We start from the raw sequence: 64148 nt of genomic DNA, 5'->3' as shown, positions 1-64148 counted from the left end.
ACCTTTACTGACCACAAAACCCCCAAATGTAGCAGCTACGGCCTGATCAGTTCCCAACTATCACTACTTTGGTATTTCTTGGTGTTTCTGCCACTATATCTCATCCCAGCATGGGAATAATTCTGCCATATGGTTACCAAAATGTTAAAAAGCCCCCAAAGATTCATTATGTACCTTGACTGACCACAAAACCCCCAAATGTAGCAGCTACAGTCTGATCGGTTCCCAAAATCACTACTTTGGTAGCTTCTTGGTGTTTCTGCCACTATATCTCATCCCAGTGTGGGAAACCTTCTGCCATATGGTTATCAAAATTTTGACGGGCCCCCAATAATTCATTATGTACCTTTAGTCACCACAAAACCCACAAATGTAGCAGCTACAGTCTGATCAGTTTGCAAATATGACTATTTTGGTAGTTTCCTGGTGTTTCTGCTACTATATCTCATCCCAGCGTGGGAATAATTCTGCCATATGGTTACCAAAATGTTAACAAGCCCCCAAAAATTCATTATGTACCTTTTTGTAACCATATGGCAGAAGTATTCCCATGCTGGGATGAGATATAGTGGCAGAAACACCGAGAGACTACCAAAGTACCAAAGTAGTGATATTTGGGAACTGATCAGATTGTAGCTGCTACATTTGGACATTTTGTGGTAAGTAAAGGTACATAATGAATCTTTGGGGCCTATATAATATTTTGGTAACCATATGGCAGAATTATTCCCACTCTGGGATGAGATATAGTGGCAGAAACACCAAGAAATACCAAAGTAGTGATATTTGGGAACTGATCAGACTGTAGCTGCTACGTTTGGGGGTTTTGTGGTGACTAAACGTACATAATGAATTATTGGGGGCCTGTCAAAATTCTGATAACCATATGGCAGAAGGATTCCCACGCTGGGATGAAATATAGTAGCAGAAACACAAAGAAACTACCAAAGTAGTGATTTTGGGAACTGATCAGACTGTAGCTGCTACATTTGGGGGTTTTGTGGTCAGTAAAGGTACATATGAATCTTTGGGGGCCTGTAACCATTTGGTAACCATATGGCAGAAGTATTCCCAAGCTGGGATGAGATATAGTGGCAGAAACACCAAGAAATACCAAAGTAGTGATATTTGGGAACTGATCAGACTGTAGCTTCCACATTTGGGGGTTTTGTGGTCATTAAAGGTACATGATGAATCTTTAGGGGCCTCCAACCATTTCGGTAACCATATGGCAGAAGGATTCCCACACTGGGATGAGATATAGTGGCAGCAACACCAAGAAACTACCAAAGTAGTCATATTTGCGAACTGATCAGACTGTAGCTGCTGCATAATGGATGTGACCCCAAACACAATATTTCTGGGTTTTCTATGCAGAAAAATTGTCTGATGAAATTTTACGTGGAAATATTCCTCATTAATCTGTGGTTGACAACAAAAGTTGATAAAAAAAAGAACCTGACAAAAATATGCTAAACCATGGTAAACTAATTTCAAAAAGGCCTTCTATGCATGTAGCACTTCAAGTATGATGTGCAATATCTTCAGGAAGTTCAACCAACCAAATTAGCAATGTGTGCAGGATTGTATCATGATACTGATAGAGGTCAGGGGTCAATGTTTTTCCTTTTTTGAAAAAAAGTAGATTTGGAGACTTCTGATAACATCAATTGTTGAAGTAAAAAAAACAAGAAAAAAAAATTGATCCCCCTCAGCCACTCTGGATTAATCCTAAACCTTGCAGTGTATTTTTTTCATGTAGAATTGAATGGTGTATGTATAAATTTATGAATGTTATCAGACAAAAAAAAAAGATTCCTGTGGCTTGAAGCAAATACAGGGGAAGGAAATAGATTATAGAAGAGTATTAAGGAGACATGGAACACAGACAAAGGTATCAAGAGGAATAAAAAAAAATGGATCAATATAAATTGATCAATATACGCTATATTGATCAATATACAACAACGCAAATTCATCCATCTTCGTAGTGAGATAGTGTGAAGCGCGCTGCTAGTGTGGCACTGTGGGATAAACAGCGCAGAGATAGCGTGAAGCGCCCTGCTAGCAGTGATAGAGTGGGCTTGCGCTTTTACCATGCAGTTTTTTAGCAATAGGGCTGTGCTTGCACTTCGGAGATCTAGGAGGAAATTTCAAGTGCTAGCAATAGCGGGATGCGCTACCGCTAGCGCTATTTATGATTTCCCTGTAGTGGCGTCGCGCTGCGCCGTGCTACATCCGCGATTTTTTCAGTGCTGTGCAGCGCTTACACCGTTGCTAGCACTAGGCTTCTGCTTGGTGTAGGTTGGTCTAGCACCCCTCCCCCCATCCACCAGAGATTGCTAGCTTCTGGGACCACAAATTGCTCACACTAGAAAGGAGTATTATGAGCCGTAGTGGGGGCTCCGCAGCACAGGCTCCCATACGTACATACAAAGCTTACACGTACATGTCACAGACTACAGATGGCACTTTGCAACTGGGTACCTGGACAGAATTTCACTAAAATCAGACACTAGCACCTGGGTGCAAGTGGCAAGTACTTGGATGCAAGAGGCAAACCAGAACAAACCCAGTAATTGAGAGGGGAAACACACCTCTAGACTTAGTGACTGGAGCAGACTCGGTCATTGAGGGGATTAAGTAATCCTCTTGATGACTGGGTCTGCTCTGGTCAGAGGGAGGAGAAACACTCCCTCAATGAACGGAGCAAACTTTTAAACAAGAGGAGTGATGAATGGTTTGCTCCGGTAATTGAGAGGAGCACTTCCCTTGATGGACGGAAAAGATCCAGCCATCAAGAGGAAGAACAATCTTGATGACCAGGCTCTGTTCATTGAGAAGAGTGTTTACTCCCCCCAGGCCATTGAGAGAAGAGTAAACACTCCTCTCAATGATCAATGACCGGGTCCATCCTGTTCATCAAGAGCATTACTTAATCACCTCAATGACTGGGTGTGCTCCGGTCACCAAGAGGTGTGTTTGTGTTTTCTCAATGACCAGGAGTCGGGACCATTCCAGTCTTCAAGAGGTGTGTTTTCTCAATGACCGCGACTGTTCTGGCCATTGAGAGGCTTAATCCTCTTGATTGTCTCAGTCAGAAAGGAAGATACCCAACCTTTTTCTAGCAAAAATGAATACCTGCACCCGCCAGGTGGGTACCCGTGGCCATCTCTATCACGGACTGCACTCTCAAGGGTTGAGAGGCTGGAGATCCAAGCTCCTTCCTCATCCTGCAATCTACCATCCAGGACCCAGAACCATCTTCCTCTCCACAGATCTGACTATAACAAGGAGGCTCTGGAAGCAACCCCAGAGAACAGACACATTCATCTGAAATGTAACATCAACACAGATTGTGCAAAACCCACTTTTCTTTTCTGCACTAAAGTAAGAAAGACCCTTGCAAGAGAGGGATGCAGCAAGTACTGTGCCACTTCAGTGGCTCTGAGAGGGTACATTATCCGCTACAATTCCGGGGTATAACTGAAGAAAATAGATTAAAATAAGGGTCAATCTAAATGCACGCCACTTTTTGACTAGATGCACGCCAAAAAAGTGGCGTGCACGCCTGCACGCCAAAATAAATGGCGTATGGGAGCAGTGCACGCCATCTGTTTGGCGTGCGTAGCCCTGCACGCCAAAAATACTCCTTTTTGGAAGAATTTTGGCGTGCACAAACCCTCCATGCCATTTTTTTTGGCGTACAGGCTTTGCACGCCACTTTTTTGGCGTTCATCTAGTCAAATAGTGGCGTGCACCATGTTGAATGCAATTTTTTTGGCGGGAACAGTTGCGCACAACAAAATAGGGTGTAACCACTGCGGCCCAATGACATATTTCATGCACTATTCATAGTGCCTCCGCCAAGCTCCGCGCTATTCATAGTGCCTCCACTGTAAGACTCAAAAGTGGTTTTGAAACCCTTTTGCTGAATGGAGAAGGGGATGAAGGAGTTGCAAGCTCTGCCATTCTATACTACCAGCTACAAGACTCACCAAGCTCAGCTTGGCAAGTTTTAATTAGGTGATAGGAGTGGATGCTCAAGATGAGTTTGTTCAAGACACCGTATAAAGAGTTGTTATTGATATATAAGGGTTGTTATGAGTATAGTTGTAAGTTGTAAGTGTTGAGAGTACAAGGTGGTGAGTGAATCACTGATCAGTAATAAACTGAGGAACCAAATTGGGGGGGGGGGAGAGAGCTCCTTATATAGACAAATGTGAGGGATTTTAGCTCCAGGGCAGCCCCAGTGAGGGATTTTTGCTGGCTTGGGCTGTGTACAATTTATGCAAGGAGTGCATGCATGATGCAGGGAACAATGGCATGTGATGCAACAAAACCAAACAAAAGTGGAGGTGAAAGTTCTAGACTGCGGAGAACAATGGCACAGACTACAGGGGCAGTGCTGAATGATGTAATGCAGATAGCAAACAAAGGCAAACTAATATATGCAGTGGAGATACCATGGAGTAGGGAAATGTATGTGTATATTGGGGAATGACAGGGTGCTACAGGTGTTCCGGAGGGTCTAACTTCCAGTGCAGTGGAGCTCCAGTTACGCTTTCAGCGGTGACTAGGGGTTAATTTGGCTGTAGAATCTGATTAAGGGGCCTGTTTGGTTGTATCTTGAGGCCTTCTATGGGTGAAATATACTAGTGAGAGAAAACTTTTGATTTTTCCCATTTTGTATACCACATCCTCCCCCAACTTATTGTCTGTCCCCAGACAATTTGCCGTGAAAAAGTGCCGCATTTTGAGTTTGAAAGCTTGAAAGTTGAGTTGCACAGCTGTCATTCCAGAATTCTTCAATATTGGCTGTTTCATTGCTGGGGTATCATGGAGTGAAGTTTTGCGCAAAAATTGGATTTCATGATTTTTGAATTGATTTGTGAGCCAGAAAATTTTTCATCTCTGGGAGTCGAGGAGCTGCACGCAGTCCGCAGCTGCGCAGCTGCGCAGTTCCGCAGCATGTGACTTCGCGTTGCCGCTGTAGTCGCCGCGCTAGAACTCCAGAGTGCGCGCGCTTGAAGCCGCGAGCCTGGGTCAACGAGTATTGATCGGGGACCCGTACTCTGTTCCTCATGATCCAAGGAAACGGGCCCTGGGCCCAGGTGCTCTGCGTTGATTGGGACCGCCCGTTCTGTTGCCAAGTAGTGATCGGGGTTCCAATACCCGTGTGACTTGTCCGAGTTTGGGGTCAGAAGTTTTCTCGCGCTGAGCGCTGCGCTGCGCTTGTGCGTGTGACATGCCTGTACCTCCTGGTTTCGAGTATTGATTGGGGGCGCGCGCTACCCAACCAGTCTCTCTGATCCCCCTGTCTGCGATGCCGGCCAATCGTGTTTGGCTCGGACCATAACCAATGTGTACATAGTAGGTGATCCTTCCAACACATAGCTGAGAGTATTCTCTCAGGGTCTGTTGCAACCCTCTTCGCAGTGGGGTTCCCAGATTCAGAGAGAATACTCAAAGCTTCATTGACCACGCTTCTTCTTCGCCTCCACCACCGCTAGCCACAGGATCGAATTCGAGCTGGCTGCTGCGGCCTTGAGCTGCAGGAGACCAAACCTTGCAACCTTCCGCTGACTTCTCGATCCAAACGACCTCGACCAACACCTCGATCCTAACTACATAGACGACTTAACGGACCACCTCTACCATCTCCAGGGGGTGGATTCCTTTGAGGCGCCCGCAGTGCCTAAGAGCCAATCCACCGACTTCGCCGCCTCGAGCCGCCATCACCAGCCTTCAGGATTGAACTCAAGTTTGCTTCTGCGGCCTTGAGCTGCAGGAATTCGATCCCCGCTTCGTTCTTCTGAACAGCCAAAGCTGAGCCCATAAGGTATGTAATGTTGTTTGTTTATATTAAGTTTTATATTGTTTCAGCTGCATTGTCTTCCAGCTGAAGCCCTTTCATCCTTTACTCAGTTCGTCATGCTCAGGTTGGGCCGTCCGGGTCATGCGCGGCTTCATGGCGGGTGCGTTTGGCTATATTACCTCGGCCATAGCCCGCCGAGCCGTGATCAAAGGGTCCGAATAATGAGGCAGGGCCCTCAAGCCTTTGTTGTCGCCGGGCAGCCAGGTAAGTCGTCTACTCACATCCTGATTCCTGGTGATGTCCGGCCATACGGGCAAAGCTGATAGCTTCTCTGAAGGGTATAAAACAAGCCTTCTCTCCATCGATTCAGGTTTCCTCCCCATCATCTCCTCAGCGTCCAGCCACCCTTTTGCATTAGTTCCTTCAATCCCCATCGACCCTGTTATGACTTCCTCCTCTAGCCAACCTTCGCATCCCTATCATTTACGCCCTCGTGTGAGTTCTGTTGCAAAACAGGTACGTTCCTTTCTCTGTAGCCCAGATTCAATACCTCCTAATGGTCTTGCTGCTTTATAGACCAATTCCTCGGTCCTTGATGTGATGGGTTTTGATCGAAACCTCTTAAACCACCACCCTCTTGGGCAGCCTTTCCCCGAGGTATGTTTTGTTTTCTGTATTGCGGATGTTTATCATTTAAAGGAAACTGATCGTTGTATTTCCTAGACGCCTCGTAATGATGCGCCTGCTGAGCCGCCAACCCATTCGTCATGTGATCACTTGAACTGGACCCAGGACCAGCGTGAATATCTCTCAAACTCGCTGATGATGTCTGACATCTGCCTTGAGTCCCCGGTGGCTCTTCGACCATTCATCGTTGGTGATGCAACGATCCAAACTTTAGAGACGGTAAGGTCTTTCCTTGTCTTCTTTGCCATCCTGCCAGCTCACCTTGTCTTGTATAGTTCTTGGGTTCTAATAACAGTGAACTGGCCCCGCCGATCGACCAAACTCTGCTTGGCTCGACGTCTTCTGCAGCTGAGGTTGCAGCCCCAGCGATTCCTCCGAGTTTGGTTGGGCTTCACCCTTGATTCAGAACTCCAACTCCTTATCCGACTTCTGGCCCGTCTGAGGGTATTGATCCTATTGCTGGGTCGCCCATCTACTGCCCCCGAACCCCAGATCACTTGCCTAACCCCGACTCTCCGGTTTTTCATCCGAGAGCCCCGGAAAGTTCCCCAGTGCCGGTAAGTTACTCTTCTGATTCTTTTCTCAGCGAAGAGCTGTACTGATGCTTGGTTGAATTTGCACATGTGTATTTAGGCCGTATCATCCAACTGGGTTGCTCTTGATGACTCCTGGATGCCATTACCCGCCTGGACAACTCGTCCTCGTGGCCGCCCATTGCAACCCGAGTCCCAACTGCCTATGGAGGTGGATGAGCAGACTGCCCCAGAGAACAATCCTATCCAGCCCAATCCTGAGGTCGATGAACTTTCCAATCACAATAATGGTCCTAAAGAGAGCTTTCTGCGCATCCCTTCGCCGTCTGTTCGTGGTGATTATGGTATAACCGAATTTCCCTTCCTTCGCCCTCACCAAATCAAAGCGCTTTTTACTCGCCAACACGGTATTGTCCCAACGACTCCCGCCACTGTTGAACCAGCTGTCCTTTTCCATTTCTATGTCGGAATGGTTGAGGACTTTGTTGCATTTTCTAACTGCAACCCTTCTCCAAATGGATTCGACCACGTGGAAAGCATTGACCTTTTTCAGGCCTGGGCCCATCAATATCTGACCACTGACCATCTTGTTCGTCAAGCCAATTGACCAAAAGTGAGTTTCTGTCTTTCTTCTATTTTTATTATTTTTATACTAATTATTTTTGTTTTGCTTTTTCTTTTAGTCGCCTATGACGAACACCCCTCCCCCAACTTAAACAGGTTGACCTCAACCTTGTGTGAGAAGTGAGTTTTAGTGTTCTCTATGACTTCAAAATAAAGAAAATGTGTTGTTCAAGGATAATCCAAAGAGGGGTTTTTTTTTTTTTATATTTTTTTTTTTTTTTTTTTTTTTTGAATGTAAACATAATACTTTTGCCGTGGAGAATGCCCAAATGTTCTCAAATAGATTGTTGTTTTCTCCCCCAACTTGGAGATGGGCTTGAATTCAGATTGTTGTCTAGCTCATCATCAGAATCTTCATGCGAGTTTTCACCTTTGCCGTCCTCCTCTTCTGAAGAATCAGGTTGATCTGGATCCTCATCTTGTTGAATCTCTTCAAGTTTACGTCCACGTGGGTAAAAGCGTTTGATATGAGAAGCTGCGTAAGCCCTTTTAAGTTCCACCCCATCCAATTCCTCCAAGATATAAGACCCCTTTGGTAATTGTTTAGTGATTCTAAAAGGACCATTCCATCAATTAAGAAAAAGCTTTCCCCATTGGTCCTCCAAGCTTTTATTGTAAATTAAAACTAGTTCGCCAGGTTCAAGAGCGTTTCGGAGTCTTGCCGCCATTTTTTGGTCCCAGTACCAAACAGAAGATTCTCCAGCTTTCATTAGTTTCCCATGAGCTATTTCCAGAATTTCATCCCTCCTTTCCAATTGCTTTGTTTGCGCTTCTAAGAGCTGTTCTGTAGTTTTGATTTCCATCCAATCAATTCCTAGATGGGTGTCCATTTCTAGATCCACAGGTAGCACCGCCTTTTGTCCAAAAACCAGTTCAAATGGTGAGTAACCTGTTGTACGTTTTGTCGAAATCCTGTCTGAAAAAAGCACTAGAGGTAGATATTCTCTCCATTTTCCTCCAGACTCACCGCACATCTTGATTAATGTGTCTTTAATTGGCCTGTGTCCTCTCTCTATCATGCCGTTGGCCTCTGGGTAATAAGGTGTAGGTGGTTTGAAAGTTGCACCAATCTTTTCCACAGCTTTGATAAATTCATTTTTGAATTCGGGTCCATTGTCTGCCGTAACCGTCTTGATTACCCCGTACCAATAAACCCATTCTTCCAAGAGAAATTTTCCAATTGTTGCCGCTGTGAGTTTGACCAAAGGAGCTGCCTCTACCCATCCTGATAAGTCATCTTGAGCCACAAGTAAATATTTATATCTCCCAGCCTTGATGTGACAGACGTCCAACGCTACTCGTCCAAATAAAGTGTTTTCGCCTGTTGGGTTTTGAATTTCCCTAGGTACTAGTGGGTCCCTTTTTTGACATGGTTCACAGCTTTGTACCCATAAGCGAACCTTTTTCTTCAGACTTGGCCACCAAAATCGGCAGACTAGGCGTTGGTATGTTTCTTCAAGTCCTCGATGACCGAGTTCCTTGTGAACCTTCCGTAAGAGTTTACTTTGGTACGAGATGTTAGAGATTACTAGTTGCGCCATTGGAGAGTGCCGGCGCATCAGTCGTCCATCCTGAATGAAATAATTTGCTGATTTTTGTTTGAGTTTCTGAAATTCTTCAGGATCCAATCCTTGTGGTTTACGCAGGGTTTGTAACTAGTCCTTGAGATCTTTCCAAAATCCAGGTGATTCCCATTCCAGAATACTTGTGGACATTGAGAATGTTCTAAATTGGGAGCAGACTTTAATCAGTGGTTTCTCTTCATCAAAGTCGTCTGAATCGTTATAAAACTCGTCCTCGTCATCGCTTATTGGCCGTCTTGACAAGGCATCAGGTAAAGTAAATGTCTTTCCTGGCTTATGTACCATATCAAATGAGAATAGCTGAATGAAAGCCACCCATCTGGTCATAGGTGCATTGGGAAGCGAAGGAGAGTTGATTGTTTGGATTAGGGATTGAGCATCCACTTGTAACTCAAAGTGTTGACCCCAAAGAAGTGTCTGTAATTTCTTGAGGATCCTGGCTACGCCACAGAGCTCTAACTTTGGCTGGGAATATTTTGATTCCACCGGTGAGAAGACAACTGACTCGTAAAGCACTGGTCGAATAAGTCCTGTCTCCATTTCTTGCTGAGAAAGTACTCCTCCTGCCGCAATGAAGCTGGAATCCACGGCTAAGATAATAAGTCCGGCGTCTTCAGAATAGTCAAGGCTTTTCAAGGTGATGTCTTCTCCAATGATCTTTTTGAGACTGTTGAAAGCTTGATCACAGTCCTTGTCCCAGGCCCATTCGACATCTTTTCGCGTGAGTTTCCTGAGAGGTGCAGCAATCTCTGACAGATTTTTAATAAAAATTCTGACATAGGTTACTATTCCCATGAAGCCTCGGAGTTCTGTGACATTATTTGGAGTAGGCCAGGTTGAGATTTTGTTTTTCTTCTGGGATGAAACACGCCTTCCTTCTCTGCAGACCACGTGTCCAACAATGTCCAAAGCAGGTACACAACACGCAAACTTCTTTCCTGAGATGGTAAGTCCTGCTTCTTCAATCCGAAATAAAACTCTTTCAAGAGTTTGAGTGTATTCCCAAATAAACCGCTGAATTCCCGGATTTTCTTCTAGTGCCTTGTCATTGTATGTTGAAACAGGTCCTTTTATACCGCCATCGTCAATAAATACGCCTACGTGTTCCGGTATCTCGTCCTGGAGGATCCACATCATTTGAGCTTGGTAAACCGCCACAGAATTTGTTGCTCCTTGGGGAAGCCTTGTAAGTTGGAATCTTCCTAGTGGGGTATCAAAGGTGGTTAAGGGTCTTGACTCTGGGGCCAATTCTCGTTTGTCGTAGCCGCCCATGATGTTGCCTAGTCCGTAACAGGCGCGCCCTGCAAAGGATTCCACAAATTCTTCTGTCGCAGGAGGCAGCCCAGCATCCTTGATGGTGACCTTGTTCATTTCTTGTAAGTCATGAACAATTCTTATCTTTCCGTCATGCTTGAGGACACAGAAAACTGGGCTGGAATAGCTGGATGTTGATTGTTCATAAAGCTTGTTTTGTAAACGTTCCCGTACTTGCTCCACGTATTCATCTTTAATGGCCGCAGGTATTGGGATTGGTTTTTTCTGCCAAGGTTGGTGATCCACCACTGGTATAATATACGGTAGACCATAGGAATGCTTCAAGAGTCCTCTCTCCTCCGGGGTGAATGCTATTGCCTTTTCCCGAATTACAATTAAGTGCTTGAAGAGCTTTAATTCTTCTTCCCAAAGCCATCCTTCTGGTCCAAAGTTGACTACCTTCAGGTGATCCTCTGTAATCCTGGCGGTGGGTTTGAATTCTGGTGGATTTGGTGTGAGTGGTGTCTTGTACGGATCTCGTGAGAGTGGTGGTCGTTGAAGTGGTGGATTTAGCATTTGAGGAATGGGTTGGTTGATGGGCCGGATTTTCTTTGCAACAGGTTTGTACTTGGTCATGCACCATAGGCTTCCGTCTTTCCAGCTCTGGCATAATTTGGTTTGAACAGTTAATCCTAGGCCCTTTGCAAATAGTCGTCCCATCTCTTGGTAGCTAATTGGCTTTGTTGGTGGAGATAATTGTACAGTATTGATAGATGAAATTGGACCAGAGATCTTGGAAGTTTGAAATTTTGTATTGTGTTTTATCGTTTTCGTATTGGTAAGTCGAGTCGCACTTGTTTTACAGATTTTTAATAGTAGAAGGAAAATAATCAATATGTTCTTTTTTAATAGCATCAATTTAAAGAAATATTTTTTAGTTTGTTTTGGTAGTTTTTTGAATAAGTCAAGAAAAAATGTTTTGAGCCAGCCTAGGAAACCCGGCGTTCGAGATATAACCCGCTCGACTAGCTTCAGTGAGTTATTCCCTAAGTGAACACCGGTGTTCATAAAAAATGCTGAATAGATTTCTTTGTAAACATTCAATGTTCTTCATTATTCGCCTGGTTAGGAGTCGATCCAGTAAATGGCCTTATTACATTGGCACTAAGGTCCTTCCTGTTATCCCAGCCTCTTCCGTGACCAATCCTAGCTAAAGGTACAGATATTCTCCTGCCTTTGGTTCCTTGGAAAGAGAGTGTTTCACCGGTTTCGTGGTACTCCAAAGTGCAGTTGTAGTCAAAAAGAAAAGGTCGTCCTAGAATACAGTCCTGTGCTTTTGGCGAAACAAAAAGATGGGCTGGTCCGGAAAATCGACCAATTCCTACTGGACAGTTTTCGGCTACACCGGTTATATCACACCTAGCTCCGCTGACTCCTTTCATAGGTATGTCAACTGATACTATTTCCAGGTCCAAGTCATCTGCTACAGTTTGAGGCATGACATTAACCATGGATCTGGAATCAACCATAAAGTCAACCTTAGCTCCGCCAATTTCGGCTGTTACGTATCCTAAAGCGCAGCTATAGTAACAAGGGTCTGATGGATCTTCTTCTTGCGGAGAATTGGCCATTGCCGCGGCAACCTTGGTAGTTTCCGCAGCCATGTAAGTTGTGTTTTTCTTGCCTTGGAGGCGTCCCTGTAGTCTAGCAATGACCTGCTCCGTGTAAGACGGTGAAATTGCGGTGAGTTGAGCAAATGTTGTTGGGATTTTCACATGATGTAAGTCTTGTAGCAGGGCGTCTTCTGGTGAATCCTTCTTGATAACAGGTGGAGTGTGGGCTCGACTCCAAACTTTCTCTGGCGCTCTTCTAGGAGTTTCATTTTGAGTGAGGTCGGCTATCTCGTCTTCCTGATCAACTTCCATATCATCTTTGTCTGGTTCCTGAATCCTGACGTTACGACGACCCTTCTGGGCTTCCGATTGAGTAATTGCGTGAGTCTTCAAATAGTTCTCAGCCCCAATTTGTGGTGGTTGCCAGTCAATGGTCTATGCGGAGCTTTGCATTACTGGAGTACTTCCTGCTGCGGTGTTTCCAGTTTGTCTGGATTCCACCAAATTCTTTATCGCATCTTGCATTTGGGGATCTGCCGAAGCTGTTGCAACTACTGATCGTATAGGTCGGGAGGATACCCAAGGTATCTGTTGCCCGTTTGGCAGGTAATAGTCCTTCCCCCTGCGAGCAACTAAACCCTGACTTTCGTCCTTGGCTAAATCTGGGCATTTGTAGGTCAGATGTCCATCCCGAAGGCAATAAAAGCAAGTCTTGCTCTCGTATAACGGTGTTGCTGGTCGAGTGTTTCCACGAGCGAATTCAGGTTTGTCAGAAGGTCCAGATCGATTATACAAGACTGGTAATACACTCTTTAGTTGTTGTTTAAGTGTAGCAAGCTCTTGCATAACTTCATCCATTTTGTTGTCTACCACCTTTGCAGTGGGAGCTTCTGCAACCATTCGATCTCATCGTTGACTATCACCTTTCTTTGCGTCCAGAGACTTCTGCATTATTTGGTTTGATTCGGAAAAGCTTGAGAAGTTAACATAGCCTTTGTCAATGCGGATTTCAGTTTCTGCCGCTGCTACAAGGTCTTCCCATTTGGGTGCCTTGTTGCTTCCGTCCTTGGCTTTTGGGAGTTGCCCTTTGTTGACTAGGGTTCGTTTAATGCTTCTTTGACTTTCGTTCGAAAAGGCACTCAAGAATAACAGGGCCGCGTCCTCCTCCTTGCTAATATGATCATTCTTGACAAGATACTTGAGGATTGAGGTAAATTTTCCAAGGTAAGATTTATAGTCTTGATAGTTTGTAATCCCGCTCTTGACTTGTTGTTTAGCCAATTTGATTAGGTCGTCCGTGGTGTACATAATAGTGTTATCTAAGTCCCCCCACGTTTTGACCATTTATTTTCGTAATCTTTTCCAGTAGCAGTCGTCGTATCCGTCCATCTCCTCAAGTTCGCTCTTGAGTTCCTCCGTCCGCACAAATTGTCCAATCTGAAGCGCCTTATCGTAATCCGTTGCTTGGAAGGCGTTGGCCGTTCTTTCGAAACGTTTTAAGAACTTCATGAATTAGTTGCCATCATAGAAGAGACCAGGTTCCTTAATAATGACCGGTTTGACTTGTTGGACCGCTGGTGGTTGGTAGTACTGCGGATAAAAAGCTTGTGGATGCTGAATAGGTGGTTGTTGAACCGGTGGGGGTGGAATCGGCTGTTGTCGTTGTTGAAATTGAGGTTGATACATAGGTTCTTGAATATTTTCCGTGTTGTGGATTCCGTATCCGGATATAGGTTGACGTGGAGTATTGTTACGTTGCGGTAAGATATTGTTTTGAGGAGTTTTGTCTGAATCTGACAATTCATCTTCATATTGGTCTCTGAGTTGAAGGTCGATTCCCTTTCCTTTGTCTTTTCTGGGTGGTGCAGGTGGATTCGTCGTATCTGTATTCCAATTCAAGGCTGAAGTTCCAGCCGCAGGTCTGTTCCTAAAAGGGGTCGAGGGAGGAGCAAATCCGTTTTCCAAATCTGGTGCACTGAACGGTAAACTCATGTTGTCTTGTTGATTCCTAGTTTTGTAATATCACGATCTGTTGATAACTGTTTTTACTGTGCTCTGAAAAAGAAACAATAATATCTGGTCTCTGGTCTCTTTACCAGGGCAAATTGGGGGATTTCTTTCTTTAAATATCAAAATTTACTTAACACTATGGGAAGTACTTTTCAACGGTTCACCAATTTATCCAGAAGGTAGGGTCTCTTTCCCGTCTTCTCAAAAATAAATCAAGCTGCACCTCGAGTAGTTCCAGAGTTCTCTTCAACAGACCCCTAACTTATCCAGATTCCTAAGGTTGTTCTGCCCGTCTCCTGGTTTAATAAGTTATGCTGCTTCTTCAAGATCCTTGTCTCAGAGTGGTTGTAACATTTCTTTTCAGAGGTACGTAATTCGTTTCGTAAGATGGTGTCTATTATTTGACTGGTTGTCCAACAGAATAACTGAATATGCCGTTGAGTTTGTAGATTTTGTTGATGAATTCAATCCTTTTGCTGCTAGAAGTCGTTTTCCTTTGACGTTAGTTCAAGTCGTTGAAATCGGTAATACGGTGTTGATCGAAAAAAAATTATCCTATCACGTTGGGGACTCCCTTGTAAGACTCAAAAGTGGTTTTGAAACCCTTTTGTTGAATGGAGAAGGGGATGAAGGAGTTGCAAGCTCTGCCCTTCTATACTACCAGCTACAAGACTCACCAAGCTCAGCTTGGCAAGTTTTAATTAGGTGATAGGAGTGGATGCTCAAGATGAGTTTGTTCAAGACACCGTATAAAGAGTTGTTATTGATATATAAGGGTTGTTATGAGTATAGTTGTAAGTTGTAAGTGTTGAGAGTACAAGGTGGTGAGTGAATCACTGATCAGTAATAAACTGAGGAACCAAATTGGGGGGGGGGAGAGAGCTCCTTATATAGACAAATGTGAGGGATTTTAGCTCCAGGGCAGCCCCAGTGAGGGATTTTTGCTGGCTTGGGCTGTGTACAATTTATGCAAGGAGTGCATGCATGATGCAGGGAACAATGGCATGTGATGCAACAAAACCAAACAAAAGTAGAGGTGAAAGTTCTAGACTGCGGAGAACAATGGCACAGACTACAGGGGCAGTGCTGAATGATGTAATGCAGATAGCAAACAAAGGCAAACTAATATATGCAGTGGAGATACCATGGAGTAGGGAAATGTATGTGTATATTGGGGAATGACAGGGTGCTACAGGTGTTCCGGAGGGTCTAACTTCCAGTGCAGTGGAGCTCCAGTTACGCTTTCAGCGGTGACTAGGGGTTAATTTGGCTGTAGAATCTGATTAAGGGGCCTGTTTGGTTGTATCTTGAGGCCTTCTATGGGTTAAATATACTAGTGAGAGAAAACTTTTGATTTTTCCCATTTTGTATACCACACCGCCAAGCTCCGCGCTATTCATAGTGCCTCTGCCAAGCTCCGCGCTATGAATAGTGCCCGCGCCAAGCTCTGCACTATGAAAAGTGCCTCCGCCAAGCTCCACAATATGAATAGTGCCTCTGCCAAGCTCCTCCAATGAATAGTGCTTCCGCCAAGCTCCGCCACTATGAATAGTGCCTCCACCAAGCTCCGCCACTATGAATATTGCCTTTGCCAAGCTCTGCCACTATGAATAGTGCCTCTGCCAAGCTCCTCCACTATGAATAGTGCCTCCGCCAAGCTCCACCACTATGAATAGTGCCTCCGCCAAGCTCCACCACTATGAATAGTGCCTCCGCCAAGCTCCACCACTATGAATAGTGCCTCCGCCAAGCTCCACCACTATGAATAGTGCCTCCGCCAAGCTCCACCACTATGAATAGTGCCTCCGCCAAGCTCCACCACTATGAATAGTGCCTCCGCCAAGCTCCACCACTATGAATAGTGCCTCCGCCAAGCTCCACCACTATGAATAGTGCCTCCGCCAAGCTCCACCACTATGAATAGTGCCTCCGCCAAGCCCCACCACTATAAATAGTGACTCTGCCAAGCTCGGCCACTATGAAAACTATTCATCCTGGCACTATTCATAGTGGCGGAGGCACTATTCATCATGCCATTGGGGCGCAGTGGCCAACTGTGCCCCCAAAAAAACTGCATGTAAAATGGTGCACGCCAACTTTTGACTATATGCACGCCAAAAAAGTGGCGTGCAACGCCTGTACGCCAAAAAAAATGGCGTGGAGGGTTTGTGCACGCCAAAATTCTTCCAAAAAGGAGTATTTTTGGCGTAACCTCATCGCTGTGGCTGGGACTGGAAGATTCTGAGGGTGAATGGATCACTTGGGCTGAATTCAAGTCGCACAAGAAAGAAGGCAGGCGTAAATCTCAACTAGTAAACGTAGTGCTACTTTTTTTCTCACTCACGATTATCTTCGTCGAGGTGCTCAGTAGGTTGAAGAACATGTCTCTGGGAGTTGGATATGACAGGATGGTGAACATTCATTGTGTTTTCCTCGGGCAGGACTTCAGCAAAAAATTGCGAAATGAAGTCGTCCTCATTCAATACGCGCTCAACATCTTCTCCATCGCCGTCGATTGGTGTTGCTCCTTCTGAACCTTAACCAGTCATCGGAGCTTTGCAGCAGATCTGTTAGAACTCAGACAACTAGGATGTATTTCTGATTAGCTGAGGCTATAAACTAGGTACACTTATTGAAAGGATGATGTACCTAGGAGCGAGTCGCAATACAACTCGAGAGATGAAGATAGAATGAAAAGTATAAAGAAGAGATTTGACAGCTGGATTGCAGCTGAGGTTTTGATGGAGATGAAGACCTGAAAGCACTAAGTGATGACAACGATGAATGTCAGCACTTGTCTTTCAGCTGAGAGTTATTCATCTAACGGCGCTATCGTTCTCACGTTGGGCTGCCTGCAAAGTAGCGCCTTCCGGTTAGACGATGCACTGGGATAGGGAGCTGCTCGCGCTACGTTCTGTTTCACAGCGTGCTGCAGAGTCAGCTTCCTCTATCTGATCATAAGGCTCTGCAGAGGAGTCACTTACCTCCAGTCGATGCTGGGGTTATGCGTCCTCTGAGGCTGGAGCCGAGTCGGCCTTGATGCGCTTCGTGTCCTTCCGTGCTGTAGGATTAATCAGACTATCAGCCGTGGGACCGTCGCTGCATCGGGGATCAGCCAACACTCACCTTGAAGGTTGTGCGTTGAGCTTGATCTGAGGGGGCTCTGCGTCGATTATTGACGAGGCTGTTTGGGGCGGAGAAGTCAGCTCAAGGCTTATTCTTCCGCCTGGGACATATGCATATGCATAGTCTGGAGGAGCGGTCGACTGACCTTTCTCCCTGGATGGGTTAGGTTTGAACCTAGAGCCTCTTTGCCTTTTTGGCGCGGGATCGGAGCCCGAATCTTCACAGCCCACCTTGCTTCGAGCCTGTAGGTTTGAAGCAACTGTTGAGGGATCCATGATGCCGATGGTAGGGAGCAATCTTCTGATTGTTGATCTTCCCGTCGGTTTGGTGAGGATGTCCGCAGCATTGTCCTTTGACTGAACGTAGCAAAGGTGAATCAATTTATCGACTACTAGTTCCCTGACGAAATGAAGGCGAATGTCCATATGTTTTGTCCTGAAACTGTTTTGGGACGTCTCGCTGTTGGCTAAGTCAATGGCGCCTCGATTATCAACTAGAACTTTGATGTTGCTGGGAATTGGATGAGTAGCGATTTCCGATATTAAGCTCTTGTACCAGGCGAGCTCTCGACCAAGATCAGAGAGGGCCTTGTATTCTGCTTCAGCCGTTGAGAGTGATACTGTTGGCTGCTTTGAGGACTTCCAGGATAAGAGATGGTTGCCTGCTAGAACAACATAGCCGGTGGTGGACCTTCTCGTGTCGGGACAATTTCCCCAATCCGAATCCACAAAAGCTCTCAGTCGCGAGTCCGAATTCTTCTTGAAGGTCAGCCCGAGCGTCTTAGTACCGAGAAGATACCTAAACACTTGCTTTGCTGCATAGTAGTGGTGGATCCCCGGGTGTTCGAGATACTGAGAAAGCGCGCTGACCGCATAGGAGATATCGGGACAAGTGAATACGCTAAGATAGTTCAACGAGCCGACAAGGGCCCTGTAATTGACGCCAAGGTTTTTAAACTCATTGCGCTCGTCCTCCGATGCCTTCTTGAGATATGCCTTGGGGTTCAAGGGACAAGATGCGGGAGTTAGAGTGTCGAACCCAAATTCCGCCAGCTTGCGCTCAATGTACTGGGCTTGATGAACGTGAACTCCTTCACTAGTCTTGTCAATGTTCATCCCAAGTAGAAAAGTGGCTTCCCCGGGATACTTGATCTTGAACTCATCTTCCATCTCGGCCTTGAAGATTTCCGGTTTCTTGCTTATCATAATCAAGTCGTCTACGTGCGCGTACAAGAACGTATCTTCCTTGCCGCTGCAGTTGACACGAAAATAAACACACGGATCGGCAAGAGAGACTGTGAAGCCGATTTTCTTCAGGAAGGTTGAAAGCCGCTTGTACCAGACCAGCAGGGCTTGGCGAAGGCCGTAGACAGCCTTCTTGAGCTCAAGGACCGTTCCCGGTGGACAGTCTAAACCGGGCGGCGGCAAGAGCGTCACCTCATCCTCCAGCGGACAGGTGAGAAACGCACTCCGAACATCGAGCTGATGAATTTCATAGTCATTGTCGACTGCGAAAGAGAGGAGAAGTCTAAAGGAAACAGGGCGGCCCGTTGGAGCATATGTTTCGCCGTAGTTATAGCCGTGCGTTTGGCGAAAGCCCTGAGCACAAATCCTCGCCTTATATTCTATGACTTGGTTTTCTGGTCCAAGCTTCTTGCGGAAGGCCCAAGTGGCTGGGATTGGTAAGTCCGTGTCCCGCCTTTGTCGCTCGATCCAGGCTTGATGGTTTTTCATGTTGATTACCTCCTTCAACTCAGCTTCTTTCCACTGCTGCTGGTCGGGCGCCGACATAGCTTCACGGTGATTTGAGGGTTCAAGACTTTTGGTCAGATAAGCATGTCTCCTCTTGTCTGTTCGAATGTTACTTGGATCAATGTCAGCATTGATCAACGTCGGGGGCCTCGGGCCTATGACTATCGGTCGACGTGGTGCCGGCGGTTGTCCGTCTATGGCCGGAACCGTCCTGGAGTCAACAATAGGGCGGTTTTCAGGTTCTTCGGTGAACTGTGATCGGTCTGCAGGCGACGGTGAACGGTCAGACATGATTTGCCGGATTTCCGCCTGCTCTTTTTCTTCCTGAAGCCTATCCCTTAAACGTTCCTCATTATCCTCTTCTTCCGAGTAAGGAAGGGGTTCGGAGTGGTGGAAGGCGGGGAGTTTGTTGAGTCCATAATAGTTGAGACTTCGACTCGCTGCGCCACATTGAGGAAAATCCGATTCATTGAATTGGGCGTGCTTGGTAGTTACAAAGGACTTGTCTTCTGGGCGGTATATTCTGTACGCTGAGAAGTCGTTGTCGTAACCCAACATGATGCCTTTCCAAGATATAGCTCCAAATTTTGATTCTTGCGAGTGCTTCGGCTTGACAATCCAGGCCCAACATCCAAACGGCCGAAAGAAGTTCATGTTCGGCTTCAGCTTGAACATCAACTCAAGTGGGGAGGATCTTGATTTTGCAAGCGATGGAAGACAGTTAGTGATTGCCGTAGCCGTGCGAACGGCCTCAGCCCACCACTCTGGAGCCAAATTTGCCTGCATCATTTGCGTGCAAGTCATTTCGATGATTGTACGGTTTGCCCGCTCCGCAAACCCGTTGTGTTCGGGCGTATATGGAGGTGACACGACATGTTGAATACCCGCGTCCTTGAGAATATCGCTGAGTGATTTGTTCACGAATTCTCCTCCACCGTCACTGACCATTTTCTTGAGTGAACATCCAGTTTGCTTCTCAAAGAAAGTTCGATATTCAAGGATGGCTTCTTTGGCATCACTTTTCAGCTTGAGGATCTTGGTATGAATGTAACCGGTGAATTGATCCACGATTGTCAAGAAATACCGTGCGCCAGCGTTCGTGGCCGGGGAGATAGGTCCAACGAGATCTACATGAACGACCTCAAGAGGCTTGTTGACCGATTTGAAATGGCTAGCAAACGGCAGCTTGGTGATCTTTCCTTGCATGCATGCGTCGCAAGCGGTCGTAGCAGAAGTCGGAATAGGGCGATCAATCATAGCCTGAATTCTTTGGCGACTAGCATGGCCGAGACGATTGTGCCATTTAACCATTTCATTGGGTGTAGATGTGCGCTTTACCTCGGTGAAGTTGGCCTGCGGAAACTCAGCTGTGTCTCAAATACCAATGATCTCGAAGATGTTGTTCGACGTGTCAACGGTGATTGCACTATGGTTGTCGATCTTGACCTCAAAACCTAGCGGACCGGGACTGATGGTTGCTGACGTACCGAGGAGCTGCACGAAAGATACTAGGTTCCAAGTGATGTTCGGAACATAGAGGGCGTCCTTAAGAATAATTTTCGCACCATTCGTGAAGTGCAGAGTGGCGTCTCCTCTTGCAGTGGCTAGGAGCTCCTGCTGGTCGCTCTTATTACCGGTGGCGATGCTAATAGCGACTGGAGTAGTGGCGCCAAATAGCTCGAGTGAGTTCAACATATGATGGCTTGCGCCTGAGTCGAGAACCATATGGGGGGCCTCATCACCAGACCTTGGACCCGTGAGATAGCCAAAGGATGGTCGAACTATAGGTTCCTGAGGTTGCGCAGATTCCCCGGTAGTTGTTATTAAACCGGTGGCAGCAGTGCGAGCCTTCTTGTACTGAGCATACTGATCAGGATGGAGAGTCCAACAAGTTTTGGCCGTATGGTTGGTAGCCGCTGGATTGTGACCACCTCGACACGGGGGTTGCTTTCTCTTTCGAAATCCTGAACCTCCTTGACCACCTGGCTTCCCGTTGGCTGATGTAGCAAGTGCCGTGGAGCTTTCCTGAGTATACAGTTGAGCTGCTTTCGAAGCGGTAACGGCATCATGGTGAGCAATGTCCTTGAGTTTTGCGATGATTTTTCTTGGCTGCGAAAGAAGTTCCGTATTGCTGACTAGTGTTTCCATCAGGGCTGGTCTCTTCTTGTGGATTTGAGCGATGATGGCGCAGCTGACGATTTGCGACGGAATATCAAAACCCATAGCCGCAAACTCGGCCAAGACTGATTCAAGTTCGACAATGTACTTGAGAATGTCGTCTTTGAATTGGACATCCTCCCATTTACACCAGACTCGATATATGGCCAGGATTGAGGATGACGCGTACTCATCGGTAAGCTCGGCCCAGATACGAAAAGCATCCATTTCGATCTCCTCTGTGAATATGTGGTTGTAGATCGGATCGGTGACGTGGCCTCCAATGAAGTGAGCAGCACGGGCGTATCTATCCTCCTCCTCCTCGGTAGGTTCCTCGGACATGGGCTCTTCGATGCACTTAAGAAGCTTTTTCACCTTGAGGTACGTCCGAATCTTCCTTTGCCATATCGGAAAGTTTTCGCCAACAAGTATCGGGCACTTGATGTAGTCCTTGTCATCGGTGGTGGACGTAGTAGAAGTGGTGCTTGTCTCTACTGTCTGACAAGAGGATCGGCCGACCATTGCGAGTCGCTCCTAGTTATCGGTTGGGGTCGTTGAAGTCAAGCAACCGAGACTGTAAATCTGTTATAACTCAGACAACTAGGATGTATTTCTGATTAGCTGAGGCTATAAACTAGGTACACTTATTGAAAGGATGATGTACCTAGGAGCGAGTCGCAATACAACTCGAGAGATGAAGATAGAATGAAAAGTATAAAGAAGAGATTTGACAGCTGGATTGCAGCTGAGGTTTTGATGGAGATGAAGACCTGAAAGCACTAAGTGATGACAACGATGAATGTCAGCACTTGTCTTTCAGCTGAGAGTTATTCATCTAACGGCGCTATCGTTCTCACGTTGGGCTGCCTGCAAAGTAGCGCCTTCCGGTTAGACGATGCACTGGGATAGGGAGCTGCTCGCGCTACGTTCTGTTTCACAGCGTGCTGCAGAGTCAGCTTCCTCTATCTGATCATAAGGCTCTGCAGAGGAGTCACTTACCTCCAGTCGATGCTGGGGTTATGCGTCCTCTGAGGCTGGAGCCGAGTCGGCCTTGATGCGCTTCGTGTCCTTCCGTGCTGTAGGATTAATCAGACTATCAGCCGTGGGACCGTCGCTGCATCGGGGATCAGCCAACACTCACCTTGAAGGTTGTGCGTTGAGCTTGATCTGAGGGGGCTCTGCGTCGATTATTGACGAGGCTGTTTGGGGCGGAGAAGTCAGCTCAAGGCTTATTCTTCCGCCTGGGACATATGCATATGCATAGTCTGGAGGAGCGGTCGACTGACCTTTCTCCCTGGATGGGTTAGGTTTGAACCTAGAGCCTCTTTGCCTTTTTGGCGCGGGATCGGAGCCCGAATCTTCACAAGATGGAGATGAATTGGAGTAGTAGGTAGAGCCATGAAGTGTACAGTCGGATTTGACTTACAATGAGCCGGCATGCAGATCTCCCCATTTTGCAATTCTTGTTGAGGGGAGTTGGGATTGACTCGACCCATGGGAGGTTGCATCAAGTGGTACTCATCAATATGGTTCCCGTTGGCGTGGCTCGGGAGGAAATGTGGCCAAGGAAAATCATGAATCGGAGCTGAACAGGCATGATGTGGAAAGGTCTGAACCGCGATAAAACAGAATAGCAAGTATACCTGATTATAATGACTTACAGTGCGACTGCATATTGTTCTCCACATTTTCAAAGACCGGTCGCAGGGAGTTGGACGCGACGCCATGAGGATAGTTTGGTGTGTTTCCCTCAGGATGTTGGCGGTAAGCCTCTAGCGGCTGTGACATCAAGTCCTCGTCAACCTTGGAAGCAGGTTCCGGTGAATTGTTTTGTTCGTTAAGATTGACATTATCTACCGGAAGCTGTGATAAGAAGTGGTCGGCATCACCCAGATGTGTGGTGTCGTGACTGAGGGGGGAAGCTGATGAAGTCGTCCAAGCCAAATTGAAGCCACAAAGTCAAATTCAAGATGTATATATATTTACATATGCACCTGGAAGTTTGAACTCACCACTGTCGTGCCAGTACTCGACAAGAGATTGCTGGACGTTCGTGGGTGTTGCCAGCCATTGTTCCATAGCTTGAAAGTCTTGCGGGACATGATAGTCAAAATCAGGTGGCCGCAAGGCTAACGATGCATCCGAATTCCCGTTGCTTGAGCCAAACTGAAAATTTGTCGGAGAAGGAAGCCGAGATTCTGATCTTGACGGCAAAGTCAGGTGATGCTCCTCTGGAAATTCATCGGCGCCTGCGAAGTATGAGGTGTCTGATCCTGATGGCAAAGTCGGGCGATGCGCTCCATTGGCGCCTGCGAAGCATGGGGTGTCGGTCCAAGCAGATGAGAAAGAGTGCAATGACTGGCCGGGAGTTGACGGGTCTATTGAAGGCTGATGATTGGCTCCCGCCTGGCTATCGACTTGTCTCAAATCTAGAACCCGCGCCCAAGAGGCTTGGATCAATAAAGCAGACTTTTCGAGGGTAACCTCCATGGGCACGATGAAGGACGCGAGATGCTTACATTTCCGCGGGGTCCAAAGCCACGGCTCAACTTCCGTTGGCGGTGAGCCTCCTGGGTGAGCGTATTTATCCGTGGCGCTCTCTTGCACTTTTTGACGTTTTGCTGCATTTGGCCCCAGCTTTTCTCCATCAGAAATATCTGAGGTCATGTTGTCAGTTTAACCATTACGGCAGCATTTGTAATCAATGATAAAAAGATCAGCACACTATTTTGTTTGCCATTTGATCCCGTATCGCCTTCGATAGTCGAGGGGTGCGGCAATGTTTGCCCGGCGTGTTGCTGATTCTGGCCCGACAGCCGTTTTCGATTCAACTGTATCTCTTTCAACCTAGAACTCGGAGGTATCTCTGGCCCAACCGCGAAATGGTTTCCTTCGAAGCCTCGAACCTGACTATTTGTCTAGCCTAACACAATCCCCTCGTTCCAGGGGCCGAAGGACCGGCGCGCCGGGGGCGCCTCGCGAAGCGAGCCTCTGGAAGAGGGGCTTGCAACTTAAGTGCCCGTCCTGGGGTGAGAGATTTCCCATTTTCGCTGTATTTTGGGTAATATTCACTTCAACCGTGGATGGCGTCTTCATCTGAGCTCCCCCTCGGATGAGATGCACATTTCCCAGCAGGCGGGCATCTTGCCTTCCTGCTGGTATTTTTTTTATTAAACATTCTTTAGAAAAATATCACTTTCCTGAGACTTGAAAGCTCTTGAAAGCTGGAGCTCAGCTCGGAGCAGGAAGGAATGGGAATCCACATGGAGCTGTACTCTAGAAGATACAGCCCATCAGTTTTTTTTTTCAGATCATTGACGGCCGCAATTCATGCAAGGATGGAATGCATCCGACTGGCGGGCTTCATACAGTGCAAGCCCTGAACAATCTGCCGGTCACTCGTCTCAAAAATGTAAAACTTCAAAGGGCCATGGCCACCGGATGGTTTGCTGGATTTTATCCATGCTTGGGCATGGGAAGGGCCGGATGTAGGCCTTTCAATTGGTGTAACAGGCCTCGGGAAATTCCCTCTGCAAGATAGGGAACAAGCGGAGGCAAATTCCTCCCACCTAAATTTGAAAACCGCTCACGCCAAAAGTCAGGGATACCCCACAAGCCCCTCTTTCAGAGGCTCGCTCCGCGAGAGGCGCCCGGCGGTGTTTCACCCGCCTCCCTCTGAAACGAGGGGCTTGTGTTAAGCTAGACTATTTGTCCGGTTTTAAACTCGCACATGGATGGTTTAGGTTATGCATGTGGTGATGCATAAATCCGGGGTGCATGCGATGCTCAGGCTTTGTCGATTGACTCGGACTTCAGACTGGGTTTTCTTCCGATCAACCATCACTTCTCGCCGATAAACTTCTCTCCCCTTTTTCTTTCTTTCTTCTCAAAATCGAATCTCTACAATCATCAATCGATAATCGATCATCAAACTCAAAGGTTATTCTTCTTCGTAACCTAATCAACCAAATCAAACGTACAATCTCAACCATCGTTGATCTCTGACATCTAGGAGGAGCTAGATCCAGCTTCTGGGCAGGCTGTTTCGTCGTGATAATCCTTGTGTCTTACATTGTCGTCGTTGCTATTGTATCAAGATTTTTCTTTTTGTGTGATTCATATCTTTGAGGTATTTTTTCATTATTGTTATCTATCCTTCTACAAAACTGATTCTAACAATTGTTTTTCTTTATTCAAAAAGTGTATTACTTTTATTGAGTTCTTAAATTATAACTGTTTCAAAAAGTAATCTATTTACCATTTTTACATGGTAGCGAGAGCATTTACTTAACAGTTAAAGAACTCAAAATAAGAAGACACATCTAGATAAATACGAACGAGATGGCAGACCTTCCGGTTAACGATCCTCGAGCCAATGATTCCTCATCCAGCGATAACAATCATAGAAGTGATAAGATTAAAATCACCAAGCTTCGTCGGGATAACTGGCCAGAATGGAAGAAATCTTTCAAAAACTTGGTTGTTGGGCGTGGTGATGAAGAGGTTTTCGATCCAGTTTGGTGCGAAGCCAATAAGAAGGAGAAGAAATTTCGCAAGAAAACCGCAAACGCTTATACTCTTCTCGAATCATGCATCTCTGCCGATTTACGTCCAATTGCACAAGCTGCCAATTCTTTTGCAGAAGCAATGATCAACTTGGCTGACGCTTGCGGTGAAAATTCATTAATCAAGCTTGGCGACAAACTTGATTCTCTCATTCAACTCGAGTACATTCCCGGTACATCTATAGCTGCTCACATTAGTAAATTTCAATCTATGTACACTTCTTTGAAGTCCGCTCAATTGGTAACGAAGAAGATGCAAGTCAATACTGCTATGGCCGGAATGTTTTTCCTCAAGAGTTTCCGTCATGATGATTCATTGGCTCCCTTGATTCAAAACCTTTTCAATGTCGATCCCTTTACGTTTGAAAAAATAGCAACTTGAATGAACATCGAGGATAGTCGAACGGATAGGACTGGTTCAATCAATGCTTTGTCTGCCAAACCTTTTGTGCGACCGAACAAGGAGAAATTCAAGGCCGTCGAAAAGAAGTTCAGGAACGTCATTCCAACAAAGAATCATATTTCACCTTCCACTTCATCTTCATCGTCCAAATTAAAGATGAGCGATCAGGAACTCGACCAATTGATAGAATCTTTGACGAAACTTCGTACTCAACGTGTGAACTCACTAGAGGAATCCGATGAGAATGATGTAGCCGATGCGGTTGCTGAAGTCTTGGTAGACGATCCTGAAGATACCGGATTCTTTGTTGAAGATGAGAACACGTTTCATGTAGGCTCTGTCGATTGTGAAGAAATTCGTCTAGTCCTTGACACTGGGGCTTCAAAATCAACAGTCTCAGATGTTCGACTTCTATCAAATCTACAACCCATCAAAAAGACTATGCGTACGTACTCTGGGTCAGTCGAAATCACTCATACTGGCTCAATGCGGTTTGGAAAGTATAACATCTTTCCCGTGTACCTTGCACCAGCTGGAAAATGCAATCTGATTTCAGTTTCTCAACTGGAAGATCATGGTTTTCGGTGTGTGCACAAAGACAAGCTCTTTTTGATCTACATGGGCTCTTCAATCATCAAACGTTTTCCACGAGTGGGCAATTTATACGTCTCGTCAGGTTCGAGTGTTGCTACCTCAACATCTTTGTTCTCGATCACGGAAAACGGTGCTCTCAAAGATTGGCACGTCATCCTAGGACATCCGTCGGATGTTTATCTGAAGAAATTTCTCGAGTTGATGAAGATTTCTCCAAATGAGAAAACTGGTTCATCAACGATGTGTGAGGTGTGTAGAATGGCTAAAATCAAGCGTTCATCACATAAAAATCCCCTTCCATCCGCTTCGGCTCCTTTCAGAATGATTCATATGGACGTGTTGCAGGTCTTACCAAATTCTTGAAATTCTTTTCGCTATATATTGGTGTTGATTGATGACTTCTCAAGGTTCAACCGTATTTACTTAATGCAAAAGAAGTCTGAGGCAGAATGTAAGGACTCTGTTAGTCCTTCACTGAGAGTGAGCTGGAACGGGCACGAGGGACAAGGCGGGAAGCCTAGAGCGGTTCTAGGACCAAACACAGGGGCGATTGGATTGCTAGCTCAGAGAGAAGAGGGATCAGTTCTCTGCTGTGAGATGAAAGATAAAAGGAGAGAGAAAAGAGACAAGCTTACCTAGCTCAGAGAGAAGAGGGATCAGTTCTCTGCTGAGCCAGGGATGAAATTCAAGTGCGCTATATACAACATTGTGACAGGCTTGTGTCATCTCATGACATATTGTGAACCCAACAGAGGAGGGGGGTTTACACAGAATCAAAAATTATGTCTTATCTGAATGAGATCAAGAACAATTTGGACGTCACACCTTCAATTCTTCACAAAAACCGCAGTGGCGAGTTTGGATCCATCGTCTTTCGAGCATTTCTCTCTGAACGGGGCATTTCTCTTGAACAAGGGCCAGCAAATTCTCCTCAAACGAATGGCTTGGCCGAACGCTTCAATCAGACGCTTCTGGTGAAGATGAGGTGCATGCTGGCTCAATGTGCTGTTCCACTGAACTATTGGGACGAAGCGGCTAAATTTGCGTCAACGTTAATCAATATGCTTCCAACCTCGTCTCTCAACTGGCAATCTCCGAATTCAGTTTTGGTCGAAGAACGCGCCTCAATTGAGCAAGTAAGACACGTTCACACACTCCTGCCTTTTGGTTTAAAAGTTTATGTCCATAGTCAATCCCCTTCTTCCAAAGTTCTCCCTCCTTCTAAGCCGTTCTTTTTCCTCGGTTACGAGCCCAGATCAGATGCTCTTTGCTTCTTTGATCCAATTTCTTGTCAAACGGTTATCAGTCAAGACTTTACCCCTTCCATTCTTTCCTTTCCGTATAATTCCAAGTCTGCCATGATGAAATTATCTGCAACATTGCCCACATCATGTGCAGATGTGGATTTCAAGGACGATTATACAACCGTGGATGTATCTAGCGGCTCTCACCGCAAAACCAAAATTCACACAGATCCGACTGTGCCTGTTACTCCACCATTGTCTAATCCGTCTGATCCCCCGTCTACGTCCTCGTCTCTGCCACCTGTTCTTCCGCCCATTCCACCTTCTCCGTCTTTGGAAGTTGCAACGCGTCAAACTGATCCTGATCCTTCTTCTTCTTGACAGCCGCCGACAAAACGCTTTACTTATGAATGGGGTCCTAAGAATGCGGTCGCTCCGAAAAATATCAGTTCCAACATTGATCCTTCAAACATCGTGGAAGGTTCTTGTCAAGTAAATAAAAACTTGCCTGAACTGAGCTTTGCTTTGCAATCCGAGTTTCCTGAGCTCAGTCTAACTCAATTGGTATCTATCAATGAAGCAATGAACAATAAGTCGGCACTTCTAGAGTGGGAAAATGTGATGTCCTCCGAATTCCATTCTCTTCAGTCGAAAAACACCGGTACTCTGGTTCCGCCTCCTTCCGACGACAAAACAATTGGCGGAATGTGGCTTCTGAATAGAAAACTCAACGAGTTTAAGGAGGTCGCTCATCATAAGGCTCGTTGGGTTGTATTTGGCAACCATCGGGAGCACATGTTGCACTACTTTGAAACCTACTCGTCTGTTGCAAGAAATGAATCACTCAAAATGATGCTGTCATTGGCCGTCAATCGGGACTATTTTGTTTTTCAATTTGATGTCAAAACCGCTTTTCTTTACGGCAACATCGACGCTTCCATTTACGTCTCGCAGGTTCTTGGATTTGAAGATCCGGATCCAGCAAAGAAAGGCTGGGTTTGGAAATTGAACAAATCTCTTTACGGTACGAAACAAGCTCCACGGATGTGGAAAGCCCATCTTGTTTCTACGTTACGGTCCATCGGTTTTGAGGCGTCACTGCTTGATGATGCGTTGTTTCACAATGCGGATAAATCTATTCTGCTTCACATGCACGTCGACGACGGATTAATCGTAGGAAAATCTTGCTCTGATGTTCTGCTTTTTCTCAAGAACCTCAAGAAAACCTACTCTCTAAAAATCAAGGAACGTCCGAATCAACATCTTGGTTATACTCTTGACTGGCGTACGGACGGTTCGCTAATCGTTCATCAATCTGATTTTGCGCACAAAATAATTGACGATTTCGGCATGACCAACTCAACAACTGTCAAATCACTGGCGCCATTAAACTTTCACAGGGTTGTTGCTTCTGAATCCTCGCCATTTGATGTGAAAACGATGCAGAAGGCCATTGGAATGTTGAATTACTTGGCGCTTCATACGAGACCGGACATTGCTTTCACGGTTAATGTGCTTGCTCAATTTTATTCGGCTCCTTCTTTGGCTCACTGGTCGATGATCAAGCATCTGCTTTGATACCTTCAAGGAACCGCCGATGTCGGGATTCAATTCAAGAAGAATCTGGAAGTGCATGCTTTAGCTGGTTGGGCTGACGCCGATTACGGCAGTTCCTTGGTGACGAAGAAATCAATGTCCGGTTATATAATTACATTTTTCGGAAATCCGATTTCTTGGACGACGAAAAAGCAGTCTGTGGTGGCTCAATCAACAACGGAAGCTGAGTTTATTGCAATTAACAAGTGTGCGAAGCAGCTTCGTTGGATGTCAAACTTGATCACTTCACTGAACATCAACATCAACCCTCCAATAATTTTCAACGATAATTCGGGTGCGGTCATTATAAGCAAGGAAGCTCAACTTAATCCAAACACAAAGCATATTGAAATTTGCTTTCAATATGTTCAACAGCTGATTTTAATGAAGGTTCTCAAGGTTCATCAAGTTTCAACAGTCAACATGATTGCCAATGTGTTGACTAAACCTCTCGGGAAGATTAAGTTAATAAGTGTTTTTAAACAATTACATTTAGTCAATGTGCGTGTTTAGGAGGAGTGTCCGGTTTTAAACTCGCACATGGATGGTTTAGGTTATGCATGTGGTGATGCATAAATCCGGGGTGCATGCAATGCTCAGGCTTTGTCGATTGACTCGGACTTCAGACTGGGTTTTCTTCCGATCAACCATCACTTCTCGCCGATAAACTTCTCTCCCCTTTTTCTTTCTTTCTTCTCAAAATCGAATCTCTACAATCATCAATCGATAATCGATCATCAAACTCGAAGGTTATTCTTCTTCGTAACCTAATCAACCAAATCAAACGTACAATCTCAACCATCGTTGATCTCTGACATCTAGGAGGAGCTAGATCCAGCTTCTGGGCAGGCTGTTTCGTCGTGATAATCCTTGTGTCTTACATTGTCGTCGTTGCTATTGTATCAAGATTTTTCTTTTTGTGTGATTCATATCTTTGAGGTATTTTTTCATTATTGTTATCTATCCTTCTACAAAACTGATTCTAACAATTGTTTTTCTTTATTCAAAAAGTGTATTACTTTTATTGAGTTCTTAAATTATAACTGTTCCAAAAAGTAATCTATTTACCATTTTTACACTATTTGATTCAAGGATATAGGGAATGTTGGTACCATCGCTGGGTAAACTTTCCAGGTGCGGCCTGGCGAGAGCCTTGAAACCAATGTGGAGCCACCCCACTTGGAGAACTAGAGAGGCAAACATTTTCATGAGTTGAGAGGTGCAGCGGTACCCATCAGCCCGCTTGCAAGCAGGGCCTAAAAACCGAGGCTTGTACACGGGCACGCTCTGGGCATGCTTGCGTTGCAGCCGGACGTGGGCATGGGCAATATCTCGCCGCCCGGAGCCTTACACTAGGGTATTCACAGATACATATCACTAAACCCACCAGTCCCAAAACCAGGAGGCCGGTGTTTTGTCTAACTTAACAAAGTCCCTCTATTTGAGGGGGGGCGCTGTCCCGCAGGGACCCTCCGAAGGAGGGACTTACACTCAATGTCCAAGTTTGGGCTGACAGAATCAGAATTATGTTGTTTTTCAAACGTTTCTGGCTTCACCCTTTCCCATTGGGCAGCAAAGGTTTGGGGGAACAAAAGATTCCCAAGATCAAGGAGAATCTCTCCAAATTTCTCTGAATTTTTTGAGGCCTTCAGAATCCCTCAGATCTATTTTTTGTGACTGTCTGTGGTCTGCTTCATCCTATATTACAAAGTTCACACTGTACATAATCCAAAACTCATGATGTTACAAGAGACATTGCACATCAAGAAGACAGGTTGGGGATAGGTGGGTATAGTACATGGATAAAGAAGACTTTGGTCATCATGGAAATCCAAACAATAATGAAATTGGACAGGAAATGGATGGGTGAGAGCAGTTTTAAAAAAGTCCCCACCAAAAAACCAAATGCTGTCAGCCTGTAAGTCCGTTTAGCGTGTAAGTCCCTCCCTCCGGTCGGCGCAATGCGACCAGTGTTTTACCACTCCACCTGTAGGAGGGTGGGACTTAGTTAAGTTAGGTGTTTTGTGCTGGCTCACGTACAGTTCAATTCTGTGAGAAGACAAATGTCCCAAATTTGTTTGTCATAGGAACTAACCTCTTAACAAACCACTCAAACAAAGGTCCGGGGGACCCGCGCGGAGCGCTCTCCGTAGGAGAGGCTTACTTGCTCCTCAATTTTGGCAGGAGCAGAAGTGATATTCAGTGCAAAAAATACCAAAACGGCCCTATAAAGTGTAATAAAAACAACAACAGAAAACTGAATAGACAGTACTCTTGTAGCCTTGATAAATGCACAACTTTTGACACCTGTTCCAGCCTCTCAATCCAAAGACTGCAATCCCTAGTGGCAAAAGTGTCCAGAAATCTAGGTCAAGGCAGCAAAACAATGTTCCAAACCATGTCTTAAGTTTGGAAGATCCATGTGTGGATCCACATTTTATTGAGGCGCATATTGCCGCGGCCGCCGAAGCTCACCGCTGCGGAAGTAGACCTAGTTGATGATAGCTTAAACCTAGTTATGATGTACATAGTTCAACCTTCCCTTCTTACGTTGTACTCTATTCATCATTGCTTCAATCAATCATCAACTCATTACTTCATCTCCGCTCGGTCGTCCGCAGGTATGCACCCTTGTATTTCCTCTCATATCCGTTCATTCTGGTCTCTTGTCTCACCATAGTGTTCCTCATCATCATCAGGTGTGCCTCCACCTGACCGCTGTTGTCACCACTGTTCGCGTAGCTCACAGTACTACCTGCTGTCCTCTTAGGTTAGTATTGATGTCCTTGTATTTCATTCATTCATCATTGCTTCAATCAATCATCAACTCATCACTTCATCTCCACTCGGTCGTCCGCAGATGTGCCTCCACCTGACCACTGTTGTCACCACTGTTCGCGTAGCTCACAGTACTACCCGCTGTCCTCTTAGGTGTGCCTCCACCTGACCGCTGTCGTCACCACTTTTCGCGTAGCTCACAGTACTACCCGCTGTCCTCTTAGTCCGCAGGTCTTGTCGTCCATTACATTTGGCCAGAGGAAAGCATGGTTGTGATCTTAGCTTATGTACATACAATAGGAGGTTTCAAAGTAGACACGCACGTGCATGCAGGTCACTTTGCATAACCCAGTGTTGAGGGGAGACTGCAAGTCAACGTTCAACATTTGAGTTGAACGCCAGCTTGCCTTGCCTTGCAAGTGGAATGCAAGGGTCTACTTTGAATCCCGCTAATGTGTCCAGAATTTACATACAACCTAGAAATAATGCAGGTTTTTTGTCCACCAAGAAATACAGCCTTGTGAATCCTTGTGCAGATCCATTTCTTGAGAAGTCACTTTTCAAAAATTTATTAAAAATACATCAATGGTGATACAAAAAATTCTGAGGAGACAATTGTAGAGGAGATGTCAAAGGGTCAGAAAGCTGTGGCTCAGACCTTTGGATGTGCTGGGGGCGGAGCTATTAAAGAGTTAAAAATCCTTACAGTCATTTGGTACTTTCTGCTCCTCTATGAAGTTGGGGGATAATAAGCAAGTCCCTCCCTGCGGGAGGGGCTGCTTTGTGGCCAGCCACAGCAAGCCTCCCACCAGGGGGACTTGTGTTAAGTTAGGGAACTAACAAGAGAAAATACAAGATTTTCTATGCAATCTTGGCTTTGAGATGGTTCATCTCGTCCACCACTTTGCAATACTGAAGAGCAACTTTAATCTGAATCTCCTGTTCTTGTTTGACCATCCCCTTTTCCACCACTTGGATTTGTTTGGAGACAGCATTAACAGAGTCTTCCAGCAACGCTGGGTTGCTACGCTAACCATAGCGGTTAGCGTAGCGTAGCGCAGCGCAAATGCACTATTTTTTAGCGTAGCGTTAGCGCAATTGCACGCATATAGGCTAACGCTACGCGCACGCGGTGCGCAGCTATTTTAGCTGATAGCGTAGCATTAGCGCAGATGCGCGCAATTGCGCTAACGCTACACATGCAGGGCGCAAAAGAGCGCGCGCTACGCTGCGCTACAGCGCCTTTAGCGGGAAAAAAGGTCTTTTTTCCGCTAAAAGCGCTGTAGCGCAGCGCAGCGTAGCGTAGCGACTGTAGCGGCGCGCTAACGCTAACAAAGAATTGGCGCGCTGTTAGCGCTGCTGAATATTAGCGCAGCGTAGCGGCGCTAACAGCGCGCCAACGCTATGCAAATTAGATGGGCGCTTTTTGCCGCTACGCTAACGCGTAGTGCTGAAATAGCGTAGCGACCCAGTGTTGCTTCCAGAGATTTGAACAGGTTTTTCCTTTTCTGGAACACCTCCTTCATGTCAGTGAAGTTTTTTTCAAACCACTCAATGACTCCGCTGAGTCTCCGGCAAGCAACAGAGCTACATCAAAATTCAATGTAAAACATTTCTTTGTAAGATTGGAAAAATTATAAGTAATAATGTGCTTACAAGCCTGATCCAACATAAAGGTCTTCAACCATTCTGTACAATCTTTGATGGCCTTGTTGGCTCAGCTGTCCAGATGCATGGTGGGCTGAGTATCTGGGAAAAGGAGGGTGAGGTCAGCCCATGCAAGTCGAATGCACATGTTGCATACAAGGTTTCAACCTTACTTAACATGCAAGCAAAATACAGCTTGAAGAGTAGGTCAAGATGGCTTTTTAAGCTGTCTTTGTTGGCAATGGGGAGGTTGAGGTTGATGAATGCGGACATGTTGAAGAGGCCAGTTTATAATTTGAGGCTGTGGTGGGTTTAGGGATAGGAAGGAAATACTGCAGCCAAGGCCCTGTTGTATTTATACCCAGCAGACTGCACCCTTGAAACAAACACAGGGCCAGGCTGAATTTTCCTTCAGCTGACTCTCCGTAATAGGAGTGTGCTTTGGTATTTGGCACACTCCCATAATGGAGTGTGCTTGCTTTGGCACACTCCTATAACGGAGTGTGCTTTGGCACACTCCTATAACAGAGTGTGCTTTGGCACACTTCTATAACAGAGTGTGCTTTGGCACACTCCTATAACAGAGTGTGCTTTGGCACACTCCTATAACAGAGTGTGCTTTGGCACACTTCTATAACAGAGTGTGCTTTGGCACACTCCTATAACAGAGTGTGCTTTGGCACACTCCTATAACAGAGTGTGCTTTGGCACACTCCTATAACAGAGTGTGCTTTGGCACACTCCTATAACAGAGTGTGCTTTGGCACACTCCTATAACAGAGTGTGCTTTGGCACACTCCTATAACAGAGTGTGCCTTGGCACACTCCTATAACAGAGTGTGCTTTGGCACACTCCTATAACAGAGTGTGCTTTGGCACACTCCTATAACAGAGTGTGCTTTGGCACACTCCTATAACAGAGTGTGCTTTGGCACACTCCTATAACAGAGTGTGCTTTGGCACACTCCTATAAAGGAGTGTGCATTCCTATTGCCGAGTGTGCTTTGGCACACTCCTATTATGGAGTGTGCTTTGGCACACTCCTATTATGGAGTGTCCTTTGGCACACTCCTATTATGGAGTGTGCTTTGGCACACTCCTATTATGGAGTGTCCTTTGGCACACTCCTGTTACGGAGTGTGCTTTGGCACACTCCTGTTACGGAGTGTGCTTTGGCACACTCCTGTTACGGAGTGTGCTTTGGCACACTCCTGTTACGGAGTGTGCTTTTTCCAGATACACATATGACAAAGTGCTCTTAGGCACACTCCTATTACGGAGTGTGATTTGGCACACTCCTGATGAAGGAGTGTGATTTGGCACACTCCTGATGAAGGAGTGTGATAGAGATGGCTCCGTCACACCCGGGTACCCGTGGCCTGTTTTGACTGGATCCTGACATCCGTACCCGCATCCGCACTCGTTGGCGGGTACCCGCTGGCCTGGGCGGGTACCCGCGCAGATAACCATGGATACCTGCTCCTTGAAACTCATCTCGGCAACCGGAAGGGGCCCCTTTTGGTTGAAGAGGGATGACCTCGGCGACCAGAAGGAAGCCGTTCTGGTTGCAATAAGACCTCTGCGACCAGGAGGTTTCCTTCTGGTCGCCGAGGTAACTTTGACGACCAGGAGGTTCCCTTCTGGTCGCCGAGGTAACTTTGACGACCAGGAGGTTCCCTTCTGGTCGCCGAGGTAACTTTGACGACCAGGAGGTTTCCTTCTGGTCGCCGAGGTAACTTCAGCGACCAGGAGGTTGTCTTCTGGTCGCCGAGGTAGCTTCAGCGACCAGGAGGTTAGCTTCTGGTCGCCGAGGTAACCTCGGCGACCAAGAGGTTGCCTTCTGGTTGCGGAGGTAACCTCGGCGACCAAGAGGTTGCCTTCTGGTCGGCGAGGTAACCTCGGCGACCAAGAGGTTGCCTTCTGGTCGGTGAGGTAACCTCGGCGACCAAGAGGTTGCCTTCTGGTTGGCGAGGTAACCTCTGCGACCAGGAGGTTACCTGCTGGTCGCGCGCTGAGGTTATTTAACTTCTGCGACCAGGACCATTTCCTCTTGGTCGCCAAGGCTTTACAAACTTCGTGAGCAAGATAGTATCCTCCTGGTTGCCGAGGTTTTGTAACCTCTGCAACCGGCAGGATTTTTTCCTTCTGGTCGCCGAGATACAGCCCCGGTGACCGGAAGGAATCCCTCCTGGTCGATTAGGTTGTGTGTCCTCGGCGACCAGGTGGGTTTTTCTGGCTGCCAAGGCTGTAAAACCTTGGCAACCGGAATGGATCAGGCCTTATGGTTAAAGCGGTGGGCGGGTGCGGCGGGTGTGGGTTGAATTATCCGGGTACCCGCCCACTTTTTCCCAGAATCTCATACATCCGCACCCGCACCCGCACCCGCTGGCGGGTACCCGCCGGCCGTGGCGGGTACCCGAGCGGATAGCAGGTACCCGCAACGGGTTTGCTGGGGCCATCTCTAGAGTGTGATTTGGCACACTCCTGATGAAGGAGTGTGATTTGGCACACTCCTGATGAAGGAGTGTGATTTGGCACACTCCTGATGAAGGAGTGTGATTTGGCACACTCCTGATGAAGGAGTGTGATTTGGCACACTCCTGATGACGGAGTGTGCTTTGGCAAACTCTGTAAGGGTTCTATGAACCCTCACTGATGACAGCAACAAAAGGTATGGAAGCAAGGCAAAGAGCCTTTGAGATTCTAGTTCCAAACTTTGGGGCTATATTTGAAAGGACTAGTTGAGAGAGATTAGATCTCTTTTGGCTAGATACACTGGCAAGAGAGAAGAAAAAGGAGACAGGTGCTCACCTAGTTGAGAGAGATTAGATCTCTGCTTGAATAGGGAAGAGCGGGGACAAGTCTAAGTAGTTGTCTCACAGGGGGTTAGGGTTAGGTGATCCCATAGCCCCTCGTGTGAAGGCCCAATGTTGATGGTGGATTCACAAACTCCTAATGAAGGAGTGTGCTTGGGCAAACTATTAATGAAGCAGTGTGTTTTGGAAAACTCCTAATGATAGAGTTTGCTTTGGCACATGTAAAAAACAGGATAGATTACTGAAAGTAAAACCAGAACTAAGACAATAAAAAGTTAGACATGAAGAATTTTAAGCAGGAGAAGAAGTTCTGATACAATACAAAAAAAGTAGCATACCACAATGAGATGATGATTTGGGAGGAACAAGAACGGACAGACTGAAGAAAAACAGATCAAATAGGGACAAGTAGTAGACACTGTGAACAAAGGAAAAAATAAGGTCAATATATGGGATTCTTGATAGTTGATTGAAGATGAGGTTGGTTTGAGGACAATTGATTTTCTCGCCAAATTGGAAAGATCCAATTGATGTATTTGAGAGAGAGCGTCGGGGCAACAAGGATGATTTGAGATGAGTTTGAGGAGAAATCAATCTGGTGCCGTCAACGATTTGAGTTGATCAGGAGGGAAGAAAGGGATAGAAGATAAAGAAGAAGAGATGGGAAAAACCAAAGTCGGAGAGATATCTTGAGGAATTGAATTTTGGACAGTGGAGAGCAAAGGCCGAGCAGCTTGGGTGAGGGGAGAGAGATTGCTTTTGAATCTGATGTGGAAGGCTGCTGATGAGAAAGTGGGTCAAGTTTTTATAGCCAAAGTGTTGATGGTTGAGCTTGCATTGAGCATGTTGAGAGAGCCAGCCGACTTGTGGTTGCTGATGAAGTTTCAGGAGTTGGAGTTGGTTGGAGGCAGAGGAGAAGGTGAGACAAGGAAATGAGACAGGAGAAGGTGAGACAGAGAAGGAAGGAGTGGTCCGGAGAAGAGGACTGGGAATCGGGATTGAGTGTGCGGGGAATCGGGATTGAGTGTACAGGGAATCGGGATTGAGTGTACAGAGAATCGGCATTAAGTGTACGGGGAATCGGGATTGAGTGTACAGGGAATTGGGATTGAGTGTTGGGAGCGTAGCGCAGGTAGTGCAGAGGAAATTCCAACAGCACACTCCTATTACAGAGTGTTCTTGGGCACACTCCTATTACAGAGTGTGCTTGGGCACACTCCTATTACAGAGTGTTCTTGGGCACACTCCTATTACAGAGTGTGCTTGGGCACACTCCTATTACAGAGTGTGCTTGGGCACACTCCTATTACAGAGTGTCTTTGGGCACACTCCTATTACAGAGTGTGCTTTGTCACAATCATATTAAGGTGTGTGCTTTGGCACAATCCTATTACAGTGTGTGCTTTGGCACACTCCTCTTACGTGTTGGAATTCCTATTCATCTTGTAAGAGAATCAATCCAGGTAAGTTGCACAAAGAGTGTAGAACTACAGGGATCAACAAGAAGCTGAAAGGAGTTCTTTCATTCACACTTGCAGATCTGGAAGGTTCCAACTCAGAACAGCAAAGTGATTGAATAACTGTGACATAAAGATGGCAAACAGGTACCCGCTCACACCAGTTTGGGACTGCCTGGTGTGTCCGGGTACAGGTACAGGTTCTTGTTTTTCTGGCAACAGAGGGTATGTACCTGGGTACCTGTCCTCTGTAGCCCCCCTTGCAGGGGTTGGTGGTGGTGGGGGGGGGGGGCTTGGGTGCCCAGGTTTACTTCATATGGTGCGGCCTTGCCAAGTAGCAATTTGGCACGTGAAGCCTTGCTGGCTGGCGGCGTGGAGTGTGTAGCATTGCCGGTTGTTGGTTTGGTATGTTGATAATTCTGATACATCTCGTCAAACAAAAAAGAAACAATGAAGAAGCCAAACAAAAACTGGATGTGCTTGGTGTTAGAATATCTGTCTCTCTGTTTGCTCACATTCCCCTACTGTCTCCAGTCCCCAGTAAAGTAGCCAGTCCCCAGTCCCCAGTCCCCAGTCCCCAGTCCCCATTAAATTATCCTGTCTCCAGTCCCCAGTAAAGTATCCAGTCCCCAGTAAAGTACTCAGTTCCCAGTTCCCAGTCCCCAGTAAATTATCCAGTCCCCAGTCCCCAGTTCCCAGTAAAGTATTCTTTCCCAGTCCCCAGTAAGTTCCCTGTCACCTGTCTCCTGTCCATTTCACATGTTTTGGTCGTGTCTTGTATGTTACATAATTTTAGGCCCCCTCTGGCTCTTGTGCAGGGGGCTCTCTAGTTGTGTGTACGTGTCTGCTCCTCAGATAAGGAATACAATCATCGAGTCAGAGCTTAAACAACCAAGACCTACCTTGGCCAAAGTCCCCAGAACCAGCTCCTTGTTCAACCCCTCCTCCTTGCCTATCAATCTTGCTTTCCTCAAGTGAAAACTCAACAGATTTACAGTCTCGTCAAGATTCTTCCTTTCTTGATTGCCTTGTCCAATCGTTCTGCTTAAACAATGGACAGCTCCAATAAGTTTCACCTTCCCGAGCTTACAAAAAATAACTATGTCGACTGGGTCTCTAAAATGTCGTCGGTATTGAAAGCTAGGGAACTTTATCAGCTTGTGATCGGAAAATAACCCGCCAAAGTTCGTGGCAATGATGGAAAAATAGTCAATGTCAACCAGTCCAAACAATTAGATCTTGCCCATGCCACAATCATCACTTGCATTCATAGCTCGGTCTCTGGTCGGGTAAAGAAGAACAGTGGTGCTCAATGCCCCAAGAAGTTGTGGTCAAACATCCTTGAGTTTGGTGCCTCAAAGAAGCAAGCCAACAAGTTCAAGGCGTGGTATTGACTGACTCATCTCCCTTTACAAGTCGACAACGTCCAGGAGTTCATTTTGGCGTTCTGGGACGGTATCACATTTTTGGAGTCCCTTGATGCTTCAATTGACAAGGAATCCCTTGGTCACATCATCTTGATGAAGATACCCGTCAAACTCGCTCATGTTTGTAACGCTATCATTGCTTCAGGTACTTTGTTGTCCATGGAGGTTACATACAAGACTGTCCTCAAAATTCTAGACAGCCAGATCAGTGCCAACTCCAATTCCATGCCACCCAAACCTAGATTTGTTGCCTCCTCTGAACCCAATGAAGCTTCAGCACTCCTCACTCAAAAGTGTCCCCAAGGTCGTCACCTTTCTTCAGCCCCTCATCGAGCAGAAGATTGTTTTTCTCTTCATCCAGGCAAGCTTGCAGATTATCAGAAATATTTAAAAGCAAAGCTCGAAGCCAAAGCCCACCTCGCAATGCTAGCATCGCCGGTGCCAACCATGTTCTCTGTTGAAGTTGTGGAACCCAACGCCTCAACATCTGAATCTGTTCACAATCTCACTGCTTCTTTTGACCAGCTCCCCTCCCATGTTGCGTTTGACGACAACAATGATCACCAATCTGAAGTCAGAGAACTCTAATCTCTCCAATCTCTCAACTACCCACTTATTCCCCGATTCTCCGACTGTTTGCGCGGGGGTGTGTTCGAATATCTGTCTCTCTGTTTGCTCACATTCCCCTCCTATCCCCAGTCCCCAGTAAAGTAGCCAGTGTCCAGTCCCCAGTCCCCAGTAAATTATCCTGTCTCCAGTCCCCAGTAAAGTACTCAGTTCCCAGTCCCCAGTTCCCAGTAAAGTATTCTTTCCCAGTCCCCAGTAAGTTCCCTGTTCCCTGTCACCTGTCACCTGTCACCTGTCACCTGTCCATTTCAAATGTTTTGGTTGTGTCTTGTATGTTACATAATTTCAGGCCCCCTCTGGATCTTGTGCAGGGGGCTCTCTAGTTGTGTGTACGTGTCTGCTCCTCAGATAAGAAATACAATCATCAAGTCAGAGCTTAAACAACCAAGACCCACCTTGGCCAAAGTCCCCAGAACTAGCTCCTTGTTCAACCCCTCCTCCTCGCCTATCAACCGGACTCAAGCACCACACCAGATGAGGGTTGTTCTGGCTTGCCTTGAATCATTTCAAAAATCCACCAAAAATAGTCCGGTGGGTTGATTGATGGGGGGAGAGCTCTAAAAATTGGCGCCATAGAGGAGCTTCTAAGTTCTGGTAGCTGGAATGGCCAGTGTTGAAACTACAGGCTGCAAAACTCAAAAACTGCATTTCTGCCACTTTTTGGTGGGTGGCCTACGCGCCACAACCCCCACATCAGGCCTAAGTCCCTCCCTGCGGCAAACTTAACTAAGTCCCTCTCTTGCCTGAGGCTTTGCCAGAGGGACTTATGACTTATCAGGATTCTTTGCGTGAGAGAACCGGAAAATTTACCACACTTATTTTTATAATCTCCAGTACTACTCATTCAATTCTCAACCCCTACTTGTAAGACCCATTTTTCCTGAATTGCATCCACCTCAGCATAATTATCATATATTTTACATACATGGTATCTCTATCACTGATTTTTAAAATAAATATTTCAAAATTCACAATAAAAAACAAAGTAATCGTGATGTCAAGCACATCACTACATTTCATCGAAAATTCATTTGTTAAATCCATGGTGCACTGACCCCGTCAAGTTGGGAGATGATTGGACCTATCAAGCCTGATCAGGGCTAGATTGCCGCGCAAAGCCACTTGAAGCAGAGAAATGATGTTGAGGCCAAAAAAAAGTCATTGATCAGGAATGATAATACAAAACAGGTAGGCAGTAGAGAATTGAATAGTCATGATAACCATCAGACTTACCTCGGATAGGATATATTGATTCCAACAAGCTTTACCGTTGGTAGTGTGATGAACAAGTCGTTTGATTGCATCTAGAATACCCTTCGTCATTGGCCATCCAACTGGCGCCCCCCACAACTGTTGGCTGGATTTTATTTTTGGATCTTTGTGCCTAAGATGGAGTATCTTTTCAATAAACAGCAGCTTATCACGCATATTTAGGAGACGGGGTAAGTTATCTAGACACATTCTCTTGCAGTGCGCCGGCTCGGTTGAATTGTATGTATGTGTCAAATGGATGGCGGGATTCTGATTGGTGGAGGAAGTGGAGTATCAAAGCTAAGAAATTCAAGATTGGCGCTAAGGATTGAGCGGTAAGAGAAGATCTGTGAAAAAAAGAGGGGCACATACCTTTATAACGTTGTATCAGCGAATAGACCTTGAGATGAATGCACATGGGCGGTTATTTTCTGATCCGGAGGAAATTCCACGCAACTCAAGGAAATGGATGTTTAAGAAAAATAAAATAGGGATGAAGATGAGGAAAATGGGTTCTGAAATTATATCAGAAGGAGGGGCAGATGGAGGCGTACCATCCACCAAAAACTTAAAAGGTTTGGAATAATCAGAGTTGAGATTTGGGGGTTCAAACAAAAACACCACCAAAACAAAAATTTCTCTCATGCAAAGAATCCTGATGAGTCATAAGTCCCTCCGGCAAAGCCTCAGGCGAGAGAGGGACCTAGTTAAGTTTGTCCATGCGGGAGGGGTGGCTTCGCCACCAGCCAAACTTTAGCTCCACCCAAACTCCAAACTCTGACCTCCCACATAGGGAGGGACTTTGATACATTAATGGTTTAACATTACACCATGGGTGCAGTTGGACGGCGGGCCAACGTCCGGCTTGACGTTGGCCACCCCCTCTCCACCCCTGCAGTAAAACTTTGCACGGCGGACGTTGGGAGGAGTATATGTCGGGAAGGTTGGGCTGCCCTTGATGGCGGCTAGGCCACGTATCCTACCTGGACGTTGGGCTTCAAGCTGGGATTACCCAGACGTTGGCCGTGGGGCCCAGGGTCATGATGAGATCCGAGCAGCAAAAATTGTGCACTGGGAGGGTCGATCCGGCAACCACACCATGGACTCAGGGATTGCTTGCTCATTGGTGTGATCACTTACAACCGCTGCGGTAACAACAACATTGACATCAGTGCCACCTTAGTCAAAATTATATACCGCCCTCTCTACTTATCATGACAAGCAAACATTGCGAAGTCCAACATTTTTTTTTCTCTTCTATGTACAATCCGCGAGCACGCTCAGCAGATCGTACTGGTGGTCTCAGGAAACTCACTTTTTCAAGTGAGTTTCTGACCTTGGGCCGACGGACAGGTTGACTAGTCCGGTGACTTGTTGGGAAGGTCGGCTCATTTCCGGGGGCAGCCGACCTGTTGACAACCTCAAGGGCAAGCCGACCATGCTGACCCACCGGGCAGATGGGTTGGCCGGACCTATCAGACAAGCCGACCATGCTGCCTTGCGGGTCGGCACGGTCGGACGAGGTCGGCCTGCCCTCCCTGTCGGGAGGAACAGCCAACGGGTGGTCGGGCAGGGTCGGGCTGACCCAAAGGGCTGCTTGACGTCCTGCCAGGACGGCCCGACCCAAATCTGACGGGAGGGTCCGCCCGCCGCGCGACTCACTTTCCAAGTGGAGCCGTGGTGTAAGCGGACCGACACGCGCCAACCAAAACATTTTTGGCAGCATTCCTCCCCCCCCCACTTTCCAACAAAGTACAGGTACAAATTGTCCTGGATTGCTTGGCTCTTTAAGTAATTGGCGCCGAGCAAGAGCCAAGCGATGACCTGCGATCATCTACAGGCCGTATGCCTTTATACTTTTGCTCCATACCTCAGTTCATCTTGGACACAAATAATTTTTTCCTTTTCCCCTCCCACCTGCGCACATAACCACACCACATGCAATTCTTCCCCCCAAAAATGGGAATTCAGGGAGGGTACCTAAGTCCATGAGCATGAGGAATGCGGTCTGAACGCATACAGACGCAGGACAAGATAAACGCGGCCCAAGCGTCTGAATGCCCGGAGACGAGTGACGGTTATATGTAATGAACTCCGAATAGCAAGTTCTTTCCCCCTCACCGTACCACTCTCCTCAACCGCATTCGTATCTTCAGTTATTTCACAACCAACGGGGAAATAACTTCGTTTTCAAATACCATCCCACCCACCCGTTTTCCCTCTTAGGAAGGGGACCCTTTTTAATGAGAGTGGTTTTGCCGCGCGCTCCCCACTCAATTTAAGACACAAACAAAGATCTATTGCAGTTACTTCTCTAGCCTGTTGGGCATCAGATTCTTAGATTTGGAATCACCCAATTTTCTCCCTTGACTCGGGTGGACTGAGTAAATCACAGATTTTACCTATACACCCTAGAGGAGGCGCGGAAACATAAGATGTTTCTGAAACCCCTCCTTGACACGAGTACTAGAAGTAAGTACCACGAATGCAGAATGGATATTGGTATACAGTCCACCCACATGTTCACAAAAGTTATTTCTGGACCACTTCTGCAATTTGGAAGACGATGTTGCATTCAAACTGGCTGCATAAAAAATGCCTACATACTTTTTGTATTAGCGGTCGATGAATATTACACCATTGGTCACAGGGCGGCGGAGCCGCCCATAAACCAGTTAATTGTTGTATTTTGGGCTGATACCCCCCCCCCCCCCCCGGCAGGGGAGGAACTGGTGCCCGCCCAGTTCGTGTGGCCAATGCTTCTGCGAGGGCAAAGAGATCGGTCAACACAAAGCATGGCACAACTATCGAGTAATCGTCTGTAAACTTCCCTCATCTTCTCATCATCTATCCCGATCAATCGAATACTCATCGCCGCCATCCTCCTAACAGGAACCACACTCGGTTCCTATCTTTACCGAGGATTGGGGTGCTGATGAGTAAGTCGTCAAGCTGATGGAACTGATGGAAACAAAACTGACAATCGGATTCAACTATGATCAAACATCACCACCGCTTAGAGAGCTGCTTCTAATTGAAGCCTGCCAAATCTATGGCCTCGGAAATTGGAGTGACATCGCCGACCACGTCGGCAACGGTCGGACGAAGGAAGAAGTCGAACGGCATTATCTCGACGTGTTTATTGGCAGCGATGATTACCCGCTTCCTGTTTGTCAAACTCTCAGCCTGTTATCGATACCGTGCGAGCAAATATTTAATGATTGCTCAGCCAATTGATGCTAGGATCGAGATCGATCAGGACAAGTTCCAAGCCCGTAAGAAGAGAAGGTTGGAGGAGGTGCACGCTCGCCCTCTACGTCAGTCTATTGATTTATGCATTTCCATAACATTGCAACAAAAAAAAAAAAACAGGAACGAAAAAAATAACTGAATCCCTTTCAAACTTTCCCTTCAATCATCAGAAATGCCACCGCCCAAGCCAGTATCGTCCGCGTCGACGATTCACGAGATTGCCGGTTTTATGCCTGGGAGGTTGGATTTCGAAATTGAGTGGGAAAACGAGGCTGAAAATATGATCAAGGACTTGAGTTTTGGACGAGTGTATCGATTCGGTGGTGATTCGCAGCCTGAAAAGCTACCAATTCGCAGCCTGAAAAGCTACCAGAGGAGGATGACATCGCAGAAGAGAAGGACGAAAATAATACCGCGCCCAATCAAGACCAGGAAACGATCCCCCCAGATTCTACGGCCAAACGGAAGCGCGGTGTCGGGTCAAGGGCTCGCAAAACGACCCAAAGGACAGACGAGACAGCACCCACAAGGACAGATACTGTACAAAGACAGTGTGCTGATAAGAATGATGGCGATGCAGCAGAAGCCGACGGCCGAGATTCAATGCCATCATCCTCTGTTGATCCACTCCAAACCGTCCCCTCCCCGGACCCTAAACCAAAGAGTAAAGAGAAAGAGAAAGAAGAGCCGAAAGCCGAGGATGAAGATGACAATGAAGAGGTAGATGAAGAGCCGCCGCTCTCAGACGAGCCTGACTTGGACTTAGAACTCAAGCTCACCCTCCTAGAAATTTACAGCGACAAGTACGATCGGCGGTTGCAAGCCAAGGCAGTGGTCTTCGACCGGAATCCTTTGGAGTTCAAAAAGGTAAACAGCAGCTGGCCAGACTTACCCTCTATGCTGTGGCCTGGATTTTGACGCTTGCCCTCAATTCTTCCTGCATGTAGATTCAAGCGGCGGAGAGAAAGCTAGGCACCCCTGGTAGTTCGGGAAAGGCGTCCAAAAAGAACTGTAAGTCTTGCAAATCTCGAGGCTTTCCGCAAGATTCTACTCAATGACCCTCGGCTGATCATATGCACGATGAATACCACCAGCGGCTGTGCCACTGAGTCTGGCGACGAGCGGCTCGAAGCAGCTCCTCCACCCGTCCGAGCTGGCGCTATGTTCGCGACTGCAGATCCTACCGAGCCCGTTCCTGATGATCAAGGAGGCGATGTTCCGGGAACATGTGCGGCGAGCGGCGCTGGGACAGACGCTGGACCGAGCCGACGTTGTTGGACTCTTTCCGCTGCTTGGCCTGGTGGGGGATGCAGAGGAGGGCCTGGAGGAGGGCGAAGAGGACGAGGGGGTGGAGCAGGTCGCGGGCAAGGGGCATGCTGGGGTTCCCTTGAAGGAGCACAAGGTGAAGCTTATTTGGGACTTCTTTGTCGACAACGCCCCGCTGCTGTCCGGGCTTGCACCCGATCAACCACCAACAACAAGCCCCAAGCCAATGTCCAAACGGACCGCACACTCCGTCCATCCCGTCATGATTAATCCGCCTCCTTCTCACTTCTCTTCCTTGTTTGCTTTCGTTTCTTCATAAGACCCTCAAGAGAGGACGTAATGGCTTGTTTTTTCTTCGTGTTGTCTTGCCCAAAACAACATTCTCTTCAGTTGTATTCTTTTTTTAACGTTTGAGCAATGCAAGATTTTCCACACTTTACATAAATTTGGGACTTCTTTCTCGACGCCCCGCCGCTGCTGTCTGGGCTTGAACCCGGCCACAATACCACGACCACCCACGAGCAGGCCCCACACTTCATCGGCTGGATCGTAGAATCCATCCTCGGGTTCGTAATGGGACTCAGATCCCAATTGCGCCGGGGTGCCAACGCCAAAACCAGGGCCGGGATAGCTCGGGGTGGCGGGTGCAATGGCAAGGTGGCCTCCGGGGCCGGTGGGCAAAGAACCCAAAGGAACAACACCAGGAAAAATCAGTAGTCACTAGATGACAACTGACATGACACCTGCTCCAGCTGGCTATCCAGCCTCTAGTGCAATTTTCACAAGCTGATCCTCAGCTTTGTCCCAGGCACAGCTGCCTCCAGTCTTGGCACAGGACAAGCCACTGCTCAGCCTTTGCCTGAGCAAGAACAGGCATTGATAAATGCACACCTGTCCTCCGGGGGCACGCCCACGACCACGCCCTTTGAACAGGGCGTGTGGGACCGCGCACCCTTTATCAAGGGCGTGCACGCCCCCACATAGGCGTGCACAAGCGTGCACCGTGCCTGCTCGCCGAGAGCCCCTCGGTGGGCAGGCGCAAGTACATATACCTGCTCGCCGAGAGCCCCTCGGCGGGTATGGTGTATGTATCCCTGCTCACCGACAAGGACAACTCTCGGCGAGCAGGTATACAAACACCTGCCCGCCGAGCCTGCTCACCGAGAGCCCCTCGGCGGGCAGGTGCATCTATACCTGCTCGCCGAGAGAAATCCTCGGCGAGCAGGCATACAGATCCCACCTCCTCTCGGCGAGCAGGTATACATACACCTGCCCACCAAGCCTGCTCACCGAGAGCCCCTCGGCGGGCAGGTGCATTTATACCTGCTCGCCGAGATAAATCATCGGCAAGCAGGCATACATATCCCACCTCGCCAAGAGCCTCTCGGCGAGCAGGTATAGTTGAACCTGCCCGCCGAGGGGCTCTTGGCGAGAAGGTATACTTGAACCTGCCCGCCGAGGGGCTCTTGGCGAGCAGGCTCGGCGGGCAGGTGTTTGTATACCTGCTCGCCGAGAGTTATCCTTCTCGGCGAGCAGGCAAGGCTCTCGGCGAGCGGGGATATGTATGCCTGCTCGCCGAGGATTTCTCTCGGCGAGCAGGTATACATGCACCTGCCCGCCGAGCCTGCTCACCAAGAGCCTCTCCGCGGGCAGGTGCAAGTATACCTGCTCGCCGAGAGGCTCTTGGCGAGGTGGGATATGTATGCCTGCTCGCCGAGGATTTCTCTCGGCGAGCAGGTATAAATGCACCTGCCCGCCGAGGGGCTCTCGGTGAGCAGGCTCGGTGGGCAGGTGTATGTATACCTGCTCGCCGAGAGGCTCTCGGCGAGGTGGGATCTGTATGCCTGCTCGCCGAGGATTTCTCTGCGCGAGCAGGTATACATGCACCTGCCCGCCGAGGGGCTCTCGGTGAGCAGGCTCGGCGGGTAGGTGTTTGTATACCTGCTCGCCGAGAGTTATCCTTCTCGGCGAGCAGGCAAGGCTCTCGGCGAGCAGGTGCATGTATACCTGCTCTCCGAGAGGCTCTCGGCGAGGTGGTATCTGTAACTGCCCGCCGAGGGGCTCTCGGCGAGCAGGTATACTTGCATCTGCCCGCCGAGGAGCTCCCGACGAGCCATGGTGCACGCCTGTGAACGCCCATGTGGGGGCGTGCACGCCCTCGCACGCCCATACAGGGGTGTGCATGCCCTTTCGCCCTTTATCAAGGGTGTGCGGTCCCACACGCCCTTTTCAAAGGGCGTGGGCGAGGGCTTGCCTCCGGGGGACGGGTGTGTGTTCATCAACACCCGTTCTTGCTCAGGCAAAGGCTGAGCAGTGGCTTGTCCTGTGCCAAGACTGAGGGGCAGCTGGGCCTGGGCCAAGGCTGAGCAGCAGCTTTGCCTGGGACAAAGCTGAGGAGCAGCTTTGCCTGGGACAAAGCTGAGGAGCAGCTTTGCCTGGGACAAAGCTGAGGAGCAGCTTGTGAAAATTGCAAGCTAGAGGCTTCAGCTGTGCCAAAATGGGCACTGAGCTGTGTGCCAGCCAGCCCTGAACTAGCAGATGGAGTAGCTTTGGAGCTGAAACCAGAGCTGTGTTATGTCAGTTGTCATCAACTGACTACTTTTTTTTCCTGGTGCAAGGGCCCGTTCGGCGCCGGGGGTGGCGGCGGCAAAATTCGCATGGCCGGCCGGGTAGCTGCGAACAAGTCCGTCCGGGTAGCCGGTCGGGTGACCACCGGCATAGCCAGAATCTATGTGGCCGGTGTTGGTGGGCAGGTGACCGGATGGGCTGGCGGTACCACAATCGATGTAGCCTGGGCCGTTCGAGACATGGCGCGGGGCGCCATGAGCAGTTGCACTGGCGGTGTGATAATCATGGTGGCCAGCGTCTAACGGAGCGCCTCCAGTAGCGGCACCAGCAAGGCCCAAATTACGGTGGCTGGCGTTCAAGTTGTGGTGGCCGGCAAAGCTCGGATGATGGCCGCGGTCGGTTGGGTTAGGAAATCCTGGAATACCTTCGGCTTCAGATGGGGGAGGGTACCAATGGGGCATGGTGATCGGCGCGGGCGCATCGAAGTACTGGGCAAAACTGTTTGAGTTAGACATGATGAGGTTTGGGTGAATTGGGATTCAATTGGGTGGCGGGAAGTGGTCGAGAATGAATATTCGGATGGTTGGAGGCAGCGGTTGGGGGGGTACCTGGCAGAAAGCGAAGCCAGTACATAGGCAGCCCGAGTCGATGGCTCATTTGCGTATGGGAGCCGGCCGGGGCTGGATTTTCAGGATTGCGAACAGCGTCCGATATGTGCAGCCCCACAGTTCATATGCAGGCGCATGCACGACCTGCAGGCTCTGGTTTTTGGTTTTTCGTTTTTGGTTTTTGGGAGCCAGCGACATCCTTTTCCGAAAGTGCTGTATCATTTTCGACAGGGTTGGCAGGCCTCCGGCCGGCGGAGGGGACATGATGTTTTGTATTCTCCCGACTCTCCCAGCCGCGGAGTAGGCAACACCGGTCGCATTGCGTCGGCTGGAGGGAGGCCCCCAGGCCCGTGTTTGTTGGATAAACACACCTGTGGCCACTACATACTAGTATAGTATACCGAGGCATGTAGGGGTGGTTTAATACATGCTAGAGGGTGATTTTCAGTGTGTTAATACAGCAACTCCAAAATCCCCAGAACTCCCGCAAACTCCAAAAATCGGGCCACTCATTTTTTTTACAAGTCGGCAGCCAACCATCCCGTCATATGACCCCCCTACTCCAGCGAGCCCACAGCACATCACACCCACCTCCGCCCGGCACTTTGTCCGGCAGAACACACTACACGGATCACCCGGACTGCCAACCACCACGGTGGCACACATCACCGGTTGATATATACATGTATGAAAACCCCCACATGCACTACTGCCTGTCAATGCAACACAAACACTCTAACCCACCTTCCAAACCCTCCTTTGCAACAAATACAAGTCTTCAATCTTAAGTTCCAATTTTTGTTTTGCTTGGTCTTTAATCGCGCATAATATTTATGATGAAATTACAAGACACTTCATTCACTATTCTGTCTCAGAGAACAAAGTGAAAACTATGGGGAATTGAAATAATTAGTGTGGCAAAAGCACAAATAAATTGAAAGTAAAAAAAGGATGAATGAAATTTTTGTCAAGAAGACGCATGTATATTGAAATGTTTTAACCAGGCAAAGAAAGTCAAGGGAGTCAAAATGAGTTGTTGGCCGGCAATAGTGATATCAACCTCCTAATCATCATCAGTGCCGTCATCCTCCGCGTCGGTATTAAGAAACATATCTTCTTCAGCATCCTCCCCATCGTCCGCTCCCACTTCGAGTATTGCCTCCTCCAACTCAACATCTACTTCAGGCAGGTTTGATGAGCTTGCATATTCTGCTAAGCCCATTTTAGTCCGCATGTTGTCCCAATTGCGGAGCATTGATGTGCGGTATTCACTTGGCTGACAATGATTTGCAAGCCATGGGACATGTGAATGCCACTCTTCAACCAAGGCTGCGTGAAGAGTCTGTCGACAACGTAGCTCTTTACAAATTACTCGGAGTCGATCTCTTCGATCCAAGCCGTGAAGAACTAAGCTGTCAAAACAATCCACATCTACATTTTCCGGTTGGTTTCCGAGCAGAGTGATACCTATAAAAAGAATGTAAAAGATCAGATAATGTATCCAACAGCAAATGTACATTCTAACACACGTTTACCCATTTCTGTTATTACATCCTCCACATGAGTATAGTAACTGATTGCCCAACCTACTGCCCTCGCTAACTCTTGAGAAATGAGTTCAAACTCTTCTTGGACTCTGTCCAAGATAAGAACACAGTTTATACCCGCTCGCACATTTGGCTCGATTGCCCAAGGGGCCTTTGACTGAAAATACAACCCGTCATTCCAGAATTGGTGATCAAGGGGCCAGCTGGAGAAAGTGTTGTAATCAAGAGGATAGTGGGATGAGTCGGTTGATTGCTGATTCGGAAATTTCTGCAAGTATTCAGCAAACAGTTTGTTATACTTGTTGAGTAATCGTTTGACTGCTGGGCGGCGATTCCCCATTGCTTTGAGGATTTTTTCTTTGAGCTCAGTCCCCACACGAGTCCCAAGTTTTTTCGCATCCAATAAGGGTTGGCGTTCTGCTCGGAGTTGGACAGCTTGGGTGTATAATTCATTTTTCGAATTCCATAACAGCAGGAGCAGCCGTTGCTCATCGCTTGTCAGAAAAAACAGAAATCAATTTCAAGCTGCTTCCTGCAATCAAATGAAACGTACTATTTTCCTCCCCGGAAGGCAAATCAATACCCAATGCCTCAGCTTCCCCAGCATCTTTGTTGAGTTTCTTGGACACCTTTTCGATCTTATCAGAAATCTTCTTGACCTCCGCATCCGATAAAAGATCAAGGTCCGGATCCGTCAGGCGCTCTCTGCATTGATTTTGCTCAGCAGTAACTCTAGAATTGGGAGTTTAAGGAAATACTTGCCTTAGGAGTTCAAGATTTGCTCGATGTTCATAAATCTTGACCAACTTTTCCCTTCGCTCCTGCTCTTCATCTGTGTGATCTGCTCGAAACGTTCGCTGGTGGTTCCATTGCTTCCTGAAATATGATACTGTATACTTGCGGCCTGCCTTGAAAGGATTGTCGAGCAATAAGATCTTTTCTAGCTCTTTACGGATCTCCCTGCGTCGAATTGATGCTAATTTGAACTTCCTGGACAGCCAATAGACTGAAAAATGTCTGGTCAGAGGGTCACTAATCCCAAATAAAAGAGAGAAACTCACGGAGTTTTTTCATCCCTCTTTTGTTGTGGTATTTTAATCGATGCCCAAGTGCGGAAAATCGGTGATTGCGACTTGCGTATCTCAGAGAACTGACCAGCGTTGACAGATAGGACCACATTCGCTCCAACCCTTCACCGTCAGATAGCCCCCACCCCTTGTTCAAGCGAGGATTATAATCCAACTGGCACGTCCAATTGTGGACATACGAGTGCAATATTGAAGTTCCAAACGTTGCGCCCTTGATCAAATCCGGTAGAAGACCACGCTATTTGGTAGATGAGAGATGTAGTGCATCATTTTTAGTTCAAGTTTGAAATGAATCAGAATTGGAAGGGAGCGAGCGAATCAAGCTCACCAACTTGATATATTTATCAAGGGAGCATCCAATATCGTATAAAATTTCTACCGGTCGATCCGGATCCACACCAAGCAACTTCTTCAGCAATGCTAAAGGGAGGGCTCTTAGCTCGCCAGACTTATAGATATTTGCCAAGGAGATTGCTGCATCATGTCGACAGCAACATCCCATGAGCCCGGTGTCGTCGCACCCCTTCCAAGTGGATTCATTCCTCTTATCGTCGGCAGCCTTATGAGCATCTGCACATCGATCCGCCTAGTAATACCATGGCCAGTGCAAGTCAGAGAAGTTCATATGCCAAGCAAACACATCATCACAAACACACACACCTGAGCTGGCGGCTTATTAACAAGCTCCATATGCCGGATTTCTTCGGTCATTTTTTCGACTGAACCTTCGGATAGGAAAATGTTGGGCATGTAAAGAGTCTCAGAATCGCGGCTTGCCTTCGCGTGGTGTCGGTGTTGAAAATTTCCATCCAAGCATACGACAAGACGATTCCGTGTGGACGCGGGGTAATCAGCGTCGTTAGATGGCTTCGGACCAAAGCAAGCTGGGCATGATTGATTTGCCAATTTGTCGTGCTCAGTCAGGTTAAGCGCCTCGTCCATCAAGTCGTCTGTCCTCCTTTCTAGTGAACGGAATAGATCAACTGCGGCTGAGAAGGGCTTTCGCATATCTCGGGCCTACCAAAGGGTTTTTCTATGATTTAGTTTCCCATCTTTCTTTATCAGTGTAATCATCACTTACGTGTTTTTTGCCCTTGACACATAGTCGCTCCGAGCGCGGCTCGAGGAACTCAGTGAGTGCAACTGTGAAAGGCAACATCCCAATGTTGCAGTTGTTCCAAAGCGAGTTGTGGAAGATCAGCAGAGGGAGCGAGAACGCCGTTTGAGGTTTCAGCGGGGAGCCGGCCAGATAACCGAGCCGCAATAGACGGACTGCGTCATATGTACATTTACAAAATTCAACCGGCCTCCGCCTTTGTGCTGATAAAAGTGAAGGGAGGTGTCAAGATGGTCATCATAACTGGGCATGATCTTGCTGATTAGGAAAAAAACAAAGGCACATACCGTATATGTCCACCATGTCAATGGGGCGAGTCGTCTTCTGCTGAGCTGTGCATTTACATGCGTCTGACTTGTATTCTTCATATGCGTTCGTGCCCGACCAGTTCTTCGTGTGCAACTTGAGCGTAAGGTACCAGGTGTGAAGTTGTTTCATCAAGCATGACCAGTTGAATTCTCTAGCTCGTCGACGATATTCCTCTTGAATGGAATGGATGGAGGGGTCAATGCCTTCTTCTTGTTCTTCTTCTTCGGCGAAAGTTAACCATCTCGAAGTAGTGTCTTCTTCCTCATCTTCGGACTCGGAATCTTCATGCTGCCGCTGAGACTCGTCGTTTGGATCGTAAGGAATCTGCATTGTTTCTGAGTTTTCAATCTTGTCTGGTTCTTCTGAAGCAATTGTTTCTCTCCTGCGTAGTCGAGACCATGCGCTTGCGTTCAGGGCGGCATTCTGCGAGCGTCTGAGTCGTTGGGAGCGAGCTTCGCGTGGATTTTTTATCTTTGTGCGCCTGGCCATTTCTCTCACCGGTTTGGAAGCTGAGTACCTGAAGCTGGCTGGATAAGTAAGTTGCGAGAGGTGTCAAGAATATTGGTGACCGAGGCGGAAAAATCGAGATAAACGATACTGATGAAGCCCGGGGAAATTGCAGACAAGCGATGTTGATCGAGCCGAGGGCTGTGCCAGTTAGTTGAGACCGATGAAGCCAGCGGCAGAGAAGCCGAGAAAGCAAAAAGACGGCAAAGTAATCTGATAGACACGGCGAGGAGGATCCGGATGGGCGAGGGAGCTGAGGGCGATGAAGGTAAGAGAGGATAATTGTCAAAACCCAGCCCAAGTTAAACGCGCAATAATCCCATCCTTGTACACTATGATCAGCTACATACATAAACCAAATATCAACAATGGTACTCTCCTGGATCTTCTGAACTGAATACATTGCACCAGTTATGTATCCTGGAATTCTCAAAGATAATTGCTCAATTTTGTTTGCTTGCCAGAGCTATACCAAGCAGAAATGGATAATTTCTAATCAAATTTTCACTGTGGGGAAAGGAGCAATCTGAATGACTTGTACATCAGTCCCAACAGCTTTGAAGTTAAAAGCAACTGGGTATCATGACTAATTCTATTCAAAATTTTGAATTTTATTCCTTAGGCTACATAGGACGGCAGAGATTTGCTTAGATTGAGCAAGAGGTTTTGCCAAAAACCCTTGTTATTAGGGAAAGGGTGTACTTGGATATTGTGATCCCTTTTGTGTTTGATTTCCAACTGAACTGACAATTGGATGGATTAGTCTTTGATAAATTAATTTAATGTGCATGAACAAAGAAATCATGTGTTGACTGGAGCAAGAAAAGATTAATAATAATTGACATACACTGCTATTTTGACTGGAAAATATACACTTTAAATTCTTGAATCGGACAGGACACATTTTATGGTGTTTAACAGTTTTTTCTGATGTGGTAGCATTGGCGGACTGTTATTGCTGCTATACTAACAGTACACTGTGTTGCATCACATTTAGTAGGAATATAATAATTATTTTATAGATGGCACTTCACAAAAACCATTATTAGATTGATTTGGACAAATGCAGGCAGGACAGGGATTTATCTGTTAGGACGGTTTATGTCTGAGGTTTTAGCAACTTTGCTGATACTCCTCCAGATTGGCTGAAATTTCAAAAAAACTCACTGGAGGACCTATTAACTGTGTCAGAGACACTGTTAACTGTGCCAGAGGCAAGGCACTATTAACTGTGTCAGAGACACTGTTTACTGTGCCGGAGGCACTATTAAGGGGTTTCAAAGTAGAACCGCACATGCAACTTGCAAGGCAAGGCAAACCGGTGTTCAACTCAAATGTTGAACGCCGACTTGCAGTCTCCCCGCAAAACCGGGTTATGCAAAGTGACCTGCATGCATGCGCGGGTCTACTTTGAAACCCCCTATTAACTGTGTCAGAGACACTGTTTACTGTGCCGGAGCCACTATTAACTGTGTCAGAGACACTGTTTACTGTGCCGGAGCCACTATTAACTGTGTCAGAGACACTGTTTATTGTGCCAGAGGCACTATTAACTGTGTCAGAGACACTGTTAATCACTGTGAAAAAAGTCAAGAGACTGCTGCCAGTTGAGATGCAATATTACAAAAGCGCCTTTATAATATTGCATGTCAACTGGCAGCAGTTTCTTGAAATTTCTTGATTTTTTTCCACAGCAAATAGTGCCTTTAATAGTGCCTCTGCAATAGTCTTTTTTTACAGCAATATGCCCCGCAAAACTGTGGACTTGTCAAGATCATCACTGCTGTCAAGCAGATCCCTTCTTTCCACACTGCCCAGACTGAGCCCATACCAGATCTGCTCAATCTACAATTTAGAATTTGTTTTTTTTTGGGAGAAGTGGTCAACATTATGTCTGAGGAAAAAAATGTATAGTTGGGTTGTTCTATCTCTATCTAATATTCTTTATAGAAGTATAAAAATTATTGAATTGGAGGAAAAAGACCATTATGTTTTGCTAGTCAGTTGTGTATATATAGTGATATTTAGAATGCAAGCCTTGGACAGAGGAAGGAATATTAGAAAAAAATTGACTACAAAAGAACAACCCTTGCACTAAGGAAGGTTAAAAATGCCTTACACAGTGCAAAGACTATCTAAGAATAAAAAGACAGGTTACAACTACTTATTCCATATTATCACTGTCCTCCTCCTCAAAACCTTTTTCCGCTTGTTCTACCTCATCTTCATCCTCCTCCTCACTGCTTTCGCCAGATTTCTCCAAGTCAGAAGTGGTGGAAGAACCAAGCTTGCGTTTTTTCTTTGGGGCCGCTTTTTGTTTCCTCTTTGACTTCAGCGGTTTCAGGACCACATCACATTTACCTACAGAAACTATGGTTGGTGAAGTGTCACCCTCGAGAGTTTGACCATCAACGTGGAATCCTAGAGCGTTATTTTTGGGAGCGGGTGGGCCAATGAGCTGGACCCAATCTTCCTCTAACGCTTCAACAACAAGTTGGGCATGTTTATCTCCCATGTCCCCCGGTCGCTTACAGAAGTGCTGGGGGGTAACACCGCAATCATTGTCCTTCACCTGCAAACTGACTTTGAGTTTCGAAAGTCGCCATTGAGTGCGAGTACCAGGCCATCCTTTGATCCATTGACCATGCGTTGCCTTTTCTGGATAGAAGCAGAGTGGATTTGATAAAAATTTTCTTACATACATACACGGTTTCAAAAGAAGAAGCTTACCGATCGCAGAATTGAGTTTGGCTCGGATGAAATCAATGTTGGCTTCTTTTTCTCCTTTGTTGTGTTTTGTGAACAATTGATGGGGCTTGTTCTGTGTGCGGGGTCTCTTCTTTGTTACAACTGGTGTAGATTCTTTGCCGGTGATCTTCTTGATGACATGTTGACCTCTAAGAAAATCAACAAAGTTGAAAACCGGATCGTCCTCAGTTGAGTACATATCCAGAAAAAATTCGCCTAGATGACTGCCCCCGCTGAACTTTAGAGTGGCATCTTTGCCTCGCGATCCAACAACCAGAAAGCCTTCAGTACCAAACCTTCGGCTGAGCTGTTTCAACTTTCTTAATGAGAAAAGGGACAATCAGATGCAACACACCAAACAAACAGAATTAAATCAAGGCATCACTTACGTCAGCAACGACCTTGCGAGCCCAGCGATCCGAATCAAAGGTTGCTGATTTGTGCTTTTTAAGTAAAGATGTGGAGCCGTTTTCGTTGTTGGTTGCAATATCGATGCCATCAGTTGGATCGTCTTGTCCCAAAAAGGATTCTAAGAAGTCAGGATCCTTCCACTTCTTCTGAGTCGCAGGATCTACTAGCTTCCAAAGTCTACTGCATTCACGCTTACGATCATCGGGATGCATGTTTGCTGCAATTAAAAAAATATTACCGGTGAATTTCTGAACTCAATAATTCAAGGAAGATACCAAGAAAGCGCACAATCATTAAAAGCCTTCCTAGCAACTGGATCGTACTTGCAGAAAGTGTTATAGGTGGTCGAGCCTCTGGGATTTGCCCCCTCGCCAACATATCGTAAACACGGTCCGATTTCAAGCTTGTTCTTGTACGCTATCAAGTAAAGCTTCCGCTGATACTCCTTGTACGCAGAGTTAAGCTCAAGCTTGTCTTCACTTGTAAGACGAGCATATTGAGCATTTTGAGCAACAAGTTTCATGAGCTGGTCGAGTTCCATATGATCGGCTTTCTCAACTAGGCTGGCTGCAGTCTTAGCACGTGGAGGGGGCTTTAGTTTGGCGATTTCAGGGTTGGATTCGTGGCTGGTGGTACACGAGTGTACTGAGTTTGAGTGGGCTGCCAAGTTTGTGGGGTTTGCAGCGCTAGTGGTGGCTGGAGGACGATGTGCAGATAAATCAGGTTGTCCAGTATGGTACATAGGCTGGCCGTCCTGAGGTAACGGAGCTGGTCCTGGCGGCTTAAAGTGGGCTGGCACTGTCAGACCATTCGTTGGATCCAACGGTATTTCAAAGGTACCTCGGGGGTTCACCTGACTGAGGGGCCTTCCATACTGCAGGTTTGGGTTGGGGTTCGATGGCTGGTATGGGTCTGGATAGTAGTGAGACAGATCATTTGACTGATTAACAACAGTTTCGAATGGATCGGAAGCGCTATATTCACGGTGCAAGAGTTCAAATGGTTCAAATCCGTCATCTAGACAAAGCAAGGACGGGCACTGAGACATGTATCCAAATAAGTCCATTCGGGATGGCGGAGGCAAGTGGAAGATGTGTGAGTGCGGCTTGAGTTCTTGGAGGTGTGATTGATCGTTTGGCTTGAAGATAATCTGTGTGTTCAATCTGGATGGAAGCGGAAAAGAAATTTATTTTCATTCAGTCAAAATTTGCCTTATTTGGGGTGCTGGTGGGATCATAAAACATGAAGCAATATTCTACCGGTGTTGCTTGTGAGTCAGCAATATGTGGTGTAAGGTTGTTTGATCTGAAGAAAAGCAGAAAATTGTGTGGGTTTAAATCAACTACAGTTCCTTTTTGGTTAAATTATTGGGAGGATATGACTTACGCTAATGTTGGACTTGGCACGGTTCTGATTTATGAGAGTTGAATTAGAACGGTGGATAGACTGTAGACTGGGCACTGTAAATATTACAATCGGTTGGAAATCCGGGTGATCCGATGGGGTGTGGTCTGCCGGACAAAGTGCCGAGTGGAGGTGTGATGACGGGGGTGATGTGCTGTGGGCTGGCTGCAGTAGGGGGATCATATGACCGGTAGGCCGGCCGCCGACTTGTAAAAAAATGAGTGGCCCGACTTTTGGAGTTTGCGGGAGGTCTGGGGATTTTGGAGTTGCTGGAATCGCACACTAAAAAACACCCTCTAGCATGTATTAAACCGCCCCTACATACCTCGGTACAGTATGTTAGTATGTAGTGGCCACAGGTGGATAAACAGAGATATTTGAACCGATTTCGAGCACTCACTTTTCTCAAACATTTGATATCGGCCAAGAAAAGACACCGCCTGGCACAGCCAATATTGGCTATTCCGCTCTCACGCTTTTTGGCCTGGAAAGTGATTGCAAAGGAGAGCTTGCGCAGGCCGGATCCACCACATTCATTCCACCATCAAAAACGTACATAAATAGTAGTACTTCACCAACAAACCACTTGTCCAGTGGAAACCATTGCCAACACCATCCATCCAGTCCCAAACCACTCCCAATTTATAACGAGAGAACATGCGCCCATCCATCCTCTTCATCGCTGCAATTGGTGTATTCCAGAATGCTATGCCGACTGTTAGCGTTGGCGTGCGTATTATAAATGGAAACTCATCTGTGAACTTTCAACCGTTTCGTTCCTTGAACTTAGAAACGGCTGGAAAATTTCTCCTCACACAAAGTCGTTGTTGACTGTGTATCCTTTTGCTATCTCTCACCCAACTCTTACAAAGCCCGGCTACAACTGCTGTTCTGGTTGCACCCCGCCGCTCCCATGCTATGATTGCAACCACTTTTGCTGATGCTCTTTTGTCTTCGGACATTATGTGCATTGGTAAGTGAAACTTCCCCGATCTTTACAGCTACCGCAGAAGAATTAAGGCCCTGGAGTTCCCCTTGACCCTCAGCAGCTACGATCTCGGCGACTTACAAGGCATACGCCGCATAGCGACCCCCTCGGAGTGCTTGAATTCACCCCTATTTCGTCCTCTTGTAAAGAATCCAAGCAACTGAAAGGGTTTATTGCTTGTTAGGTTACTATGTACAAAGGTGTAGATGTGAGATGAGTAGAAATGTCTGCACGATATGCACCTGAAAGCAGGCCAGAATGTGCCTGGGATCTGTGTCTGAAAGGAGATTTAAAGGGGAGTTGCGCTTGGCGCGGTGTTATCACGTCAACGGTTATGCACGCGGGAAAAAGGTCCTGTACGCCGAGCAGTTCGCAATGCAAAAGGCTCGAACGTATCTAAGCCCCTCGTCCCCGCAGCGGCCGGGGGGCACCCATTTGGCCTGGGAGAGATGCAAGGCATCGCGAACTTAACCCAAGTCCCTCGCTGCTGCGGGCGTCTGGTCTTGCGAAGCAAGCCTCCGATAGCCCTCGGCAGGAGGGACTTGCGCGCTATCACCCCCTTTCGCAGAGCCTAGAATTTGAGTTTGGCTGGGTGGTTTTTTCAAACCATCACAGTTCCTGGCCCTCTAAACTTAAAACCTTAAATATTTGCTTGGCACAAAGCCTTGCTTCTTGCGCGTCATCAGATACAATCTGAGTTACGCCACACAACTCCTTCAAAGAGAAATAAATTATCAAAGTAAATAAAAACTTTGATTTTACTGAAGCCGAGTAGCAGAAGAGGTCCGTGCTCAATGACTTGGACATATAGTTTTTTTTTTGACTTACAGTCAAGTCTCTGAGCCCTCGATCGCCGGCACAGACCCGCCATCGAGACCGCATAGCCCTCTGGATGACCGGTAAAGACCGGTCATCGAGAGGGATATATACAACGCCCTGGATGACCGGTACAGACCGGTCATCGAATGGATATGTAGAACCTCTCAATGGTCAGTACAGATCGGCCATCGAGAGTATACAACCCTCTCAATGACCGGTCTGTGCCGGTCATCGAGGGGACTTGACACACCCGATGACCGGGATCGACCGGTCATCGGAAGGACTCAACCCTCTTGATGACCGGTACTGTGCCGTTCATCGAGAGGGCTTTATCCTCTCGATGACCGGAACATACTGGTCATTGAGAGGGTCGAGTCCCCTCGATGACCGGTTGATTCCGGTCATCCTCAAGCTAGCTGCGTGTGAAACATGCTATGTATTAAACAGAGAGTTCGTGCTCTCGTTCTGTGATTAATTTCTGCAATTCTGGGTTGCAGACTCGGTAACAGGCTTGAGGTTTTTTTGTCTTGTTTAATTTTTCAGGACATACTGGTATCAGTACATAAAGGGAAAAAAATATAGGTCTCAGCGGTAGCATGTTGGGCAGACCTGGAGCAAAAAAAAAACAAAAAAGTTTGTGGTATGAGAGATGTACAAAGGGGAAAGTAAAAAGAGGGGTGAAAATCCCATTCCCCGTGCGCCAGGATGGGGAGGTACGGTATAAGTCCCTCCTGCCGGGGGCTGTCGGAGGCTCGCTTCGCGAGTCCCACGCCCGCAGCATCGAGGGACTTTGTTAAGTTCGAAGGCATCGAGTCTCTCCCGCAGGGAGAGGACTTATGACTAATCAGGCCTTTTGGCCTGAGAGAATCTGCATCCTTTGGTGGTAGACGATGTCGCCACCACCTACAGCCCAGAGTTTTCAACAAGTTCATTTCTCCTCCTAACCCCATGAAGGTTGTAATTTTAGTTATCAAACTGTGTATTCAGATTTTCAGCAATCCATCCCCCTGATGCCCGAAAAAAACATTCAACCTTTGAGTTTCTTTGCCGCTTACTGGCAAACCCATGTCGTTTTCCTTCCCTCTTTTTTTCATTGCAGGCCTTCTTTTTTCCGCTCTTTCTGACTTTCCTCTCAACGACCGCACTTTTTTTTTGACCTCCCTCTCTCTCCCTCAACCCACCGCATACAACCAACGCTGTACGACTCAAAAGTGTTCCTGAAAACCTTTTGCTGAATGGAGAAGGGGATGATGGAGGTGCAAACTCTGCCCTTCTATACTACCAGAAAACAAGACCCACCAAGGTAAGCTTGGCAAGTTTTAATGAAGTGATAGGGTTGGTTGGTTCAAGATGAGCTTGTTGATGACACTGAATAATTTGTTGATATTGTTATTGTAAGGGTTGTTATGTATGTAGGTTGTTAAATGTATGTAAGGTTGTTTATGTAAATGTTGGGTTGACTGTAATTGGTGAGTAATGAACTCAGGAAAAGACCACTGAGGGGGGGAAGAGAGCTCCTTATATAGACAAATGTGAGGGAATTTAGCTACAAAGAGGCCATGTATGAGGGATTTTAGCTGCAGGGAAACTGAATGAGTGACTATGATTGGTCAGAACATGAGGGATTTAATGTGGTACTTCTATGATGTCACCTGCAGCTGTCAGTTGTGAAGATCCACTAATTTAGAATGCATGTACATACTATGCAGTGTAGATGAGTATGTGTAGCTGTCCAGCAGCTAGGTTGTGTATGTAAACGTGAGGTTGTAATAGGAGGTGAGGTGTATATGTAGCTTGGAATGTAACTTCTAGTCCTGTCAAGTCCTGTCCTTGCGCCATAGTCCATGATTCCTGATGAATACTATGTAAATAAAAGAAAACAGAGAATTTTTTTATTTTTGATGTAGTGGAACCTTTCCATCTACCACATCCTCCCCCAACTTATTGTCTGTCCCCAGACAATTTTGCTGTGAAAAGTGTGGTAACTTGCAAATTGAGAGGTTTGAAACTTGAAGAGTTGTCCTTGAGTCTCTGCGGCGCGTGTCCTGAGAGGCTGAGTGAGGGGTAAATTGAACTCAAACCAGTGGGTTTTGTTATTTTTGGTTTTATTGGAGGGGTTAAATTTATTTGATGTCTGGGAGTCGAGGTGCTGCGCGCAGCCCGCAGTTGCGCAGCAGTCGACGTCGTGTGTCCATGGCGTCCGCAGTGGTTGTGCTAGTATTCTAGAGCGCGCTGGTCCTGCGCTGCGATTTGCGCAGCTCTCTGCTTCCTAGTCGCGCGCGCTGATCCGAACCGGACTCGACTCGATTGTTTCCCCGACCGGCCCCACTCCTACAATATACATATGCCGGTCAACACTACATCTCTTTCGCCGCCTAGGTCTCAGTCTTCCGAGTTCTTCGATCGGATTTGCAGATTGGTCGCCATCGCACGTAAGTTCCTTCTTTCTTCTTTTTCTCTTTTTTTTTTTTTTTTTTTTTTTATGTTTGACAGCTGACTCTCCATTTCTCTTCTCTTTCTAGTGTGATGACGAAATGGGGGAGCCAACGATCATTCCTTGTACGATTCTCGAGCCACCGTGGTCCACCACTTGCATGTAAACCTGGATCCTGCCACCGCATTGGTCAGGATCCTGGAGCTGATGAGTTAGCCTTGTTTGGTGTTCCGAAGATCGGTGAGTCAAGTCTTCTGGTTGGTCAGAACCGGACGCAACCTCTTTTCCTCGAGAATTCACGTCCTGACTCTCGTGCCAAAGTTACGAGCCCTTTTTATTCTCGTGTAGCTGCTTCCTTTACTTTAAAAGGTGGACCAATCGCCGCCTGTTTTCTCCTCATTCATTGTAGTCCCAAGTTTTATCCTACTCATAGCTTCATCATGACCCGTCGTACCCATCGAAATCGCCCAACCAATCGTCCCTCCGTCCGCTACGCTTTGCGTTCGCGCCCTTCCAACATTGCTTCCCCGTTTTTAGTGCGCCTTCCTAGTTATGTTATATATATGTACTTAGATTTGATACTTATTCTTTTTTCCTTCTCTAGACGACCAGCCCGAATGGAGGAGCCTCTCGAGAGAGCTCCTTTACCCCGATCCTGAATGCTTCGCCAGCCGTCCCATCTGAGGTTTCCGGGTTTAATTCCCCAACAACCCCGCTTCGTCCCCGTACTCCTCCCGGTTTGGGAGGCCCGCATCTTCAATCCCCAATGTATCAGGCTTACCCTGAGTCTGAACTCGATTGATCCCCGGCCTATCGAACTCAGCATTCCTCTCCTGTCCGTCCTCAGTTATCGCCTGGGTCCAGGCCCTTTGTGGTCAGTAGTCCTGCACTGAACCGTTTGAATGAGGTATGTTTTCCTTGTGGATTGTTCTCTTGTATGCTGCCACTGATGAAACCTTTGATGTTGCTTATTCCACAGATGCTCCAGTCCAACCGAGCTATCATCCCGGGATTCTGGTCGCCTCCGGCTGCTCCTCGGCCTTGTGACCTGGACACTCCAAGTACCGCAGCTAGTCTCCTTTCCATATCCAGCCCGGCTGCTCCAGCTTCCTTGCCTGTTACCAAGTCTTCAGCTTCCAACACCACCAGTGTTGATGAGTCCCGATCTTGTCGTTCTTCTATCAGTGCACCTTTCTCGGCTAGCGGTCGAGCTCATATCTACCCGAACGCGAATCTTGAGCGTGTTGCTTCACCCAATCCACCCGGCCTTTATGACCCAGATGAATACCACCGTCTTGACGACCGTCAAATCGGAAATCTTCTTTCTGCCAATATCGAACCTCGCCGATTTGATGTCTACGCCACCGGCCCTGCTGAACTCAACCAGATGTACCAGTGCTTCATGAACGCCTTTGTTCATTACTGCAACCTTTGCCCGGCTTCCAATCCGTTCCAACACATGGAACGCGTCCGCCTCTTCAAGTTTGTCACCCGTCAATACCTGCAACTCGACCACCGCCT

The 64148-nt window shown here is 47.1% G+C and overlaps 4 protein-coding genes across 4 annotated transcripts; 1 reads left to right on the top strand and 3 right to left on the bottom strand.

Moving 5' to 3' along the window:
- Window positions 1-22803: 22803 nt before the first annotated feature.
- On the bottom strand, window positions 22804-23646 carry PtA15_1A554 (uncharacterized protein; the record flags this gene model as incomplete). The annotated part of the gene is made up of 2 exons (XM_053165593.1): window positions 22804-23078; window positions 23169-23646. 2 exons carry the CDS (start codon window positions 23644-23646, stop codon window positions 22804-22806), a joined length of 753 nt encoding a protein of 250 aa, XP_053016769.1.
- A 20434-nt stretch (window positions 23647-44080) lies between these two features.
- Window positions 44081-46398, top strand: PtA15_1A553 (uncharacterized protein; the record flags this gene model as incomplete). Its single annotated transcript, XM_053165592.1, has 8 exons — window positions 44081-44092; window positions 44454-44500; window positions 44582-44729; window positions 44791-44849; window positions 44984-45053; window positions 45171-45680; window positions 45761-45824; window positions 45908-46398. The coding sequence occupies 8 exons, from the start codon at window positions 44081-44083 to the stop codon at window positions 46396-46398; spliced, it is 1401 nt and encodes a 466-aa protein (XP_053016768.1).
- A 3920-nt stretch (window positions 46399-50318) lies between these two features.
- On the bottom strand, window positions 50319-53805 carry PtA15_1A552 (uncharacterized protein; the record flags this gene model as incomplete). The annotated part of the gene is made up of 5 exons (XM_053165591.1): window positions 50319-50722; window positions 51102-51296; window positions 51386-51534; window positions 51610-51792; window positions 53555-53805. The coding sequence occupies 5 exons, from the start codon at window positions 53803-53805 to the stop codon at window positions 50319-50321; spliced, it is 1182 nt and encodes a 393-aa protein (XP_053016767.1).
- A 2182-nt stretch (window positions 53806-55987) lies between these two features.
- Window positions 55988-58048, bottom strand: PtA15_1A551 (uncharacterized protein; the record flags this gene model as incomplete). The annotated part of the gene is made up of 4 exons (XM_053165590.1): window positions 55988-56481; window positions 56554-56887; window positions 56961-57199; window positions 57271-58048. The coding sequence occupies 4 exons, from the start codon at window positions 58046-58048 to the stop codon at window positions 55988-55990; spliced, it is 1845 nt and encodes a 614-aa protein (XP_053016766.1).
- Window positions 58049-64148: the final 6100 nt, after the last annotated feature.

This window comes from Puccinia triticina, chromosome 1A (genome assembly GCF_026914185.1).
Source record: "Puccinia triticina chromosome 1A, complete sequence".
NCBI classification, from domain to species: Eukaryota; Fungi; Basidiomycota; class Pucciniomycetes; order Pucciniales; family Pucciniaceae; genus Puccinia; species Puccinia triticina.
The sequence above is the reverse complement of the archived record's forward strand: the minus strand, read 5'-3'. Positions and strand labels throughout refer to the sequence as shown.